General features: G+C 37.6%; 2 protein-coding genes and 2 pseudogenes across 3 annotated transcripts in view; 2 read left to right on the top strand and 2 right to left on the bottom strand.

Moving 5' to 3' along the window:
• Olfr1298 (olfactory receptor 1298) overlaps positions 1-325 on the bottom strand; it is a 939-nt gene extending 614 nt beyond the window's left edge. The window contains exon 1 of the mRNA NM_146886.1: positions 1-325. This exon is cut by the window's left edge and continues 614 nt beyond it. Within this exon, the coding sequence (NP_667097.1) occupies positions 1-325 (325 nt within the window).
• A 15,457-nt stretch (positions 326-15,782) lies between these two features.
• On the top strand, positions 15,783-19,496 carry Olfr1299 (olfactory receptor 1299). The gene is made up of 2 exons (NM_146884.2): positions 15,783-15,825; positions 18,544-19,496. The coding sequence occupies exon 2, from the start codon at positions 18,558-18,560 to the stop codon at positions 19,494-19,496; it is 939 nt and encodes a 312-aa protein (NP_667095.2). The 5' UTR covers positions 15,783-15,825; positions 18,544-18,557.
• A 2,270-nt stretch (positions 19,497-21,766) lies between these two features.
• On the top strand, positions 21,767-47,649 carry Olfr1300-ps1 (olfactory receptor 1300, pseudogene 1; annotated as a pseudogene). Its single transcript, NR_033534.1, has 4 exons — positions 21,767-22,042; positions 42,193-42,232; positions 44,420-44,520; positions 45,832-47,649. The product of NR_033534.1 is annotated as an olfactory receptor 1300, pseudogene 1 (transcript).
• Positions 47,650-53,052: 5,403 nt separating this feature from the next.
• On the bottom strand, positions 53,053-53,208 carry Gm13922 (annotated as a pseudogene).
• Positions 53,209-72,089: the final 18,881 nt, after the last annotated feature.

The raw sequence follows: 72,089 nt of genomic DNA on the forward strand, positions 1-72,089 counted from the left end.
CAGCAATACAATGGGATAAAAAGACCTGAGACATGCATCCTGCAAAGGAAATGGTCTTGTTTTCGCTGAGAAAATCTATGATCATCTTAGGAGTGGTGTTTGAGGAGAGCCACATGTCAACAAAGGATAGGTTTGCCAACAAGAAGTACATGGGAGAATGCAGATGGGGGTCAGTGGTGATTAAGATTTGGATGATAATATTTCCAGACATGATGAGCAGATAAAGCAATAAGAAGATTAGAAAGAGTAAGACTTGAAGATTCTTGGAGTTGGAAAGTCCTAAGAGTACAAATTCTGACAAAACAGTCTGATTGTCTCTATCCATTTTATTCAGTGTCCTTAGAAATAACCTGAAAAGAAAGAAAGATTACTTAAAAGAAAAGTAGGTTTAAAGTAGATTACTTAAAAGAAAAGAAAGTAGGTTACTTCGTTTGTAAAATTAGGCATCCATATTAGAACTCACCTGAATAAAAATGCATAAATATAAAGGGAAATCTAATGTAACTATGTATGGCATTATTGACCAAGGGAAATTCATGAGTCAAGAGCAACTTTGCAAGAAAAGATGTATCTGGTGTGACTGTGATGTATGTCCTCTATGAGGAAATTCATTTTACAGTGGAGCAATAAGGAGAGAAAGAAAACAATGTGAAATTTGGTTAACTTGAAAATTTCAAGGATTACATTTAGTTTGGATTTGTTAAATTATTTTTTTTATGTTTTTAGATTATAGTATAAATACATCATTTTCCCTTTCCTTTCTTCCCTACAAATCATTCAATAGACCTCCTTCATGTGTCTTTCTAATCCATGGCTTCTTTTCCAGTAATTGTTGTAAAGTTTGTGTAAGTATATGTATATACATATTAATTCCTAACCCTAACCTTCTTGGCCTGTAAATGTTACTTGTGTATATATGTAAGTTGTAAGTGCTCATCATTTGATCTTGGATAACCTATTGATGTGCTTGTTCTGATGGAAACTATTGCTTCAGCTCTGGGTCTTTCTTATTTGCCTCTGTTCCTTGTGCAGGGCGGAGTCTTCCTGAACATTTCCCTCTGTGCCTTATCATGTCTTCAGGTATTGTGTTTCTTCTGCAACAGTTTAGGCAGTCAGGATAAAGCTGTGCTTCAAATAAAGAAGTTGCTAAGAGAACAAGTACCTTTGTTTGGGGTTTTTTGGATTAATTTATATATTTATTCACTTTACATACAGAACAAAGTTTCCTCCTCTCTTTCCAGTCCCACCCTTACAAATCACTCCTCTTCTCTGAGGAAAAAGTGAAGCTCTCCTTGGGCATCCCTACCCTAGGACATCCAGTCACTTCAGGACTAAGCACAACTTCTCTCACTGAAGCCAAGACAGGCAGTCCATTAGGGGAATGGGTTCCAATGGCAGCAACAAAGTCAGAGCAAACTCACAACAAGACCTAAAGAATCAACTAACCTGGACCCCAGAGGGCTCACTGAGACTGAACCACAAACCAAGAACATGTAGGGGATGTACCTACTCCCTCTACACATTTGGAGCAGTTGTGCAGCTTGGTCTTCATGTGGGTCCCCTAACAATTGGGACAGGAGCTTTCCTGATATGAACATTGGATTACAGAGCTGTGACACACTTTCTAATTTGCTGGAAAGTAGAATCAAGTCTCAAGTGATGCACTTTAAATTATCCCCTCAAGTAGTAGAGATGTAGCACACTTCTAGATCATACATCTAGATGTATGTAAGTAATCTTACATGTAAAATATGTAAATATTATATAAAATATTTACATATGCTTTATGATACATTCTGGTGACCATGAATTTTCAAAACATTTCTAATAATGTTATTCAGAATATCTTGCTACCTGATGTTAAGTGTAATGCTAGAAAATATGGATCCAGATACTACAATTGCTTTAAGCATGTTATACAGTTAATGTAGTAATGTATAGTAAAGATGTAGAGAATCTTTATATATAAAGGTATATGAAATTTGTTAAGGCTTTCTAGTACTCAGAGAAAAATGATACATGAATTATCTCCTGTTACCATATTTTCTAATTCTCAAGTTTATAGGCAATAAGTCTACTTTTCATAACAGCACTTTTTGTTCATAAGAGCTTTTTGTGTATAATATACTCATATAAGCATACACAAACACCTAAATATATGTATATATAATGTATATAATATGTGTGTGTATGCAATATGTGTCATATGTGTGTGTGTGTTGTAACATATACTTTTGCTATAAAATGCATGTTTGTGTGTCTGACTTTTCTTTAAAATATTTGCAACTTATATTTCTAAGTTCCTGCATACCTGTTCATTAACTATGAGATATACAGCCATGAAAGTCATTTTTGACATACAAATTTGTTGTTAGGAACTAACCACTTTGCTCTTTTCTTGCCTAGGAACTATCAGTATTTTACAACACCTTATGAAAAACTATAATCTATTAAAATATCTCAGTAATTTTTGCCTTTAACTTACTGGCAAATCTAATGTGGGCTTATATATTAACAATCAATAATAAAGGGGTACAAACTGAATTATCAATTTTAGAGTATAGAAGTAAACAATTTTCTTCAATGTGTAATTTTTTTCCATGTTGATTGCACTTTTCCAAAATACTTAACTTTGCAATTGTCTCAGTATTTATATTTATCTAAGTTTTTATGGATGTAGTTATATTTATATAACTTAATAGGTACTAAGTGGTAGATACTGATGACTGGTAGGGTGATATTTTAGTAGCTTGTAATAGGTTCATTTGCTAGCAGGATGGTTGCTGGGTTTTTATTTGTATGTCTGTCTCTGTGTGCCTTTTTTGTTTTCTTTTAGGGAAGGAAGGTATTAAATGTGCTTTTATTGAAGTAGAATTAAATCACTTTCCCCTTTCCCCTCCCTTCCTCAAATCCCTGTCACCTAACCTCCCTTAAACATTTCCAGTACCACCCCTCAAGTTAACAGACTCTTTTTCTTTGATTATTATTATTACATGTTTGTGTATTTGTATCCACAAAGCAACACACACACACTTACACAATACAACCTGTTGTTTCCAATTTTTTTATTGTGTACTAATTCTGGTTTGACCACTCTACAGTTAACAAAGAATAAGGGGTCGCATCTCTAGAAGATGCTAACGCTTTCCCCTGTATACTAGTTTTCAGATTCTTAAAATTTGAGTTCTACAATACTAATATATTATATCTCTTCTCACTCATATTGCTATCAATTTTATTATTTCTCTGCTCAATTTTTTATAAACTGTTTTATCTTTAAAATATTTGGTTAAGTTGATGGGAATATTTATACAATGTTAACTTTAATGTTTTATGGAATATCTGACAAAAATTGAAGATATTCTGATGTAGAAATGAGAACTCCTGGAATGGGGGAGGTGAAAAAACATATTAATTGGCCACTAAATTTGAAAAAGACAAAGAAAAATATTTCAACACAACTCAGAATGGATATTTGTAAAAGGACTTACCATCACAAATTTCTCTTGGGTCAAAGTTTCTTCCCATCTGATGTGTGCTTATGAAGACATGATGTTGAGGAGAGATATTTTTCTCCTCTGCTTGACCAGTCTCTCTTCCTGAAATTGTCCCTCGGGTGTCCATTGTCACATATTTTGTGTTCTGAAAATAATGAGAACTTTGGAAATAATTATCATGGACATCTCTTGGGGATTTCTCTGTTAGGAGTGTTACTGAGTGCTGCATGTCTGAGACAATAAAATAAAGGACAAGTAAAACCTTCTGGTCCTCATCCCAATATTGATTATGTCAGTCAACTTTCCAAAACTATTCTCTTCATCAAGATGGGATAAAGAGAAGCTTAATGCTGCCTGATCTCTTCTTGTATGCACATAATCAAAGGAACTCAAAAAACTTTTATACTTACAAGACCAATTACTAAAGGTGTGAGATATTACCATTAAAAAAAATCCTCTGACCATAACTTCCTAATGCATGCAATCTGTGTCAAGCCTTGGTCACATAAGTGATGTATTTCAGTGTGCTCTGTAATTGTTCATAATGTTGAATTTGCTATCAAGTTTAGACCCATTAGGTTTTGAAAATTATTTTGAAAAGTATACTCAAGCAGAGTCTTGCCCAACACCCTCAAGGACCCACACGGGACTAACCACGGGATCCTAAGACCTCTGGTGAGTGGAACACAGCGCCTGCCCCAATCCAATCGCGATGAACCTGAGACTGCGGTACATAGGGAAGCAGGCTACCCGGGCCTGATTTGGGGCACAAGTCCCTTCCGCTCAACTCGAGCCCCGGGCTACCTTGCCAGCAGAGTCTTGCCCAACACCCGCAAGGGCCCACACAGGACTCCCCACGGGATCCTAAGACCTCTGGTGAGTGGAACACAGCGCCTGCCCCAATCCAATCGCGCTGAACCTGAGTCTGCAGTACATAGGGAAGCAGGCTACCAGGGCCTGATCTGGGGCACAAGCCCCTTCCGCTCCACTCGAGCCCCGGGCTACCTTGCCAGCGGAGTCGCCTGACACCCACAAGGGCCCACACAGGATTCCACATGAGATCCTAAGACCTCTAGTGAGTGGAACACAACTTCTGCCAGGAGTCTGGTTCGAACACCAGATATCTGGGTACCTGCCCTGCAAGAAGAGAGCTTGCCTGCAGAGAATACTCTGCCCACTGAAACTAAGGAGAGTGCTACCCTCCAGGTCTGCTTATAGAGGCTAACAGAGTCACCTGAAGAACAAGCTCTTAACAGGGACAACTAAAACAGCTAGCTTCAGAGATTACCAGATGGCGAAAGGCAAACTTAAAAATCCTACTAACAGAAATCAAGACCACTCACCATCATCAGAACGCAGCACTCCCACCCCACCTAGTCCTGGGCACCCCAACACAACCAAAAATCTAGACCCAGATTTAAAAACATTTCTCATGATGATGATAGAGGACATCAAGAAGGACTTTCATAAGTCACTTAAAGAATTACAGGAGAGCACTGCTAAAGAGTTACAGGCCCTTAAAGAAAAGCAGGAAAACACAGCCAAACAGGTAGAAATCATTAAAGAAAAACAGGAAATCACATACAAACAGGTGATGGAAATGAACAAAACCATACTAGAACTAAAAGGGGAAGTAGACACAATAAAGAAAACCCAAAGCGAGGCAACGCTGGAGATAGAAACCCTAGGAAAGAGATCTGGAACCATAGATGCAAGCATCAGCAACAGAATACAAGAAATGGAAGAGAGAATCTCAGGTGCAGAAGATTCCATAGAGAACATCGACACAACAGTCAAAGAAAATACAAAATGCAAAAGGATCCTAACTCAAAACATCCAGGTAATCCAGGACACAATGAGAAGACCAAACCTACGGATAATAGGAATTGATGAGAATGAAGATTTTCAACTTAAAGAGCCAGCTAATATCTTCAACAAAATAATAGAAGAAAACTTCCCAAACATAAAAAAAGAGATGCCCATGATCATACAAGAAGCCTATAGAACTCCAAATAGACTGGACCAGAAAAGAAATTCCTCCCGACACATAATAATCAGAACAACAAATGCACTAAATAAAGATAGAATATTAAAAGCAGTAAGGGAGAAAGGTCAAGTAACATATAAAGGAAGACCTATCAGAATTACACCAGACTTTTCACCAGAGACTATGAAAGCCAGAAGAGCCTGGACAGATGTTATACAGACACTAAGAGAACACAAATGCCAGCCCAGGCTACTATACCCGGCCAAACTCTCAATTACCATAGATGGAGAAACCAAAGTATTCCACGACAAAAACAAATTCACACAATATCTTTCCATGAATCCAGCCCTTCAAAGGATAATAACAGAAAAGAAGCAATACAAGGACGGAAATCACGCCCTAGAAAAACCAAGAAAGTAATCATTCAACAAACCAAAAAGAAGACAGCCACAAGAACAGAATGCCAACTCTAACAACAAAAATAAAAGGAAGCAACAATTACTTTTCCTTAATAACTCTTAATATCAATGGACTAAATTCCCCAATAAAAAGACATAGACTAACAGACTGGCTACACAAACAGGACCCAACATTCTGCTGCTTACAGGAAACCCATCTCAGGGAAAAAGACAGACACTACCTCAGAGTGAAAGGCTGGAAAACAATTTTCCAAGCAAATGGACTGAAGAAACAAGCTGGAGTAGCCATTTTAATATCGGATAAAACCGACTTCCAACCCAAAGTTATCAAAAAAGACAAGGAGGGACACTTCATACTCATCAAAGGTAAAATCCTCCAAGAGGAACTCTCAATTCTGAATATCTATGCTCCAAATGCAAGGGCAGCCACATTCATTAGAGACAGTTTAGTAAAGCTCAAAGCATACATTGCACCTCACACAATAATAGTGGGAGACTTCAACACACCACTTTCTTCAAAGGACAGATCGTGGAAACAGAAACTAAACAGGGACACAGGGAAACTAACAGAAGTTATGAAACAAATGGACCTGACAGATATCTACAGAACATTTTATCCTAAAACAAAAGGATATACCTTCTTCTCAGCACCTCACGGGAACTTCTCCATAATTGACCATATAATTGGTCACAAAACAGGCTTCAATAGATACAAAAGTATGGAAATTGTCCCATGTATCCTATCAGACCACCATGGCCTAAGACTGATCTTCAATAACAACATAAATAATGGAAAGCCAACATTCACGTGGAAACTGAATAACACTCTTCTCAATGATACCTTGGTCAAGGAAGGAATAAAGAAAGAAATTGAAGACTTTTTAGAGTTTAATGAAAATGAAGCCACAACATACCCATACCTATGGGACACAATGAAAGCATTTCTAAGAGGGAAACTCATAGCTCTGAGTGCCTCCAAGAAGAAACGGGAGAAAGCACATACTAGCAGCTTGACAACACATCTAAAAGCCCTAGAAAAAAAGGAAGCAAATTCACCCAAGAGGAGTAGACGGCAGGAAATAATCAAACTCAGGGGTGAAATCAACCAAGTGGAAACAAAAAGAACTATTCAAAGAATTAACCAAATGAGGAGTTGGTTCTTTGAGAAAATCAACAACATAGATAAACCCTTAGCTAGACTCACTAAAGGGCACAGGGACAAAATCCTAATTAACAAAATCAGAAATGAAAAGGGAGACATAACAACAGATCCTGAAGAAATCCAAAACACCATCAGATCCTTCTACAAAAGGCTATACTCAACAAAACTGGAAAACCTGGACGAAATGGACAAATTTCTGGACAGATACCAGGTACCAAAGTTGAATCAGGATCAAGTTGATCATCTAAACAGTCCCATATCACCTAAAGAAATAGAAGCAGTTATTAATAGTCTCCCAAACAAAAAAAGCCCAGGACCAGATGGGTTTAGTGCAGAGTTCTATCAGACCTTCAAAGAAGATCTAATTCAGTTCTGCACAAACTATTTCACAAAATAGAAGTAGAAGGTACTCTACCCAACTCATTTTATGAAGCCACTATTACTCTCATACCTAAACCACAGAAAGACCCAAAAAAGATAGAGAACTTCAGACCAATTTCTCTTATGAATATCGATGCAAAAATCCTCAATAAAATTCTCGCTAACCGAATCCAAGAACACATTAAAGCAATCATCCATCCTGACCAAGTAGGTTTTATTCCAGGGATGCAGGGATGGTTTAATATACGAAAATCCATCAATGTAATCCATTATATAAACAAACTCAAAGACAAAAACCACATGATCATCTCGTTAGATGCAGAAAAAGCATTTGACAAGATGCAACACCAATTCATGATAAAAGTTTTGGAAAGATCAGGAATTCAAGGCCCATACCTAAACATGATAAAAAGCAAACTACAGCAAACCAATAGCCAACATCAAAGTAAATGGAGAGAAGCTGAAAGCAATCCCACTAAAATCAGGGACTAGACAAGGCTGCCCACTTTCTCCCTACCTTTTCAACATAGTACTTGAAGTATTAGCCAGAGCAATTCGACAACAAAAGGAGATCAAGGGGATACAAATTGGAAAAGAGGAAGTCAAAATATCACTTTTTGCAGATGATATGATAGTATATATAAGTGACCCTAAAAATTCTACCAGAGAACTCCTAAACCTGATAAACAGCTTCGGTGAAGTAGCTGGATATAAAATAAACTCAAACAAGTCAATGGCCTTTCTCTATACAAAGAATAAACAGGCTGAGAAAGAAATTAGGGAAACAACACCCTTCTCAATAGTCACAAATAATATAAAATATCTTGGCGTGACTCTAACTAAGGAAGTGAAAGATCTGTATGATAAAAACTTCAAATCTCTGAAGAAAGAAATTAAGGAAGATCTCAGAAGATGGAAAGATCTCCCATGCTCATGGATTGGCAGGATCAACATTGTAAAAATGGCTATCTTGCCAAAAGCAATCTACAGATTCAATGCAATCCCCATCAAAATTCCAACTCAATTCTTCAACGAATTAGAAGGAGCAATTTGCAAATTTGTCTGGAATAACAAAAAACCTAGGATAGCAAAAACTCTTCTCAAGGATAAAAGAACCTCTGGCAGAATCACCATACCTGACCTAAAGCTTTACTACAGAGCAATTGTGATAAAAACTTCATGGTTCTGGTATAGAGACAGACAAGTAGACCAATGGAATAGAATTGAAGACCCAGAAATGAACCCACACACCTATGGTCACTTGATCTTCGACAAGGGAGCTAAAACCATCCAGTGGAAGAAAGACAGCATTTTCAACAATTGGTGCTGGCACAACTGGTTGTTATCGTGTAGAAGAATGCGAATCGATCCATACTTATCTCCTTGTACTAAGGTCAAATCTAAGTGGATCAAGGAACTTCACATAAAACCAGAGACACTGAAACTTATAGAGGAGAAAGTGGGGAAAAGCCTTGAAGATATGGGCACAGGGGAAAAATTCCTGAACAGAACAGCAATGGCTTGTGCTGTAAGATCGAGAATTGACAAATGGGACCTAATGAAACTCCAAAGTTTCTGCAAGGCAAAAGACACTGTCTATAAGACAAAAAGACCACCAACAGACTGGGAAAGGATCTTTACCTATCCTAAATCAGATAGGGGACTAATATCCAACATATATAAAGAACTCAAGAAGGTGGACTTCAGAAAATCAAATAACCCCATTAAAAAATGCAGCTCAGAACTGAACAAAGAATTCTCACCTGAGGAATACCGAATGGCAGAGAAGCACCTGAAAAAATGTTCAACATCCTTAATCATCAGGGAAATGCAAATCAAAACAACCCTGAGATTCCACCTCACACCAGTCAGAATGGCTAAGATCAAAAATTCAGGTGACAGCAGATGCTGGCATGGATGTGGAGAAAGAGGAACACTCCTCCATTGTTGGTGGGAGTGCAGGCTTGTACAACCACTCTGGAAATCAGTCTGGCGGTTCCTCAGAAAATTGGACATAGTACTACCGGAGGATCCAGCAATACCTCTCCTGGGCATATATCCAGAAGATGCCCCAACTGGTAAGAAGGACACATGCTCCACTATGTTCATAGCAGCCTTATTTATAATAGCCAGAAGCTGGAAAGAACCTAGATGCCCCTCAACAGAGGAATGGATACAGAAAATGTGGTACATCTACACAATGGAGTACTACTCAGCTATTATAAAGAATGAATTTATGAAATTCCTAGCCAAATGGATGGACCTGGAGGGCATCATCCTGAGTGAGGTAACACATTCACAAAGAAACTCACACAATATGTACTCACTGATAAGTGGATATTAGCCCAAAACCTAGGATACCCAAGATATAAGATATAATTTGCTAAACACATGAAACTCAAGAAGAATGAAGACTGAAGTGTGGACACTATGCCCCTCCTTAGATTTGGGAACAAAACACCCATGGAAGGAGTTACAGAGACAAAGTTTGGAGCTGAGATGAAAGGATGGACCATGTAGAGACTGCCATATCCAGGGATCCACCCCATAATCAGCATCCAAACGCTGACACCATTGCATACACTAGCAAGATTTTATTGAAAGGACCCAGATGTAGCTGTCTCTTGTGAGACTATGCCGGGGCCTAGCAAACACAGAAGTGGATGCTCACAGTCAGCTAATGGATGGATCACAGGGCTCCCAATGGAGGAGCTAGAGAAAGTAGCCAAGGAGCTAAAGGGATCTGCAACCCTATAGGTGGAACAACATTATGAACTAACCAGTACCCCGGAGCTCTTGACTCTAGCTGCATATATATCAAAAGATGGCCTAGTCGGCCATCACTGGAAATAGAGGCCCATTGGACTTGCAAACTTTATATGCCCCAGTACAGGGGAACACAGGGCCAAAAAGGGGGAGTGGGTGGGCAGGGGAGTGGGGGTGGGTGGATATGGGGGACTTTTGGTATAGCATTGGAAATGTAAATGAGCTAAATACCTAATAAAAAATGGAAAAAAAAAGAAAAGTATACTCTATGTTTATTATGTATGTGTCTATGTGAATCTGTGATACAATACATACAGAGAAAAGTACAATGGTCACTCTGTTAATTCTCTCCTAGTTTTAACAATTTTCTAGTGGTCCAACTTAAACTATAAGCCTTGCCCAAAAATATCATTATTGGAGAAAAGTTGTCTCTTTCTTTTTAAATTATGCTTTAGAAAAAAGATATAGATGCACATTTCAAACATACTTATTTTTATTTTAGATTCAAAACATGTAACAATTACAGATAAAAGATAAGCCTATATAGTGACAAGTACAGCTAAATGATTAGCCTGCATAGAGACTGAGGGATAAGGCAGAACTCGAATTCAAAGATTGCCAACAACAAGATCCAATGGAATTTTTGCATGAGTATGTCCCACACAGACTCATCATGTACGTCAACATTTCCTGGATTTTCTGGATGTTTTGACTTAGCATCTTTTTGCATTTTGCATTTTCTTTGATTGTTGTGTCCATGTTCTCTATGGATTCTTCTGTACCTGAGATTCTCTCTTCCATCTCTTATATTCTGCTGCTGATGCCTGCATCTATGGTTCCTGATTTCTTTCCTAAGGTTTCTATCTCCAGAGTTGTCTCCCTTTTGGGTTTTCTTCATTGTTTCTCCATTCCATTTTTAGTTCTTGGATAGTTTTATTCAATTCTATCACCTGTTTGGTTGTGTTTTCCTGTAATTCTTTAAGGGATTTTTGTGTTTCCTCTTTAAGTACTTCTACCTGTTTAGCATTGTTTTTCTGTAATTCTTTGAAGGATTTTTGTGCTTCCTCTTTAAGGTCTTCTACCTGTTTAGCAGTGTTCTCTATATTTCTTTAAGTGAGTTAATAATTTCCTCCTTAAAATCCTCTACCAGCATGATGAGATATGATTTTAGATCAGAAATTTGCTTTTCAGGTGTGATGGATATCCAGGACTTGCTGTGGTGGGCATACTGGGTTCTGATAATGCTGAGTAGTCTTGGTTTCTGTTAGTAAGATTCTTTCATTTGCCTTTCATCATCTGGTAATCTCTGATGTTAGATGCTCTAGCTGTCTCTGGCTGGAGCTTATTCCTCCTGTGATTCTGTTAGCCTCTGTCAGCACTCCTTGGAGTCCCAGTGGTCAGAGCCCTCTCTGCAGGCAAGCTCTCCTGTTTCGGGGAAGGTGCTCACAGATCTGTGTCTCAGCTCTGCCTCCTGGCTGAAGATGAAGGCCCAAAGGGACCCTGTCCAAGAAGCTTTATTGCTTCTGTGGCCCATGTGCTCTCCTGCTGGGACTGGTCTCTGAGAGACCTGGGATACAAGATGGTGCTCTCACCTGAGACCTGGGGTCAGAGCCCTCTCTGGAGGTCGACTCTCCTCAGTGATCCTTAGATCCTGGGTGTGCTAGGGCGCCTGCAGCATGGAGAGTCCTCTGGAGACCGTGGGAATGTCCACTGAGTTTGCACCCAAGGTGGCATGGGGCTGACACTGACTGGAAAGAACCCCAGATGCTGGTCGGGAGGGTTTCCTGTGTCCCTGTTCCTGCTTGCACAGGCCACTCCCAACTGTTTTGGAACAGATGTTTCATGTTCCACTCACCAGTGATTCCAAGATCCTGGGTGTGCTAGGGCACCTGCAGTGTGAATAGTTCTCAGGGGACCATGGGACCGTCCACCGAATTTGTGCCCGAGGTGGCGTGGGGCTGGCGCTGATCGGAACTTTTTCAAACTTTTAACTTATTTACCTCCCAGCTCCCCTCCTCCCCATCTCTTCTCACCCAACTTTGACATTGCTTTTGCCTTCTTTCTCCATTGAGTCCAGTTTGCATTACCCAGTTATTCTTCGTAATAAGGACTGCCCTGATGTGTGGTCACAGTACCGTGGATCATGTCACTAAAGGAAAGTATCTGTCCTGACCTGAGTGAGTGATGGAATTTTGTGCCCCTCTTCCCACTTCTGGCTAGAACTTCTACAGGTTTCATGCAACCTGAAATATTTGATGTGTATTATAAGACCCTGGTGACCTATCCACCAAAATTAGTGACATTGAAACCTCTTAATATTTTAAGGTTTAAGTCATAGCTGAGCAGACTCTCAACTAGCTCATCTAAGTTAACACAATCATCTAGCTGCAACCTGCAATACCATTAGCCAGCATTTCCTGGCCAGTAGTTACTTTGCTTTCCTCCCATGTCTCCTTGAGAAATGATCCTCCTCATTTTTCTTCCCAGACTCCCTTTCTCCCCCACTGGTAGTCCAGAGTTCCACTTCCTATGCTAGCTTCTCATTGTCAGCTCAACAACCAATCAGCAGCTTTGATACAACTCTTAAACAGTCTATAGATAGATGGTAGTGTGAAATTTTCTTTAGGATTTAAAAACAGGAATCTAGTAATGGGTCATTGTAATGACAATATCAGAACCTGTTGGCATTTTGCTCACTGCTCTATCAGCAATTAATAATCAAATATACAGTGACACACAATAAAATGTGAATGAGGGTCACCTCTACATATGTGAGTACTTATGTGCACCTGCCCTCCTGTATTTGGAGAACAGTTTCCTCGGTGCTATCAACCACTTCCAGCTTTATGCACTTATCCATGGAAAATTAAACTGATTATTGTGACTGTGATAAGTAAGTCTATAAAAATATGACCATGAAGATATGTCTTCAACACATGAATCTCAACAACTGCAGATGTATATATACTTGGAAGCAGCATGGCTGGCTTACAGATTAGCTAAATTTTTAACTTTTATAAAACCTATGTATCATTTTCCTTTACTGTCCTAATACTTTTGTTTCCCATCAGTCATATAAATGTATCATTTTGCAATAGACAAATAGGCATGAAAACTTAGAGTTGACTTTTTAAAGATAAAATTAACATGCTCTCAGCTGCAAAAGGAAAGAGATTGAAGTATTTTCAACCCAAAGGGAAGAGAAGACATTATTACACTGAATAATAATAATGATATTGATGACAATGATGATATAACCATAACAATTATAAATACACAAATAAAAATCATCAGATTTTTATATATAACAACTGCCAATGGAGTGAATAATATACAGGAAATGAGAGGTTCCTAGAAACACAAGTAAAATCATGAGAAATTTTAGGATAATATTTCTGTTGTGTAAAAAATATACTGTAAAACTGATATACAGGGATTCTGTATGTATCCTTGAAAAATATAGACTTTAAGCAAGATTATTGCTTATATAAATGAACTCTAGAAAGAGGAATAATACTGACTGACTTAAAAATATTCTCTAAGGGAACAGAGAGATAGATGAGCCATTAAGCTTAGGAACAGAATCAAAGTGACAATACATAGTATCATTAGCAATTGTACTGTTCTAGAATCATATATATATATATATATATATATATATATATATATATATATATATTATAAGTACAAATAATTTAACTCATTCTGGCCAGCTTATTTTAAATAATAATGAACAAAACTTATTAATTGGAGAGAAGGGTATCTTCTATTTAAAAATACTTTTATTAAAAATGTTTTTATATAAAGTATATACTGGCTGGGTTTCTCCTTTTCCAGATACTCTTTGTCCATGCAAATCACACTCTTCCTTTCTCTCTAATTAGAAAACTAGCAAGCATCTAAATAATAATAATAATAATAATAAATCATAGTGATAAAAATAAAATAAGATAAAACAAACAGAATAGGACAAAACAATGACAAAAAAATAAGAAAAAGGGAAAACGCCAACACACACACACACACACACACACACACTTGCACACACAGAAATCTCCCCCCCCCCAAGAAAAAACACAAAATCTGAAAACATAATGCATAACAAAAGACCAGTGAGGTCTGAAAAATGTTCTGGCAAACATACAATAACAACAAGAATAAAAAATATACTTCAAAAATAACGTTGAGTTGATTTGTGTTGACCATCTACTGCTAGGTATGGAGCCTATCCTTAAGTGTGTTTGCATACCAAGTGAGACTCCACTAGAGAAAATTATTTTTTTCCTGTGTGAGTGTTTTGAAATAGCTTATGTATTGGGGTGGGGGCTTGTGTTCACTAACCTTCTCAGAACTGGAAAATACATAGCTTAGAACTGAACAGATCCTGTGCCTAATACCTTAAACTCTGTAATTCCATATGTGTCTAAGTTCTATTATGTCTACAAGGCCTTGTTTCCTTGGTGTCTTCTGTACCCACTGCCTCTTATAATTTTTACATATCCTCTTCCCCATACTTCCATGAGCGATGAGGGGAAAGATTAGGTAAAGACACACCATTTAGGGCTGAGCATTCAACATTTCCCACTCTCTATGCATTGTCTAATTGTGGGTCTCCATATTTGCTCCGATCTGCTGCAGAAAGAATGACTAAGCAGGACACTGATCTATAAGTATATCATGCCATTAGGAGTTATTTTATAACTGTATTCTTTTATTAGAACAGTAGTTTCCCCTAAGTCTTTGATGTCTCTAGTCTTAATTCTTGGCTATACGAGCACTGTCTAAACAAATTAAGAAGTACATGTGACAGTGGCATATATCAAGAAAAGCTTCAGTAGCTACTTTAGTATTAGACAAAGTATGATTCAGAAGTAAGAATATTACTAGAGAGGAAAAGGAGATTAGGTACAAATAGTCATTAAATTATATATATTAAATAGTTACATAACTTGTTGCAATAAAGCTATTTTAAATATAAGATGTATATATGTACATGTATATAAACACACACACAAAGTTGAAATAGATCTGTTTAAAATTCATATCAATGTCCTCTTTAAACCTCATGGGGTCTTAATGATTTGAAAATCAAGTACTTACATTCTGACATAGCAAATTATCAGAGAATGTAATGATATGACCTCTATATGATCAGCAGTGCCTGCTTGTTTGAGGCAACTCTGTCATGAATTTGAGAACCACTTTACCGTGGTCATAAAGAACACAAAACATATGGTTTCTCTTACTGATCAAGAATAAGGTATCACTGTGGGTTTGTTGGCTAAGGAAAAAAATCATATAACTTCACTAATTTTAAACGACTTATTCATACTTTTCAATTGTATCTCTGTTATATTTCATAAATATGCAGTACTTGGTATCATTCTAAACAAAGAAACCCCTAAGAGATGTCCAAAATAATTACCTACGGGGTTCTCTTTTGTTCAGTATGTAGGCTGTGAGTTTTGCCCATGGGACAAAGATTCAAATGCTGAATAAAAACCAGGCCAACAGACAGTGATTTAAAGACGCTCTCCCTCCATAACATGAGTGTATCCACAAGTACACCGCACAGAGGGAGAAAATCTGAGCTATGAGAAAACATTGAGTCTGGTAAGCTAGATCATTTCCCTGATTCTCTTCTCTAAGACAACTCTGAAAATATATCCATGTATCTATTTTACCAACAACTACCATGATTGAGGTTAAGAATCATTTTTATGTTTTGTTCCAGATTAGAAAATTATACATGCCTTCTTAACTTCTATTATATCTAAAATTCTGTGGTTTACCATCAGTTGCTATATCACAAAAAGCATGCCCTCTGAAATGTGCTTATGTCTGCATCCGATCATTTTTATTTTTCTGCTGAACATATAAACAGCATGCAACTATTCTTTTTCACACCCACTACTGTTTAACAGGATAGAGCCCCTTTACATGGAATATGCTCAGTATGTAGGACAAATTTCAGCATAGAGAGATGTAAAATGGGTCATCAACCTAGTGAGATGTGATGTGACACTTGCATATTACAAGAATGCAACGAAAAAGAATATGAGAAGTAATAAAGCCATCAATGAGCTCAAAAGAGAATTCCAAAGATGATTAAATGGAGGATTTTGTGTAGGTTCTTCTGGATAAAAAGACATGAAGCCTGAAACAGATGTTATATTCCTGAAAAGGAGCCAGTACTGTAGTATGTCATTTATGCCTACAAATCCATGTTACTCAGTAAATAAATGTCAACTTACAGAAATTGCCAGCTATAGTCATTTTGAGGAAAAGTCATTACACACAGATAGACAGACAGAGAATAGCTATTGCTTACACAGAATTCAGCTGAAGGGTAAAATCATTACCCATAATTTTGAACACAATATTGTTTAAAGATACACTAAGAATGAAGAAAGAAAACAATACAAACTTTAACATACTCTGATTGTGATAAAATGCATGTGTTTTCTTTATAAAATTTTATTTTACATATTCATAATACACTATTGAAACAAAGAAATGTTTGTGTCATGGTTATAATGTCAATAGATCATAGTGATTTGGCCAAGTATCACTATTTTTTAAATGAATATCAAGTCTATTAAATATATTATATGTACATAGCTGTTAATAGAGTGATTACCCATTCCACAGTAGTTTAATAAACTCCAATTTTTAAATGTTATGTTTTTTCTTGCTCCAATGTTTCATGAGAAGCCACATAATTACATTTTAATAAATTCCTTTCTCAAGCACACAATATCCTGCCCTTAACTATTATTGTTACAAATTATTCAAGATTGTACAAATGGTATTTTTAGGAAATTTTCACACTGATGAGAAACTAAATTTGGATTGGAATTCAGATGGTTCAGTCTTTACAAATATCACAGACATATTTGTTAAAAATCCAACTATTTTCCTTAGAAAATAGGGATGTCTTTGTTGTAGAAAATAGATTTATTTTTGAGTAAAAAGATTACTCTCTAAGATATACATTTGCCAAAGCAAATATTTTACATGATTTATCTCCTTTGTTCCTTAGTGCATGTTTCTGACTTCTCAGAAAATGGGAAGGTAAAATAGTACCCTATACAGGGAGGTCAACTTCTTCACTTCATGACCCCAGGGACTTCAAATGATATAACAGGTAGGACACAAAATTTGAAAATAATACTCAAGGAATTACTGAAGGAAGAGAGGAAATTTGTAAATGTCAGCCCCATTCAGTTTGAGCATTGTTAATATTACCCATTAATATGGACACTATTATATTTTGATATAAATAATTAGTTTTTAGTGGATGCTCAAATTCGCATTACTGCAAAACTAACAAAGACAAAATTTATTTATTTACATATGTATGTGATATATTATCATCTTTCAAGTAATAGCAGTGATCAATAAATAAGTGATACAAGTTGAAGAGAGATTAATAGATAATAGATAAATATACAGTAGATGGATACATATTTTATGATAAAAGGCACAGTGTATTGATTCATTCCTATTTATTGATATCATTAAAAATAAATAGGTTCTAATTATAGCCTTAAATTGTATATAATGTTCAAGTCTGAATGTGAATGGTCCTTCTATTCAATTAATTGATTTCTATATTCATCTGTATTGACAATTTGCTAATGAGCTTAGTTGTCCACACAAGTTCCCTGATATATTTTAATTTATGTTAAATATGAACATTCTGCTCATATCCCAATTAGTATGAGCTTTAGTATCCTACAACGTATGCTGGAGGTTTTCTCAGAATGGTTAGCACATTTCCTTCAGAAGAGTAAGATAAATATTTAACATTATAAAGTAATATAAAAAAACATATTGTGGCTTAAAGAAATCACTAACTATAGTAATAAAAACAGAAAGACTGTAACATGCTTTGTACATTGAAATTCAATGTAATTCATAATCATTTCCCCAAGGATATGAGTTAAATTTTATCATATGGTGGAATGAGTGTTGGCTCCACATTGATAGTTTGTTTAAATTGAACTAGCGAGTAAGATATTCCTCACAAGGAAAACCAATAATTTGTAACCTCTCACTTGTAACCAATGTTTTTGCATACCATCATATAGAGCATATTTCTGAAACAATGTTCATATAAGTGTAATCTTACCCTTTGCTTCCACAGAAGTTAACAGTGGCTCATGATATTGATAGTAATATTATATTGATAGCAATATTTATATTGATAGTAATACCATTCATATTTTGTGAAGATTTCTATTTACATCTATTAAGTCTCAAGTTGAATGTCAAATTCTATAAGTAATTTGTACTACACATCCATCCAAAATCTTTCTTTCTCTGTAGGTTCTTAGGACAAAATGAATGGAGTGAATGAGTCCACGGTGTCAGAATTTGTGCTTTTGGGACTTTCCCGCTCACAGAATCTTCAGGTCTTGCTCTTTGTGATATTTTTGATACTTTATCTGCTCATTATTTCAGGAAACATTGTCATCATGATCTTAATAACCATTGACCGCCATCTCCATTCCCCTATGTACTTCTTGTTGGCCAACCTGTCCTTTGTTGATATATGGCTTTCCTCAGTTACCACACCAAAAATGGTCATAGACTTTCTCAGGGAACACAAAACCATTTCCTTTGAAGGATGTATGTCCCAGGTCTTCTTTGCTCATTGCATTGCTGCAGGAGAGATGGTGCTGTTGCTGGTAATGGCATATGACCGCTATGTGGCCATCTGTAAACCTCTCCACTATTTCACAATCATGAACCTGAAAAGATGCACTGGATTGGTGTTGACTTCCTGGACCGTTGGCTTTGTGCATGCCTTGAGCCAGCTTGTAGCAGTTCTGCAGCTACCTCTCTGTGGCCCATTGGAAATAGACAGTTTTTTCTGTGACATGCCACTAGTAATCAAACTAGCCTGCACAGATTCCCATGATTTGGACATTTTAATGAATGCTGACTGTGGGATTGTAGTTGTATCTTGCTTTATTATGTTGCTCATATCCTACACATATATCCTTATCACTGTTCGCAGGAGCTCTAAGGCTGGGGCATCTAAGGCCCTGTCCACGTGCACTGCCCACATCACTGTGGTGATGCTGCTGTTTTTGCCCTGCATCTTCATCTATGTTTGGCCCCTCAACATCACCTGGTTGGACAAATTTCTTGCTGTGTTTTATTCTGTTGTTACACCTCTCCTAAATCCAGCCATTTATACACTGAGAAATAAAGAAATAAAAAATGCTCTAAAGAGATTTAAAAGCTATGTTATGAATCACAAGGTAAATACTTAATGCCCAGGAAATCCACCATAAATATTTTAAGATGATATTTCAATGAAATGAGGACAGGTTAAAATTTGGGGTATTTAATTTATAAGTATAATTAGTTACAGTATTTTGACATGTAATAAGTATAATGTAATTTTAGAGATTGAAAGTTTTAATCATATAGACCAACAAATTGTTTCTTAAATTTTTCAAAATCTGACAGTTCTTTGGAGAGAATTATTAATAGCTCTTACATGTCTTCAGTAATATGAAGAAGAACCTAAATGTATTCATCAATCTCATACCTATTTTTGTAAAATTAACTTAAATATTGTTCTAACAACATGAAAATTTTATTCTTATTCTCTACCTTATAATATCCCACAAACATTCTACTCACCCCTCTGTAAAATGGCAATATCATTTACTTTATTCCAGCTTTCTCCAAAAATATTAGAGGGAGAATATGAAAATTGTGGACAAATAAAGTTTATGAACATCACAAGAAACAGCAGTGGACATTACTTGTTATTGATTTGATTAACTTAATAAAAATAAATTGTTGTGTAAACAAATATACTATTTTTCTCAATTATCTGAATTTCAAGAACAAAAATTTCCTTTAAATTGTTGTTTACTATTCATGAACTATAGTCTCTCTGTATGTATCAGTCCAATTGTGTCCATAAAATCTTATTTCTTTGATGTCTTCAGTCCCCATTGGCTTGTATAATCTTTATATCTCTTCTTTTCCATAGTTCCTTAAGCCATGAATGGAGAAATTAGATGACTACATACCACTTAGGACTGTTTCAAGGTTTCTTGTTCTCTGCTTATTGTCTACTTGTGGATCTCTGTATTTGCCCCTATCTGCTACAAGAAGATCTTCTCTGATAATGGCTGAGCAAGTAACTGATCTATCAGTATAGCAAGTCATTAGGAGTCATTTTATGGCTATATTCTTTTAATAGAAAAGAAGCATTTAGTTACCCCTATGTCATTGATCTGTCCAGTCTTAGGCCCAGGGCTACAGGAGCAATGTCCAGCATGGGTTCCCTCTCAGAGAGAGAAACAGAGAGAGAGAGAGACAGAGACAGAGACAGAGAGACAGAGACAGAGAGACAGAGAGACAGAGAGAGAGACAGACAGAGACAGAGAGACAGAGAGAGAGACAGAGAGACAGAGAGAGACAGAAAGAAACAGAGAGACAGAGAGAGATGAGAGACAGAGAGAGATGAGAGACAGAGAGACAAAGACAGAGACAGAGAGATAAACAGAAAGAGAAAGAGACACACATGATAGTGCTAAATTGCTAAATTAAGAGAAATTGCAGCTACTTTGATCTTAAGCAAAGTATGTTTCAAATAGAAGAATATTACTGGAGAGAAAAAAAGAGCATTTTACACGAACAAAGCAGATAAATTAATTATAATACAGCAATTTTGACCAGCATATTTTAAACTACAAACTTTTAAACATGTGAATATTCTAAATTCTAAGAATAAGAATTCTAATAATATTTTAAATTTGTGAATATTCTTAATTCTTATAATAAGAAATTCTAAGAATAGGAAATCAGTACTTGAAAAAGTATAATAAAACAATCAAAACCTTATCTAAATAATTAATGTAAAACCACACAATTTATCGAGGACAAACTGATTTGATAAATTTATATTTACAAAAACTTGAACCAGAATATCACACTCCTACTCCCTAAAATAATACAATATACAATATGTTACATGATGATCTGCGCTATGAAACAAGTACTACTTTTTTAAAATCTTACTTTTGAGTGGTTCATATATGTGTACAATGTAACCTAATCGTATCCATCCATATTATCTTCATCCAATTCCCCAAGATTTCTTTCAGTATATTTTTTGAAGTGGAAACTTGAGGGTTCTTTGAAAGTTGGATGGATGGTGTTTTGCTGAGGCAAACACATGAAGGAAAATTTAGCTGAAGCAGACACAGGTGAAAGGATGTTCTGCTAAAGCAAGCATGTAAAAGGACATTTGATGAAGGACTCTTTGCTAACAACACACATGTATTGGTCTGCCTTACATTATGTAGTTGAGCTGCATTTGTCAGGATTCCATAGAGAGAAACACACCAAAAAACTTCTGGTGATGTGCTGTAGTTTCTTGAAGCTTCCTCCCACTCGGGCTGATTGGCAGTGGTGTCAGTTCATACAGGTGTACAATGTAACTTAATCATATCCACAGGCAAATCCTGTGGAGGACACGTGATGTTTGGAGGATATAAATAGGACTCTACTGGCTAAGGCTGAGCTTGGCTTGCTTATAGAGCTAGCTGTTCAATGCTTGTGAGTCTTACGTCTTCAGTGATCTTCCCACCACTGTGAGAGGCATCTCCTGGAGTTCCTCCTTGTCCCTCCTGCTGACTCATGCTAAGGCTGAGGCCTGGATATCTGTGTTAGGTCATGTCATTGCTGTTGCTAACTCAACTCTACGGAACTGGTAGATTAGTGAAGTGTTTCCGAGTAGATTGAACTGTTCCTGCTAACCTGTGAACTGAATTGTCGATTTCCAGAAAACAGAGATGTGAGTTGCTCCAAAGAATCTTTCTAAAAAGATTCACTTCTCCCATATCCTTTCTTTCTCACTATCACTGCTGGGTGGTGGGCTAAGAGGGAGTTTAAAGCATTTAAGAACCATCATTAAAAATAAGCTTTGACAAAATTTAAGTTCCAACATCCCTTCTAAATTCATGTTCTCTTATTAGTAACCATGTGAGTACAATTAATGCTGCCAAAGCAAACATGAGTGTCAGGCTAACTACTGGGATACAAGAAAGCATTAAGTAGACAGCCCTCAGAGTAAAAGATATTTCTCCCTGAATAGTTATCTATTATAAATAACTGCTTAACTGGAGATGATTTAGAAGCTGCTCTTCTCTCCACATTGAAATTTTTAACTGGTTTGATCTTGCTCTTGGTTGATCAACATAACAAGGTAGATAAGAGCTGTCAGTATAAACAGGCTAGAATCTCACATGACACAAAACCAATACATTAGGTCCACAAGCTCAGATAAAATGTAAAAAAGCACAAATGTTGTGAAAGGTCAACAATTGGCAATGTTTTCCAACAATTACTACTCCAATAGAACTGGTCGTGAGTGAAAAGCACTCCTAAGAATCTCAGGACATGTAAATTAAAAGAACAATTATAAATATAGTGAACTAAATAAGTTTAAAAAGAAAAATACAAATATGAAAGAACTTAAAAGTTGAAGAATAAACTAATATTTAAAGTCCAAGAAAACAAACATACAGCAAAGTCAAATGATAAAGACAATTTAGAGTTTGAAAAGACCAAAGTGCATATGCTTCATATTCACAAAGGAACTCACACAATATGTACTCACTGATAAGTGGATATTAGCCCCAAACCTAGGATACCCAAGATATAAGATACAATTTGCTAAACACATGAAACTCAAGAAGAATGAAGACTGAAGTGTGGACACTATGCCCCTCCTTAGAATTGGGAACAAAACACCCATGGAAGGAGTTACAGAGACAAAGTTTGGAGCTGAGATGAAAGGATGGACCATGTAGAGACTGCCATATCCAGGGATCCACCCCATAATCAGCATCCAAACGCTGACACCATTGCATACACTAGCAAGATTTTATTGAAAGGACCCAGATGTAGCTGTCTCTTGTGAGACTATGCTGGTGCCTAGCAAACACAGAAGTGGATGCTCACAGTCAGCTAATGGATGGATCACAGGGCTCCCAATGGAGGAGCTAGAGAAAGTAGCCAAGGAGCTAAAGGGATCTGCAACCCTATAGGTGGAACAACATTATGAACTAACCAGTACCCCGGAGCTCTTGACTCTAGCTGCATATGTTTCAAAAGATGGCCTAGTCGGCCATCACTGGAAAGAGAGGCCCATTGGACTTGCAAACTTTATGTGCCCCAGTACAGGGGAACGCCAGGGCCAAAAGGGGGGAGTGGGTGGGTAGGGGAGTGGGGGTGGGTAGGTATGGGGGACTTTTGGTATAGCATTGGAAATGTAAATGAGCTAAATACCTAATAAAAAATGGAAAAAAAAGACTTACATCACCAACTAGTGCTGAAGAGTGGTAAGACAGGCACAAATCAATATAATATTATATATATATATATATAATTTCCATTAAGAAGCTAATTTTTTCTCGAGTTCTTTATATATTTTGGATATTACCCCTCTATCAGATGTGGGGTTACTTAAGATTTTTTCCAAATCTGTAGATTACCAATTTATCCCATTGACTATGTCCTCTGCCTTACAGAACCTTTTCAGTTTCATGAGGTCTCATTTATCAATTCTTAATCTTAAAGCTGGAACCATAGGAGTTCTGTGCCAATGAGTTTGAGGCTCTTTCCCACTTTCTCTTCTATTATACTCAGTGTATCTGGTTTTATGTGGAGGTCCTTGATCCACTTCTACTTGAGCTTTGTTCAAGGAGATTCATATTGATCTATTTTCATTTATCTATGTAGACTTCCAGTTAGACCAGCATCCTTTTTTTTTAAGATGTTTTCTTTTTTCTTTGTATGTATTTGGCTTCTTTGTCAAAGACCAAGTGTCTATAAGCATGTGGACTTATTTCTGGGTCTTCAGTTCTATTCTAGTGACTGGCCTGTCTGTCCTTGTACCAATGCCATGCAGTTCTGATCACTACAGCTCTGTAGTATAGCTTGGGGTCAGGCATGATGATTTCCAAAGACATTTTTTATTGAGAAGAATTGTTTTCCCTAGTCTGAGTTTTTTGTTTGTTTGTTTGTTTGTTTTGTTTTGTTTTTGTTTTTTGATTTTCGAGACAAGGTTTCTCTGTATAGCCCTGGCTGTCCTGGAACTCACTCTGTAGACCAGGCTGGCCTCGAACTCAGAAATCCGCCTGCCTCTGCCTCCCAAGTGCTGGGATCAAAGGCCACCATGCCCGGCTGAGTTTTTTTGTTTTTACGAGATGAATTTGAAAATTGTTCTTTCCAGGTCTTTGAAGAATTGTGCTGGAATTTTGAGGCAAACTGCATTGACTCTGTAGGTCACTTTAGGTAGGATGGACATTTTTATTATGTTAATCCTACCAATCCATAGGCATGAGAGATCTCTCCATTTTCTGAGGTCGTCTTCAATTTCTTTCTTGAGAAACTTGAAGTTCTTCTCATAGAGATTTTGCACTTGTTAGGTTAGAGTTACACCAAGATATTTTATAATATTTCTGACTATTATGAAGGGTGTTGTTTCCCTATTTTCATTCTCAGCCCATTTATCATTCATATACAGGAAGGTTATTGGTTTTCTTTCAGTAAATTTTATATTCAGCCACATTGCTGAAGTTGTTTATCTGCTGTAGAAGTTCTCTGGTACAATTTTTGTGGTCACTTATGTATACTATCATATCTGCAAATGTGATACATTGACTTCTTCTTTGCCAGTTTATATCCCCTTGATCTTTTTTTGTTGTCTTACTGCTTTGGCTATAACTTCAAGTACTGTTTTGAATAGATATGGGGAAAGTGGGCACCTTTGTATTTTCCCTGATTTTAGTGGGGTTGCTTCAAGTATCTCTCTATTTAATTTGTATTTCTTACTAGTTTGCTGTCTATTGTTTTTATTATATTTAGGTATGGGCCTTGTATTCCTGATCTCTACGATGCTTTTAGCATGAAGTTGTGAGTGTTGTATTTTGTCAAATATTTTTCAGCATCTAGTGAGATGATGATGGTATGTTTTCATGGAGTTTTGCTATGTTAATGTATTTCCATATATTGATTCCCTTGCATCACTGGAATGAAGCCTACTTGATCATGGTGAATGATCGTTTTGATGTGTTCTTGAATTCAGTTTGCTAGAATTTTATTCAGCATTTTTGCAATGACATTAATAAGAGAAATTGGTCTGAAGTTCATTCCTTTGTTGGGTCTCTGTGTGGTATCAGAGTAATTGTGGCATCATAGAATGAATTAGCTAGTGTTACTTCTGTATCTATTCTATAGAAGAGTTTGAGGAATGTTGTTGGTCTTAGCTCTTTATTGAATGTCTGGTAGAATTCTACTCTAAAGCCACCTGGGTCTGAGTTTTGTTATGTTTTTTTGTTTTTGGTTTTTTGTTTGTTTGTTTGTTTGTTATGAGGTTTTTAATTACTTCTATTTAATAGGGGATATAGTCCTGTTTAGATAGATTACCTGCTCTTGATTTAACTTTGGTCCCTGATATCTGTCTAGAAAACCAACAATTTCATCTAGATTTTCCAGTTCTGTTGAGTATAGGCTTTTGTAGTAGAATCTGATTTTTTTAATTTCCTCAGTTTCTGTTGTTATCATTTCTTATTTTGTCAATCTGGATACTGTATTTGTGACATTTAGATAGTTTGACTAGGGGTTTACCTATCTTGTTGATTTTCTCAAAGAACCAGCTTCTAGTTTTGTTGATTCTTTGATTTTACTTGGTTGATTTTATCCCTGAGTTTGACTTCTTCCTGCCTTGTACTCCTCTTGAGTGTGTTTGCTTCTTTTTGTTCTAGGGCTTTCAGGTGTGCTGCTACATTGTTAGTGCAGATCTTTCCAATTTCATTACCAGGGCACTTCATGCTATGAACTTTCCTCTTAGCACTGCTTTCATTGTGTCCCATGTATTGGGGTATGTTGTGCCTTCATTTTTGCTTAATTCTAAAAGTCTTTTATTTCTTTCTTTATTTCTTCTCTGATCAAGTTATCATTGAGTAGAATGTTGTTCAGTTTCAATGGGTATGTGAGTTTTCTGTTGTTTTTGTTGTTGTTGAAGTCCAGCCTTCGTCTGTGGTGATCTGATCAGATGCATGGGATTATTTCAATCTTCTTCTATCAGTTGAGTCTTGTTTTGTGACTGATTATATGATCAACTTTGGAGAAGGCATCATGAGGTGCTGAGAAAAAAGGTATATTCTTTTGTTTTAGGGTGAAATTTTCTGTATGTATCTGTTAAGTTTATTTGGTTCATAACCTCTATTAGTATTACACTGTCTTTGTTTAGTTTCTGTTTCAATGACTTGTCCACTGGAGAGAGTGGAGTGTTGAAGTCTCCCAGTATTACTGTGTGGGGTTCACTGTATGTTTTGCTCTTTAGTAAAGCTTCTTTTGTGAACTTGTGCCCTTGTATTTGGGGCATAGCTGTTCAAAAGTGAGACATTCTCTTGGTGGATTTTTCCTTAGATGTATCCTTCCCCATCTTGCTTGATAACTTTTGGTTGAAAGTCTCTTTTATTGGCTATTAGGATGTTTCTTAGAACTGTTTGCTTGGAAGCCTTTTTCCAGTTTTTAACTCTGAGGTAGTGCCTATCTTTATCATGGGGTGTGTTTCTTATATGCAGGAAAATGCTGAATCCTGCTTGTGTATCCAGTCTTTTTATTGGGGAATATTGAGAGATACTAGACAGATGATTTCTAGTTCCCGTTTCTTTTGATCTTGTAGGTGGCATTATGTGTATGTAATTCTCTCCTTTTGGTTTTGTTGTGAGATGGTTAATATCTTGGTTTTTTCATTGGTGTACATACCCTCCTTGTGTTGGAGTTTTCCTTCTAGAATCCTCTGTAGGGCTGGATTCACAGATACATATTGTTTAAATTTGGTTTTGTCATGAAATATTTTGGTTACTTCTTCTATGATGACTGAGAATTTTGCAGAGGATAGTAGCCTAGGTTGGCAGTTGTGTCCTCTTAGGGTCCACATGATCTCTGTCTTCTAGCTTTTATGGCCTTTGTTGAGAAACCTGGTATAATTCTGATAGGTCTGCCTTTATATGTTATTTGGCCTTTTTCTCTTACAGGTTTTCCTTCTTTGTTCTGTGAGTTTGATGTTATGATTATTATATGAAGAGAATATTTCCTTTTCTGGCCCAATCTATTTGGTGTTCTCTAGTCTTATTGTATGTTTATGGCCATCTTTCTTTAGGTAGGGGAAATTTTCTTCTATGATTTTGTTGAATTTGTCTTCTGGTCCTTTGAACTGGGAATCTTCACTCTCTTCTATTCTTATTATTCTTATGTCTGGTTTCGTTGTGTCCTGGATTTCCTCAATGTTTTGGGTTAGGAGTTTTTTATGTTTTGAATTTTCTTTGACCTTGTGTCAATATCTTTTAAGGTATCTTCTATGCCTGAGATTCTTTCTTCTATTTCTTTTTTTTTTCCATTTTTATTAGGTATTTAGCTCATTTACATTTCCAATGCTATACCAAAGCTCCCCCATACACACCCACCCCCACTCCCCTACCCACCCACTCCACCTTTTTGGCCCGGGCGTTCCCCTGTACTGGGGCATATAAAGTTTGCATGTCCAATGGGCCTCTCTTTCCAGTGATGGCCGACTAGGCCATCTTTTGATACATATGCAGCTAGAGTCAAGAGCTCCGGGGTACTGGTTAGTTCATAATGTTGTTCCACCTATAGGGTTGCAGATCCCTTTAGCTCCTTGGCTACATTCTCTAGCTCCTCCATTGGGAGCCCTGTGATCCATCCATTAGCTGACTGTGAGCATCCACTTCTGTGTTTGCTAGGCACCAGCATAGTCTCACAAGAGACAGCTACATCTGGGTCCTTTCAATAAAATCTTGCTAGTGTATGCAATGGTGTCAGCATTTGGATGCTGATTATGGGGTGGATCCCTGGATATGGCAGTCTCTACATGGTCCATCCTTTCATCTCAGCTCCAAACTTTGTCTCTGTAACTCCTTCCATGGGTGTTTTGTTCCCAATTCTAAGGAGGGGCATAGTGTCCAGACTTCAGTCTTCATTCTTCTTGAGTTTCATGTGTTTAGCAAATTGTATCTTATATCTTGGGTACCCTAGGTTTGGGGCTAATATCCACTTATCAGTGAGTACATATTGTGTGAGTTTCTTTGTGAATGTGTTACCTCACTCAGGATGATGCCCTCCAGGTACATCCATTTGGCTATGAATGTCATAAATTCATTCTTTTTAATAGCTGAGTAGTACTCCATTGTGTAGATATACCACATTTTCTGTATCCATTTCTCTGTTGAGGGGCATCTGGGTTCTTTCCAGCTTCTGGCTATTATAAATAAGGCTGCTATGAACATAGTGGAGCATGTGTCCTTCTTACCAGTTGGGGCATTTTCTGGATATATGCCCAGGAGAGGTATTGCTGGATCCTCCGGTAGTACTATGTCCAATTTTCTGAGGAACCGCCAGACTGATTTCCAGAGTGGTTGTACAAGCCTGCAATCCCACCAACAATGGAGGAGTGTTCCTCTTTCTCCACATCCATGCCAGCATCTACTGTCACCTGAATTTTTGATCTTAGCCATTCTGACTGGTGTGAGGTAGAATCTCAGGGCTGTTTTGATTTGCATTTCCCTGATGATTGAGGATGTTGAACTTTTTTTCAGGTGCTTCTCTGCCATTCGGTATTCCTCAGGTGAGAATTCTTTGTTCAGTTCTGAGCCCCATTTTTTAATGGGTTTATTCGATTTTCTGAAGTCCACCTTCTTGAGTTCTTTATATATGTTGGATATTAGTCCCCTATCTGATTTAGGATAGGTAAAGATCCTTTCCCAATCTGTTGGTGGTCTTTTTGTCTTACTGAAGGTGTCTTTTGCCTTGCAGAACTTTTGGAGTTTCATTAGGTCCCATTTGTCAATTCTCGATCTTACAGTAAAAGCCATTGTTGTTCTGTTCAGGAATTTTTCCCCTGTGCCCATATCTTCAAGGCTTTTCCCCACTTTCTCCTCTATAAGTTTCAGTGTCTCTGGTTTTATGTGAAGTTCCTTGATCCACTTAGATTTGACCTTAGTACAAGGAGATAAGTATGGATCAATTCACATTCTTCTACACGATAACAACCAGTTGTGCCAGCACCAATTGTTGAAAATGCTGTCTTTCTTCCACTGGATGGTTTTAGCTCCCTTGTCGAAGATCAAGTGACCATAGGTGTGTGGGTTCATTTCTGGGTCGTCAATTCTATTCCATTGGTCTACTTGTCTGTCTCGATACCAGTACCATGCAGTTTTTATCACAATTGCTCTGTAGTAAAGCTTTAGGTCAGGTATGGTGATTCCACCAGAGGTTCTTTTATCCTTGAGAAGACTTTTTGCCATCCTAGGTTTTTTGTTATTCCAGATGAATTTGCAAATTGCTCCTTCTAATTCGTTGAAGACTTGAGTTGGAATTTTGATGGGGATTGCATTGAATCTGTAGATTGCTTTTGGCAAGATAGCCATTTTTACAATGTTGATCCTGCCAATCCATGAGCATGGGAGATCTTTCCATCTTCTGAGATCTTCTTTAATTTCTTTCTTCAGAGACTTGAAGTTTTTATCATACAGATCTTTCACTTCCTTAGTTAGAGTCACTCCGAGATATTTTATACTATTTGTGACTATTGAGAAGGGTGTTGTTTCCCTAAATTCTTTCTCAGCCTGTTTATTCTTTGTATAGAGAAAGGCCATTGACTTGTTTGAGTTTATTTTATATCCAGCTACTTCACCGAAGCTGTTTATCAGGTTTAGGAGTTCTCTGGTAGAATTTTTAGGGTCACTTATATATACTATCATGTCATCTGCAAAAAGTGATATTTTGACTTCCTCTTTTCCAATTTGTATCCCCTTGATCTCCTTTTGTTGTCGAATTGCTCTGGCTAATACTTCAAGTACTATGTTGAAAAGGTAGGGAGAGAGTGGGCAGCCTTGTCTAGTCCCTGATTTTAGTGGGATTGATTCCAGCTTCTCTCCATTTACCTTGATGTTGTCTACTGGTTTGCTGTAGATTATTTTTATTATGTTTAGGTATGGGCCTTGAATTCCTGATCTTTCCAAAACTTTTATCATGAATGGGTGTTGGATCTTGTCAAATGCTTTTTCTGCATCTAACGAGATGATCATGTGGTTTTTGTCTTTGAGTTTGTTTATATAATGGATTACATTGATGGATTTTCGTATATTAAACCATCTCTGCATTCCTGGAATAAAACCTACTTGGTCAGGATGGATGATTGCTTTAATGTGTTCTTAGATTCGGTTAGAGAGAATTTTATTGAGGATTTTTGCATCGATATTCATAAGAGAAATTGGTCTGAAGTTCTCTATCTTTGTTGGGTCTTTTTGTGGTTTAGGTATCAGAGTAATAGTGGCTTCATAAAATGAGTTGGGTAGAGTACTGTCTACTTCTATTTTGTGAAATAGTGTGTGCAGAACTGGAATTAGATCTTCTTTGAAGGTCTGATAGTACTCTGCACTAAACCCATTCGGTCCTGGGCTTTTTTTGGCTGGGAGACTATTAATAACTGCTTCTATTTCTTTAGGTGATATGGGACTGTGTAGATGGTCAACTTGATCCTGATTCAACTTTGGTACCTGGTATCTGTCCAGAAATTTGTCCATTTCGTCCAAGTTTTCGAGTTTTGTTGAGTATAACCTTTTGTAGAAGGATCTGATGGTGTTTGGATTTCTTCAGGATCTGTTGTTATGTCTCCCTTTTCATTTCTGATTTTGTTAATTAGGATTTTGTCCCTGTGCCCTTTAGTGAGTCTAGCTAAGGGTTTATCTATCTTGTTGATTTTCTCAAAGAACCAACTCCTCCTTTGGTTAATTCTTTGAATAGTTCTTCTTGTTTCCACTTGGTTGATTTCATCCCTGAATTTGATTATTTCCTGCCGTCTACTCCTCTTGGGTGAATTTGCTTCCTTTTTTTCTAGAGATTTTAGATGTGTTGTCAAGCTGCTAGTATGTGCTCTCTCCCGTTTCTTCTTGGAGGCACTCAGAGCTATGAGTTTCCCTCTTAGAAATGCTTTCTTTGTGTCCCAAAGGTTTGGATACGTTGTGGCTTCATTTTCATTAAACTCTAAAAAGTCTTTAATTTCTTTCTTTATTCCTTCCTTGACCAAGGTATCATTGAGAAGAGTGTTGTTCCACGTGAATGTTGGCTTTCCATTATTTATGTTGTTATTGAAGATCAGTCTTAGGCCATGGTGGTCTGATAGGATACATGGGACAATTTCAATATTTTTGTATCTCTTGAGGCCTGTTTTGTGACCAATTATATGGTCAATTTTGGAGAAGGTCCCATGAGGTGCTGAGAAGAAGGTATATCCTTTTGTTTTAGGATAAAATGTTCTGTAGATATCTGTCAGGTCCATTTGTTTCATAACTTCTGTTAGTTTCACTGTGTCCCTGTTTAGTTTCTGTTTCCACGATGTGTCCATTGATGAAAGTGGTGTGTTGAAGTCTCCCACTATTATTGTGTGAGGTGCAATGTGTGCTTTGAGCTTTACTAAAGTGTCTTTAATGAATGTGGCTGCTCTTGCATTTGGAGCGTAGATATTCAGAATTGTGAGTTCCTCTTGGAGGATTTTACCTTTGATGAGTATGAAGTGTCCCTCCTTGTCTTTTTTGATAACTTTGGGTTGGAAGTCGATTTTATCCGATATTAGAATGGCTACTCCAGCTTGTTTCTTCAGACCATTTGCTTGGAAAATTGTTTTCCAGCCTTTCACTCTGAGGTAGTGTCTGTCTTTTTCCCTGAGATGGGTTTCCTGTAAGCAGCAGAATGTTGGGTCCTGTTTGTGTAGTTAGTCTATGTCTTTTTATTGGGGAATTGAGTCCATTGATATTAAGAGATATTAAGGAAAAGTAATTGTTGCTTCCTTTTTTTTGTTGTTGTTAGAGTTGGCATTCTGTTCTTGTGGCTGTCTTCTTTTTGGTTTGTTGAGGGATTACTTTCTTGCTTGTTCTAGGGCATGATTTCCGTCCTTGTATTGCTTCTTTTCTGTTATTATCCTTTGAAGGGCTGGATTCGTGGAAAGACATTGTGTGAATTTGGATTTGTCGTAGAATATTTTGGTTTCTCCATCTATGGTAATTGAGAGTTTGGCCGGGTATATTAGCCTGGGCTGGCATTTGTGTTCTCTTAGTGTCTGTATAACATCTGTCCAGGCTCTTCTGGCTTTCATAGTCTCTGGTGAAAAGTCTGGTGTAATTCTGATAGGCCTTCCTTTATATGTTACTTGACCTTTCTCCCTTACTGCTTTTAATATTCTATCTTTATTTAGTGCATTTTTTGTTCTGATTATTAAGTGTCGGGAGGAATTTCTTTTCTGGTCCAGTCTATTTGGAGTTCTGTAGGCTTCTTGTATGCTCATGGGCATCTCTTTCTTTATGTTTGGGAAATTTTCTTCTATTATTTTGTTGAAGATATTAGCTGGCCCTTTAAGTTGAAAATCTTCATTCTCATCAATTCCTATTATCCGTAGGTTTGGTCTTCTCATTGTGTCCTGGATTTCCTGGATGTTTTGAGTTAGGATCCTTTTGCATTTTGTATTTTCTTTGACTGTTGTGTAGATGTTCTCTATGGAATCTTCTGCACCTGAGATTCTCTCTTCCATTTCTTGTATTCTGTTGCTGATGCTCGCATCTATGGTTCCAGATCCCTTTCCTAGGGCTTCTATCTCCAGCGTTGCCTCGCTTTGGGTTTTCTTTACTGTGTCTACTTCCTTTTTTTAGTTCTAGTATGGTTTTGTTCATTTCCATTACCTGTTTGGATGTGTTTTCCTGTTTTTCTTTAAGGACTTCTACCTGTTTGGCTGTGTTTTCCTGCTTTTCTTTAAGGGCCTGTAACTCTTTAGCAGTGCTCTCCTGTAATTCTTTAAGTGACTTATGAAAGTCCTTCTTGATGTCCTCTATCATCATCATGAGAAATGTTTTTAAATCTGGGTCTAGATTTTCGGTTGTGTTGGGGTGCCCAGGACTAGGTGGGGTGGGAGTGCTGCGTTCTGATGATGGTGAGTGGTCTTGATTTCTGTTAGTAGGATTCTTAAGTTTGCCTTTCGCCATCTGGTAATCTCTGAAGCTAGCTGTTATAGTAGTCTCTGTTAAAAGCTTGTTCTTCAGGTGACTCTGTTAGCCTCTATAAGCAGACCTGGGAGGGTAGCACTCTCCTTAGTTTCAGTGGGCAGAGTATTCTCTGCAGGCAAGCTCTCTTCTTGCAGGGAAGGTACCCAGATATCTGGTGTTCGAACCGGCCTCCTGGCAGAAATTGTGTTCCACTCACTAGAGGTCTTAGGATCCCTTGTGGAATCCTGTGTGGGCCCTTGCGGGTGTCAGGCGACTCCGCTGACAAGGTAGCCCGGGGCTCGAGTGGAGCGGAAGGGGCTTGTGCCCCAGGTCAGGCCCGGGTAGTCTGCTTCCCTATATACCACAGTCTCAGGTTCCGCGCGATTGGATTGGGGCCGGCACTGTGTTCCACTCACCAGAGGTCTTAGGATCCCGTGGGGAATCCTGTGTGGGCCCTTGCGGGTGTCAGGCGACTCTGCTGGCAAGGTAGCCCGGGGCTCGAGTCCTCTCTTCTATTTCTTGTATTCTGTAGTTGATGCTTGCACCTGTAGTTCCTGGCCTCTTTTATAGGTTTTCCATTTCCAGAGTTTTCTCTCTTTGTTTTTTCTTTATTGTTTCTATTTCCATTTTTAGGTCATGGACTGATTTGTTCAGTTCTTTCACATGTTTAATTATATTTTCCTGTATTTCTTTAAGGCTTTTTTTTTTCCTCTTTAAGGCTTTTTTTTTTCCTCTTTAAGGGCTTCTACCTATTTACTTGTGCTTTCCTGTACTTCTTTCAGTGAGTTATTTATATCTTCCTTTAAGGAGCCTTTTATCTTTGTGAAATAGAATTTTAGGTCAGCATCCTGGTTTTCAGGTGTGTTAGTGTGTCCAGCGCTTGCTGTGGTGGGAGAACTAGGTTATGATGGTGGCAGCATATATTGGTTTCTGTTTTTTATGCACTTGCTCTTGCCTCTCACCATCTTGTTATCTCTGGTCTTAACTGGCCTGGCTGTCTCTATCTGGAACCTGCCTCCAGTGTCCCTGCATTGCTGAAGGTCTCCTGGAAGGCCTGGGGCCCTGGCTGTAGCAGACCTCCTGGAAGGCCTTCAGGATGTGGGGTCTTCAGAGAAGCAACCACAATATTGTTAAATGTATGGAAATGAGGTATTATAAAGTAGTACTTACTGAATAACTAACTCCAACAGGCACCAGCACACATGAACAGATGTGGACAGAGATGTCAAGAATTAATTCAAAGTATACTTGCCCAAGATCCTGGCCATTTTTTTTTACAGGATCTAGTAAAAGACCTGATTTGCTCATCCCCCAATGTAGCAGAATACTCTATGCCAAGACTAGAGCATAAATGACTAGATTTGATCCAAGTCCTGCCTCTCCTATTATTCCATTCATCTCTCCTCAGTAAATTCATTAAACCTCTAGCCTACTGTTCTTCTTTGGGTCATCAGTCAGATGAGTTTAAAATTCATTTAAAAAAATGAACCATATAAATCCAGAAGATAACATCTTATAACAAAACCACAAACGTTATAAAATATCACCTCTTAAGAAATCATTAGTCATATATCAAAGGTCTCCAACAAGAACAATTTGGAAATATACAAGCCACGAAAGCATTCCTGTGCAAAAACAAAAGTGCTCATTGGATTATTTCACATGAGCTCAAGTTCTACAACAAAGCCATGATAATCAAAACATGTGGCAATGGCATGATTGTCTAATGTTTTCTAAATTAATATTATAAACTAGAAGATTTTGACTTAAGTCCACAAACTTACAGTGACCTGATTTTCAACAAACATCACAAAATAACATATGAGACAGAGAAAGAATCTCCAACAAATGTGGGGAAATCTGCATATGCACAAGGAAAGTGAAATTAAAGCCTTTTCTCTCACCCTTAAAAAAAAAAAGACAACTCCAAGTGAATAAAATAAAATAAATGCAAAATCTGACAAGAGTAAACTGTGTGAATGGCTTTTGGGTTTTAACCAATTTTATAGCACTAGGCATAAATTCTATCCTGTGGAAAAGGCATCAAAAAATTGTTGGTTTCTCCATCAGACAACAGTCATACTATAGTAGTGGACACATCTTGCCAGATAGGATTCTATTTTACCATAACTGATCTAGAGTTGAAAAAGGCCATTGAAGTCTTTTTTTTCTGACAGTGCCCTGAGCAACTTTTAGCACCATGAATCCTATAGACTGGGAAAAAGCACCCCCAGTCAACTTGAAATTGATTGCTCTGTCTCCTGACGATAAAAGTTTTGTTTCTTTTTTAATCAACAAGGTTTTTCCACATATATATGGTGGACAAACAAGGGCAAAGGCAACAGTCTGGGTTGTTTTAGACACTTCTGAAGCCTCGCTGGCCACCAGCAACATATTTGTACTTACAAATATGTTTGTTAAATGCCTAATGTGTTTAATTACTAAATTAAATACAATAGTTTTAATAATTAGATAATCAATGGATACTGTCCTTGTGGAAATTAAATTTCAGGATATTATACAATATTAAATAATAATTTACAGGATAAGTTTAAGTGCTAAATTGAGATAATTTTGAAATATAACCATTCTTTATTCATACAATTTTATATATTATTCACCTGTTTTTTAAAATAACAGAAAGTAAATTCACTGCTAGTTTTTGTGAAGCTTATCTCTTTGCTTCATAATTGTTTTTTATTCACAAAAGTGGTACTTGGAATCTAGCTAAGACAAAGTGATGATTTTAGTCATTGGGCAAATGAACAATTTCAGGCATATATGGTAGTACTCACGTGGATATTACTTAAATATTTTATTTATGAATTGAAATGTGAATATGCCCCCAAATTTTAAGTACAAGTTATTAAAAACATGTAAGAACTACTTGATGGCATTCCTGTGTGGAAAAACCATTCCTATTTATATTTTAAGGTGAGGAATTCACAGTGATGTGATGATTGATAACTAAATGCCGTGTTCTCTTACAATTTGAAATTATATCTCTGTGGAAAGCTTGATACAAATTTTACTTTTGAAACTATCATTATTATTATTATTAATTATTTAATCTTTTTTCGACAGTCTTGTTGTTATTCCCCTTCTAGTCCACCCTCTGACTGTCCCTCATCACCCCCCATGTTCAAAATTATGTCCCCACCCCACCAGACCACCACATTTCCTGAGGCCTCAAGTCTCTCAACAGTTAGGTCGGTCTTCTCTCACTGAGGACAGATCGGGCAGTCCTCTGCTGTATATGTGTCTGGAGCCTTATATCAGCTGGTGAATGCTGCCTGGTTGGTGGCTCAGTGTCTGAGAGATCTCAGGGCTCCAGGTTAGTTGAGACTGCTGGTCTTTCTTTGGGGTTGCCTTCTTCCTCAGTTTCTTCCAGCTTTTCCCAAATTCAACCACAGGGGTCCCCAGCTTCTGTCCATTGGATGGGTGTAAGTATCTGCATCTGACTCTATCAGCTGATTGTTGGGCCTCTCAGAGGGTACCCATGCTAGGCTCCTGTCTATAGGCACACCATAGCATCAGTAATAGTATCAGGCTTTAGAGCTGCCCCTTGAGATGGGTCCTAATTTGGGCCTGGCACAGGACCTCCTTTCCCTAAGGCTCTTCTCCCTTCCTGTCCCTGCAGTTCTTTTAGACAGGAACAAATCTGGGTTAGAGTTTAACTGTGTGATAGCAACCCCAGACCTCCAATTGATGCCCTGTCTTTCTACTGGAGGTAGACTCACAATTTCCCTCCCCTGACTTTAGGGCATTTCATCTAAGGTCCCTCCGTTTGAGTCCTGAGAGTCTCTCACCTTCTAGATGTCTGATACATTCTAGAGGGTTCACCACCTCCTACCTCCTGAGGTAGTCTATTTCCATTCTTTCTGCTGGCCCTCAGGGTTTCATTCCTGATTCCCCCTCCCAATATCTGATCATGTTCCCCTTTTCCCTTCCCTGTCCCCTCACCCACCCAGGTGTCTTCCTCCCTCTATACTCCACCCACCCTCCCCGAAGTGATTGCTTTCTTATTTTTCCCATAGGAGGAACAACAATATGAACCAACCAGACCCCCCCAGAGCTCCCAGGGACTAAACCACCAACCAAAGAGTATATATCATATGGCTCCAGCTGCATATGTAGCAAAGGATGGCCTAATTGATCATCAATGGGAGGAGAGGCCCTTGGTCCTGTGAAGGCTCCATGCCCCAGTGTAGGGGAATGCCAGGGCCAGGAAGCTGGAGTGAGTTGGCGAGCCGGGGGAAGAGGGGTGATGGGGGTTTTTGGAGGGGAAACCAAGAAAGAGAATAACATTTAAAATGTAAATAAAGAAAGTATGTAAGAAAAAAAGAAGAAGAAAGAGTTACAACCTGGAGCTATTTCAGATTTGTGCACTTGGCATCATGCTTGTGTTTGAAGATGTGAGCTCTCAGATCCCACTTCTTCCACCAAGTCTGACACTTATAGCCATGCTTCCTGCCATTTAAGATTCTTGTCTTTCTGGAACAATCAACCCAAATAAACTCTTCCTTCTAAAAAAGAAACTATTTACTTAAAACTTAACTAAATTATTAATAAATTAATAATGACATGAGTATGATACAAATATAAAATGCAAAACTTCAGAAGTGTTGGTACATACATTTAGTCATTTATAACCATTAAGAAATCATTACAGGCCAGGTGGTCGTGGCGCACGCCTTTAATCCCAGCACTTGGGAGGCAGAGGCAGGCAGATTTCTGAGTTTGAGGCCAGTCTGGTCTACAAAGTGAGTTTCAGGACAGCCAGGGCTATACAAAGAAACCCTGCCCCCCCCCCCAAAAAAAAGAAATTATTACAGCATAAAAAGTAAACTAGATGCTTACTACCAATAGGTAGTTTCTATTTTCTGTTTGTGTGAAGCATAAACATGTATATGCATATGTTACAAGAATGTGCATCTCTAAGCTAGATTTAGGTCAGGGTTTTGTATCTCTCTCTATTATTGTTTTAACATTTCAGTGATTATAAGTTAGTGGTATTTATCATAGTTTAATTTCTTTTTCAAACTTTTAACATATTTACCACCCTCAACTTCCTCTTTTTCCTATGCCTTCTCACTCATCCACCTTTGACATTACTTTATTCTCCAGATTTTGCACTGTCCAGTTATTTGTTCTTAACAACATGGTATATATATAACACCTGATGTGTGATCAACCTACCAGAGATCATATCACAAAAGGAAAGGGGCTGCCCTGTCCCAGCTTCTACCAAATGCCAGTAGCTCCTCAGTAATAGGCTTTTGTGAGTGTCTCCCCACTCCTGGCTAGAGCTTGTAAGGTTTCATGAAAGCTGTAACTATTGCTTTCTGCCAAATCAAAGACCTTTGAAATTTTTAAAGCTTAGGCTTTAACTGGGCAGACTCTCAACTAGATCATCTGATACTCATCACATTGCTAACTATGCCTTCCGGGCCAGGAATATGTATCTTCTCTCCCATATCTCCTTTCAAAAATTCTCTCCTGATGACTCTCCTCTTTCTTCTTCCCAGACTCTATTTTTCTCTCCCCGCCCCCAGAAGTCTCACCTTCTCCTTCTTGCTCTAGCTACTGGTCGTTTGCTCCTTATAAAACTCAATCAGCAGTAAGGCACAGCTGATACAAATCTTTTAACAGTCTACGGGTAGAGGACAGTATGACCTTTTCTTTCAGATTTACAAAACAGGAGGCTGGTAATGGGTCACTGTAATGGCAATACCAGAATCTGTTAGCATTTAGCTCACTGCTATATCAGCAATTAACAATCAAACATATATGGATACAATGTGAACATTGTACACATCTGTGAGTACCTATCTGCATCTGCCCTGCTGCATTTGGAGAACAGTTCACTCAGTGCTATCAACCACCTCCAGCTTTATCCACTTATCCATAGAAAATTAAACTGAGTGTGACTGTGATAAGTAATACTATAAAAATAGGACTGTGCAGATATATCTTCAACACATAAATTTCAAAAGCTGCAGATATATAGTAGAAAGCAGCATGCTGGCTTACATATTATCTCCATGTTTAATTGTTATGAACCCTAAATATTGTTCTCCACAATGATCCTACAATTTCCCTTTCCTATCAGTCATATAAATGTCTGATTTTGCAATATGCATATGTGGATTGGAATGAAAAGTTGGAGTTGACTTTTAAAAGATACAAGCAATCATCTCTAGTTACAAAAGGTAAAGGAACTCAAGTATATGCAATTCAAATGGAAGAGGAGACATTATGACAAAATAATAATCATAATAATAATAATAATGTGATAGTAGTAGTAGTTTTTATTGTTACACTAATAATAATCACCAGATTTTTAAATACTATTACCTGTCAATGGAGTGAATAATCTACAGGAAATTAGAAGTTTCTAGAAACACAAATGGAGACAATAGAAATTCTAGGATATTTTGTTTGTGTGAAAAAAAATGGCTGGAAACTTGAGAGAGAAGAATTCTCTATATATCTTAAAAAAATATAAACTTTAAGCAAGATTATCACTTATATAAATGAATCTTAGAAAGAGGCATAATATTACCTAACTTACACATATACTCTAAGGAATGGAGAGATGGATGAGCTATTAAGAGCTAGGATCACAACCAAAAAACAAGACATACTATCAATACCAATAAGGGGTGCATAGTACGAGCACAAATTCAGATATATAAATTGATATGACAAATAGTAGGTACAAATAATTTAACCCCTTCTGGTGAGTTTATTTTAAATGATGATATACAGTAAATAAAATGGGAGAGAAGAGTGTATACTACTTTATATATATATTTTACTAAAAAAGAGAGGATGGGGAGGAGAGAAAGGCGGGAGTGGGTGGCAGATCTTATGTATGGAGAGCAGGGGAAAGAGAAGGGAGATCTGAGAGGATGGTCAATCTCTAGGACTTGACAGCAACCTGAGATGGGGAGAGGTCCTTGGTGTCTATGGGGGTGGCTCTAGCTGAGACCCCTAGCTGAAAGGGATATACACTCTGAAGTGACTACTTCCTGAGACCAGGCAGGACTTCCAATGAAGCGATAAGGACAGCAACTCACCCACAAAACCTTCAACCCAAAATGTGTCCTGCCAAGATGTGTAAAGAAAAAGATAGAGCAGAGTCAGGGAGAATGGGCAGCTAATGACTACCCCAAATTGAAACCCGGGCAAAAACCAACCCCTGACGCTTTGATACTCATCTATGTTTGCACAAAAGAACCTAGGATAGTAGTCCTCTGACAGGGTCCACCCTGCAGACAATAGTAAAAGATACAGAGACTCAAACCCAAACATTAGATGGAGTTCAGGGACTCTTACAGAAGAGTTAGGAGAAGAATTGAGTGATCTGAAAAGGATAGGAAATCCACAGAAAGACCAACAGAGTCAACTTACCTGGACACTTGTGGTCTGCCACAGACTGAATCACCAACCAAAGAACAAGCATGCACTAGATGAAGACCCCCTCCACATATGTACCAGATTAGCAACTTGGTCTTGTGGATCCAAATATCTGGAGCAGGGGCTATCTCTGAGCCTGTTACATGCCTACCTGTGGATCCCATACCCCTAAAATGATGATCATGTCTGGCCTCAGTGGGAATGGATAAGTTGATATGTGTAGTGTGGCTACATGGGGGTGACACCCAGAAGTGAGCTTCTCCTTCTCAAAAAAAAAGAAATAAATTTATACAAGCATACATATGTGGTGTGTGTGTGTGTGTGTGTGTGTGTGTGTGTGTGTGTGTGTGTGTGTTTGTGTGTGTGTGTGTGTGTGGTTTGTTATAAAATATATTCTGGTTGTGGTTGTTTCTCCCCTAGATCCTCCTTGCCTAACCAAGTTCATACCATTGCTTTTGCTCTCTTTAGAAAACAAGCAAACATCTAATAATAATAGTAGTAGTAGTAATGACAAAACAACATAAAATAAAAGCAAACAAACAAGACTAGAACAAAACACACACACACAGGAAAAAAAAAGACAAAGGAAAGGGGACAAAGCCAAAAAAGGGGGCTTAAAAAAAAACACAAATGGGGCTGGTGAGATGGCTCAGTGGGTAAGAGCACCCGACTGCTCTTCCGAAGGTCCAGAGTTCAAATCCCAGCAACCACATGGTGGCTCACAACCATCCGTAACAAGATCTGACTCCGTCTTCTGGTGTGTCTGAAGACAGCTACAGTGTACTTACATATAATAATAAATAAAAATCTTTAAAAAAAAAAAACAAATGGATCCTGAGGAACACACCTTTGTAGAAAATCCCATAAAAGAACAAAATCTTCCTAGGAGAAGGCAGGCTGGAGGGTTTGGGATCAGAAAGCATAATCCATAACAAAAGACCTTTAAGATTTGAAAAAATGTCCAGGAAAGGTATTATAAAACAACAACAAAATATGTATATTTCGAAAATAACATTGAGTTTGTTTTCTGTTGACCTTCTACTGCTGGGTATGGACCCTGTCCTTAAATGTGTTTGTATGCCTGGTGAGATTCCATTAGATAAAATAAATTTTCCTGTGTGAGTGGTTATCAACTGGAGATAGCTTACATTGCAAATAAGGGTGGCGCTTGTGTCTACCACCCTTCTCAGCACTGGGACTATACTTGACTTAGATCCGAAGAGACCCTGTGCCTGATGCCACATACTCAGTGGGTTTTATTTTGTCTATAAGGCCTTGTTTCCTGGTCTTCTGTCCTCACTGGCTCTTATAGTCTTTGCAAATTCTCTTCCGCACAGTTCCCTGAGCCAAGAGGAGAGATTAGATAAAGACATCCAATTTAGGGCTGAGTCTTCAAGGTTTCTCACTCTCTGTGTACTGTCCAGTTATAGGTCTCTATATTTGTTCTTATCTGCAGGAAGATTCTCTATGATGATGGTTGAGCATGGCACTGATCTGTGAGTATAACATGTAATTAGGAGTCATCTTATCACTATATTCTTTTAGTAGAACAGTAGTATTTGGTTTCCCCCCTAGGTCCTTTATCTGTTTAGTCGTAGGATATTGGCTACATGAGCAGTATCCAGCATGATTTTCATAAAAAAAAAAAAAACAAAAAAAAAACTAAATGAGAAATGCACATGACCATAACATATGTCAAAAAAACTTCAGCAGATATGTTAATATTAGCCAAAGTGTGTTTCCAATAAAAGAATATAACTAGAGAGAAAATGGAGATGATTAGATAAAGACATTCAACTAAATTACATATAATAAATAGTAGTTACATAATTTATTACCATATAAGGTGTTTATATGAATACATGTACACACACAAACACAGTCAAAATAAATGTTTGAAACAAACAATGTCCTTTTTTTAAACGTCCTGGGGTCTTAATGATTTGAAAATTAAGTTCATAATTCCAACATAGCAAATTGTCAGAGAGTATACTGAAATACAGTTTATGCATGATCAGTATTTCCTGGCTAATTGAGACAACTCCATCAAGTATTATATGACCTTGCTATGGTCATACAGAACACACAACACATGGCTTCTCTTAAAACTGGAAACAAAATTTTTATGAACTCCACCTATGTAGAGTAGAGGATCAAATATGAATAAGGTACCACTGTGTCATTTTCTGATCACAGAAAAAATTCATATTACTTAACTAATTTTAAATTCTGGGCTTATTTATATTTTTGCTTGTATCTCTGTTATATTTCATAAATATGCAATGCTTGGAATTATTCTTAACAAAGAAACCCCAAAGAGATGTCCAAGATAATTACCTACTGTGTTCTATTTTGTTCAGAAGGTAGGCTGAGTGAATTTTGCCCATGGGACAAATTCAGGTGGTACATAAAAGTCAGGTCAAGACATTCTTCTTATACAACATGGTTGTATTCGCATGGACACAGCACAGAGGAGGAAAATCTGAGATATTAGAAAATAGTGAATCAGGTATGCTAGATGATCTCCCTGGTTCTCTTCTTTAAGATAACTCTGAAAATATATCTGTGTATCTCTTTTACCAACAACTACTATGACTAAGGTTAACAATTATATCTTTGCTTTGTTACAAATTAGAAAACAATACATGGTCTGCTTAACTTCTATTTTATCTAAAATTCTGTGGTTTATCTACAGTTTCCACAAAGAATCATGCCCTTTGAAATATGCTTATGTCTGCATCAGATCATTTTATTTGCCTGCTAAACCATAGAAGCAACATACAACTATTCTTCACAGTCGCTACAATTTAACAAGATAGGGCGCCTTTGCAACAGATATGCTTAGTATGCAGGATAACTTTCAGAATAGAGAGAGATGTAAAATGGGTCACCAATCTAGTGAAACATGTGTGACACTTAGTTATTACAGGAATAAAATGAAGTTAACATGAGATGAAATAGAGGCATGAAAGCTACTGGAATATGTTCCTTACCACATCAGTGTACACCACACAGATCTACATTGTTTAAGTCCTAATATATGATTAATTGCTTCAAGAGTATAAATGTTAAGAATATTTTAGAGTTCATAGCATATAATACTTCTATTTACATGTTCATAACACACTATTGAAACAGAAAAGTGTTTGGGACAGGGATATAATGTCAATAGATGATAGTGATTTGAACAGATCTCCATAATTTTTTTAAATCTATGCTCAATCTATTAAATATATTACATGTAGATAGCTGTTAATAGAGTTATGTAACCATTTTACACTAATTTAATGAACATTATTTTTACATTTTATGATTTTCCTGCTCAAGTAACTGTTTCATAAAAACACACATACTTATTTTTTCAGAAATTCCTTTCTCAAGCAAACAATTTCCTGCCCTTGACTGTTACTGTTACAAATTATTCTAGAATGTGCAAATTGTATTTTTTAGAAATTTTTTTGAAAATTTCACACTGGTGAAAAACTAAGTTTGGAGTGGGTTCAGATTGTTCTGCCTGTACAAGGCCAAAAGCATAACTGGTATAAAACCAAAACATACTCCATAGGAAACTGGCAAATCTGTATTATAGAAAATAGATTTATTTCCAATTTCAAAAATTACTATTGAATGTAAACTTTTGCAAAAGCAAACGTTTTGACTGATTTATTTCCCTTGTTCCTTAGTTCATGCTTCTGAGTCCTCAGAAGATGGGTAGGTAAAATAACACATGATACGGGAAGGTCAGTTTCTCCAAATCCACATGGGATTTCAAAGAAAACCATAGGTAAGACACATACTTTGAGAAGAATACCCAAAAAATTACTGAAGGCAGAAAGAAAATCTGCATATATTATCCTCATGCAGCTTGACTATTATAAATATTACCTGTCAGTAGAGTCACTGATGTATGTATGTGTATACATATATATATAAATATATATATATATATATATATATATATATATATATATATATAATTAGTTTTCACTGGATGGTTAACTTCACATTAATGCAAGACTAATAGTCAAAGTCTTTATTTATTTATCTATTTATTTATTTATATGTGTATGTGATGTATTATTCTACAGTATAGTGATTTATTACTATTTATTGATATGATTTAAAATAAATATGTTCTAATTATAGCCTTAAATTTTATGTAATGTTCAGGTATGTATCTGAATTGTCCTTAATGTTCAACAAATTCATTTCTACACTCATCAGCATTAACATTTTTGCTAATGAGCTTAGTTGTCCAAATAAGTTCCCTGATACATTTTAACTTATGGTAAATATGAACATGATTTTCACCTTCCATTCATGTGCTTGAGTATCCTATACAGTATTCTACAGTTTCTCTCATAATCCTTAGTACAACATTTCCTTCAGAGGAGTAAGATAAAAATTTAATGTTATAAAGTACTATAAAAGAAAATGCACTGTGGCTTAAAAGAATTACTATTTATAGTAACAAACACAAAAAGACTGCCAGGCGTGGTGGTGCACGCCTTTAATCCCAGCACTCAGGAGGCAGAGGCAGGCAGATTTCTGAGTTTGAGGCCAGCCTGGTCTACAAAGTGAGTTCCAGGACAGCCAGGGCTACACAGAGAAACCCTGTCTCAAAAAAAAAAAAAAAAAAAAAAAAAAAGACTGTAACATATCCAGTACATTGAAATTCAGTGTAATTAATAATCATTTTCCCAAGGATATGAGTTAATTTTTGTCATGTAGTGGAAGAACTGTTGACTCCACTTTGAGAATTAGTTTAAACTGAATTAGCAGGTAAAAATCTTTCCCTCCTCCCCAGAAGAAGACATAATAATTTGTGACCTCTCAGCTTGCTGGCCTGTGTTTTTGCCTACCCATGTACAGAGAATATTTGTGAAACACTATTCATAAATTTAACTATTCTCTGATTCCATGAAAGTTAACCATGGTTTCTGAGCTTTTACGTTGAATAGTAATGACATTTATATTTGGTGAAGACTTCTATGTACATTTACGTGATTTATAGATATTAAGTCTCAAAGTGAATGTCAAATTCTACAAGTAATTTGTCCATCACATCCCTACAATCATCTTTCTTTCTCTGTAGATTGTTTCTTAGGACAAAATGAATGAAGTGAATCAGTCCATGGTGTCAGAATTTGTGCTATTGGGACTTTCCAACTCACAGAATCTTCAGGTCTTGCTCTTTGTGATATTTTTGATAGTTTATCTGCTCATTCTGTCAGGAAATATTGTCATCGTGATCTTAATAACCATTGACCGCCATCTCCATTCCCCTATGTACTTCTTGTTGGCCAACCTGTCCTTTGTTGATATATGGCTTTCCTGTTACCACTCCAAAAATGGTCACAGATTTTCTCAGGGAAAACAAGACCATTTCCTTTGAAGGATGTATGTCCCAGGTCTTCTTTGATCATTGCATTGGTGCAGCAGAGATGGTGCTATTGCTGGTTATGGCTTATGACCGCTATGTGGCCATCTGCAAACCTCTCCACTATTTCACCATTATGAACCTGAAAAGATGCACTGCATTGGTGTTGATTTCCTGGACAATTGGCTTTGTGCATGCCTTGAGTCAACTTGTACCAGTTCTGCAACTACCTTTCTGTGGTCCATTGGAAATAGACAGTTTTTTCTGTGACATACCATTGGTAATCAACCTAGCCTGCATGGATTCCCATCATTTGGATACTTTAGTAAATGCTGATTGTGGGGTTGTGGTTGTAACTTGCTTTATTCTGTTGCTTATATCTTATACTTATATCCTTATCACTGTTCATCAGAGCTCTAAGGCTGGGGCATCTAAGGCCTTGTCCACGTGCACTGCCCACATCACTGTGGTGTTGCTCCTTTTTGTGCCCTGTATTTTCATCTATGTTTGGCCCCTCAATATCACCTGGTTTGACAAATTTCTTGCTGTGTTTTATTCTGTTGTTACACCTCTCCTAAATCCAGCCATTTATACACTGAGAAATAAAGATATAAAACATTCCCTAAAGAGATTAAAAAGCTCTTTTATGAATCACAAGGTAAATACTTAATGCCCAGGAAATCCACCATAAATATCTTAAGATAATATTTCAATGAAATGAGGAGAGTTTAAAATTTAGGGTATTTAACTTTCATGTTCAATTAGTTCAAATATTTTGATATATAATAGCTTTAATATGATTCTAGAAGTTAAAAGTTTTATTCTACAGACAACTAAACTACTTCGGAATATTTTTCAAAAGCTGATCCTTCTATCTGAGAAAATTATTGAATGGTTCATAAATGTCTTAAGTAATATGGAATAAACCTAATTGTATTTGTCAGGCTCATATTTAATAATTTTGTAAAATTTGCTTATTGTTCTAACAGCACAATTTTTTGCTACCTTAAAATATCACACAAACTTTTTTTTATGAGGAAAAGTATTTATTCATTGAGAATTTTAAGCACAAGTATGATTCTGTGAGATCAGGTCCACTCCTCCTTCCCTTGCCAATGTCTCCTGGGTTTACCCCACAATCCCCTTTTAAATTCATCTCTTCTTGTTTTTAAAATATATAACTTACTGAGTCTAATTAGTGTTATTTGCATGCATGCATACTGGAGCATGAACGGTCTATCAGTAGGAACCCATTGAAGGAGATTTAACGGTTTATCCCTCAGCAGCCATCCACTGCCTGTAACTCCTCAATCAGGAGTTGGTTCTTGTGAGCCTTTCACCCATCTTTGCTTTTATTCATTCTTTTGTAAAAGGACATCATTATCTTTTTTATTCTACCTTGCTCCAAAAACACTATAGGGAGAACTTAAAACTCATGGAAAATTAAACAAAATTTATGAATGGCACAATAAATAGCAATGGATATTATTTGGTATTGATTTTATTATTTTAATAAAAATAAATTATTGTATAGAAAAATGTTTTTTCTCAATTATCTGAATTTCAAGAACTAAAACTTTCCTTTAAAATAAACTCATAAACCGTAGTGTTTTTCATATATATCAGTTGTGTTGCGTCCATATTTGTCTTATTTCTTGGTGTCTTCAGTTCCAATGGCTGTTATAATCTTTATATCCCCTTCTTTCTGTAGTTCCCTGAGTGCTGAGAAACAATATTAGTTGAATTTAGGACTAGTGTTTTAAGATTGTTTCAAGTTTTCTCATTTTCTGCATATTGCCTAGTTCTGGTTATCTGTGTTTGTTTCTATCTTCTACAGAAAGAACTTCTCTGAGGATGGCTGAGAAAGCAATTGATATATGAGAGTAGCAAGTCATTTGGAGTAATATTGTGCCTATAGTATTTTAGCAATTTTTCTGTGTTTAGTCTTATGTTCTTGGATACATGAACAGGGTCTAGCATAGGTTCAATGTCAAACAAAAACAAAAAACAAAAAAGAAGAAGAAATGCATGATATAGTGACATACATCAAGAGAAACTGCAGCAGCTACATTGATATTAGGTAATATATGTTCAGATGAAAGAACATGACTAGAGAGGAAAAAACATTTTACATAAACAAAGTAGGTCAAGTAATCATAAAAATACAGCAATTTTGATCAGCATGTTCTAAATTTTGTGTGAATATTCTGAATTCTAAAAATAAGAAAGCACATACTTTAGTAAGTATAATAAAACAGTCAAAACCTTATCTAAATAATTAATATAAGTACATACAATTAAAGATGAAGTGATTTGATAAATTTATATTTACATAAAACTAGAACCAGAATATCACACTCCTGCTCCCTAATATACATTGTATATAGAATATATAATGTGTTGCATAATTACCTGGGCAATGAAACGAGTATTACTTTCCTTAAATCTTATTTTTTGAATAGTTCATATATGTGAACACTGTAATTCATCATATCCATCCATATTACCTCCCTTCAAATCCCCCAAGGTTTCTTCCAATACATGTCCCTTCTAAATTCATATTCTCTTATTAGTAACCCAGTGAGTCCAATTAATGCTGCTAAGTGCACATGAGTGTTGGGTTATCTACTGGGATACAAGAAAGCTTCAAGTAGCCAGTCCTGAAAGTTTTCTCCATGAACAGCTACCTATTTAAATGACTACTTAACTGGTGATGATGCCTCACAAGCTGTTCTTCTCTCCATTTTGGAATTTTTAACTGTTTAATCTTGTTCTTAGTTGTTCGCCAGTGGGAACAGGCTAGAATCTCATATGACACACAAAACCAATACATTAAGTCCACAAGTTCAGATCAAATAAATTAAAAAAAAAAAAAACCTGCTAAGAAAGGATAAGAGATGGCAATGTCCTTCAACAACTACTAGTTTTATAGAACTGATCTTGAATTAAAAATCACTCATAAGAATATCAGGGCACTGAATTTAAAAGAACAATTATAAATATAATCAAGTAATCTAGTGACTTTAAAAATGACAAACACACACATGAGAGAAGTCAAAGGTTGAAGAGTAAATTATTGACTAAAGTTCAAGAAAACAAGCATAGAGCAATGTAGAATGATAAAGACAATTGAGGGCTTGTAAAACAAATTTATTTTGTTTTGTCGTTCTAAGTGGGATTGAAGCTTCCTCACTTGGCCACTTCTTTTATTATTATTACTATTGCTGTGCTTTTAATCCTTTTATACAGCCCAGTCATTATCCCCCTCCCAGTCCTTCATCCTTTAGCAGTTCCTCATCCTATTCCTCCTCCCCCATCTCCAAGAGGATGTCCCCACACCCAAACCTCCCCATTTCCTAGGGCCTCAACTCTCTCTAGAGATTTAGGTGCATCTTCTCTCACTGAGGCCAGACCAGGCAATCCTCTGCTGTATATGTGTCAGGGTCTTCTATCAGTTAGTAAATGCTGCCTAGTTGGTTGCTCAGTGTCTGATCTCTGGAGTCCAGGTTAGTTGAGGGTGTTAGTCTTCCTATGGGGTTGCCCTCCTCCTCAGCTTCTTCAAGCCTTTCCCCAATTCAACCACAGGAGTCCCTGACTTCAGTCTATTGGTTGGGTATAAATATCTGCATCTGACTCATTTAGCTGTTTCTTGAGCCTCTCAGAGGCTCCTGTCTGTAAGCTCACCATTGTATCAGGAATAGTATCAGGCTTTGGAGCCTCACCTTGAGTTGGATCCCAGTTTGGGCTGGTAACTGGACCTCCTTTCCCTCAGGCTCTTCTCCATTTTTGTACCTGCAATTCTTTTAGACAGGAATAATTCTGAGTCAGAGTTTTTGACTGTGGAATGAAACTTAAAAAATTCTGTAAGGCAAAGAACATAGACTGTAGGACACATCAGCAACCGACAGATAGGGAAAAAGTCTTCACTAACCCCACATCCAGTAGATGACTAAAATATCATATATATATATATGATATTTTATATATATACACACACACACACACGCGTGTGTGTGTGTGTGTGTGTGTGTGTGTGTGTGTGTGTGTAATCAAGATGCTAATATCCAAAACACCAACAACCCAATCAAAAAAATGGGGTATAGAACTAAACAAAGAATTCTCAAGGGAATCTTGAATGGCTGAGAAGCACTTAAGAAATGTTCAAAGTCCTTAATGATCAGAGAAATGAAAATAAAAATGACCCTGAGATTCTGCCTTACACCAATCAGAATGGCTAAGAACAAAACCTCAGCTGTCAGCACATGTTTTAAAGAATGTGGAGAAAAAGGAACACTCCTCCATTGCTGGTGGGATTACAAACAGTTATAACCATTCTGTAAATCAATCAGGAGGTTCCTCACAAAGTTGGAAATACATCTACCTGAAGACTCAGCTATACCACTCTTGGGCATATACCCAAAAGATGCTCCACAATGTCACAGGGTGTTCATAGCAGCCTTATTTGTGTTAGCCAAAAACTGTAAATAACCCAGATGTCCCACAATCGAAGAATGGATACACAAAATGTGGCTCATGTATACAATGGAATACTATTCAGCTATTAAGAATGAAGATGCCATGAGTTTTGCAGGCAAATACATGGAAATAGAAAATATCCTGAGTGAGGTAACTCAGACCCAAAAGACCCAAAAGGACATGTATGGTATGTACTTATTAATAAGTGAATATTAGCCAAAAGAGTACAGAATACCGAGGATATAATCCACAGAACTTAAGAAGGTTAACAAGTTGAAAGCCCTAAGTAAAGATAAGTCAGCCCCCCGCCCCCAGGAGGGAAAAGAAAGCAATCAGAGGGGCAGATGGAGGGAGGGACCTCAGTGGGAGAGAGGAGGGGGAAGGAAAAAGGGGAACATGATCAGGTGTTGGGGGGAGGAAACAGGAGTGAAGCCCTGAAGGCCAGCAGAATGAATGGAAATATGCGACCTCAGGAGGTGGTAGGTGGGGAGACCCTCTAGATTGTAACAGAAATCTAGGAAGTGAGATACTCTTAGAACTCAAAGGGAGGTACCTTAGATGAAATGCCCTACAGTGGGGAAAAGGAACTTGTAGAGTCCACCTCCAATAGAAAGTCAGGGCATCAAGTGGAAGAATGGGGTTACCATGCCAAAGTCCAAAATACTTGGCCCCCATCTAAGTAAGATTAAACTTTTCTCACTCGACCCTTCCTTCTTTGTTAATTTCTATGGGTTTGTGGTGTATACCATGGGCATTCTGTACTTTATGGATAGTATTAACTCATCAGTAAGTATATACTATGTATGTCCTACTGAGTCTGGGTTACATCATTCACGATTGAATTTTTCTACTTCCATCTATTTGCCTGCAAAATTCATGATGTCCTGTTTTTAAACAGCTGAATAGTATTCCAGATCAAAAAGTCTATTGTGAAATTCTGTTTCCTAGAAATGAAAGGGAGACCCTTCTGGTCTGTACCACCACTTGCACCCATGGTAGATTGGCCTGCCTATTCCACTATCCCATAGCTCTGCCTTTATCCCAAGAGGATTGCTCTAACCAGGGATACAGGTGAGATTCCCTCCCTGCTCTAACCTAGGACATAGCACCTCTGCACTCTGATGAGGCCTGCTCAGGCCAGTTAACAATAGAGACAAGAAGATGGTGAAAGGCAAATACAAGAACATCATGAGGGGCAAGAGAGATGGCTCAGTGGTTAAGAGCACTGACTGTTCTTCCAGAAGTTATGAGACTAATTTCCAGCAGCCACTTGGTGGCTCACAACCATCTATACTGGGATTCAATGTCCTCTCCTGGAATGTCTGAAGAAAGTGACAGTGTACTCACATACATAAATAAATCTTAAAAAAAGAACATTATGAACAGAAGCAAATGCAATTTTGGCACCATCAGAACCCAGCTCTCCTACCACAGTAAGCCCTAGATACCCTAACACATGTGAAGAGCAAGATTCCGACCATAAGTTACAACTCATGGAGATAATAGAGGCCTTTAGGACATAAGTAATTCTCTCAAACAAATACAGGTAAACACAGTCAAACAGGTGGAAGCCCTTAAGGAGGAAACAAATAAATCCCTTAAAGAAATACATAAAAACTCAATCAAACAGGTGAAAGAATTGAACAACATAGTCCCAAGACCTAAAAGTAGAAACAGAACCAACAAATAAATCACAGATAGAGGCAATCCTAAAGATGTAAAATCTAGGACAGAGAACAGGAACTACAGAATCAAGCACCACCAACAGAGTACAAGAGATGGAAGAGAGAATCTTAGGTATAGAAGATACCATAGAATATATTGATACATTAGTCAAAGAAAATGTAATGTGTAAAAAAGTTCCTAACCCAAAACATCCAGGAAATTTGGGACACAATGAAAAGACCAAACCTAAGAATAATAGGAATAAAAGAGGGTAAAGATTCCCTGCTCATTAAGCCAGAAAACATCTTCGACAAAATCAAAGAAAAAAACTTTCCTAACCCAAAGAATGAGATGGTCATAAATGTACAAGAAACCTACAGAACCAGAAAGGAAAATTCTCCTGTCACATAATAACCAAAATAGTAAATGCACAGAGGAAAGGAATATTAAAAGCTGTAAGGGAACATGACCAAGTAACATATAAAGGAATATAGGAATTACACCTGACTGCTCAATAGAGTTAAAAGCCAGAAGATCCTTGACAGAGTTCTTACAGACCCTAAGAGAATGCAGATACTAGTCAAGACCACTATATGCAACAAAACCCTCAATCACCAATCACCATACATGAAGAAACCAAGATATTCCATGGACAAACCAATTTTTTAAAGGTTCTACATTTTGTTACCAATTTAGACATGAGCAAGTCTCCAGATTAAAAACTTTGAACTTTCTGGTAAAATTGATGATGGCCATGATTCCTTATAAACCCCAGTCTTGCCATTGTGTAAATTCTTACAGATGCTGCTTCATTCTCCTCCAGTGTCTTCTCTTAGAGTTATACCTGATTTTGTTACCAGTTTTCATTCAAATCCATTGAGAAATAGGACAATTTTGCTTCTGTTTCATGGCCAAGAATCACTTTATTCTGAAAGTCTTGTGAGAAGACATGTTGAAAAGCCAAATCAGGTATAGAACGCAGGCTGACACAACCAAATTTAATCAATATCTTCCTTCTAATTCAGCCTTATGGAGGACACTAAAAGGAAAACTACAACACAACTACAACTACATGAAGAAAACATACTAAATTAATCATTTACCAACAATCACAAAGAAGAGAATCACACACACACACACACACACATAACAGCACCTCCAATAGTAAAATAACAGGAACTAACAATAATTGGTCATTAATGTCTCTAAACAACAGTGGACTCAATTCCCCAATAAAAATATGCAGGTTAACAGACTGATTACATAAACAGGACCCAGAATTTTGCTACATATAGGAAACACAACTCAGTGACAAAGAAAGACACTACCTCAAAGTAAAGGGCTGGAAAAAAAGTTTTCTAAGAAAACAGTCCCAAGAATCAAGCTATAGTAGCCCTTCTAATATCTAATAAAATAAACTTTCAACCAAAAGTAATCAAAAGATGTAGGGAAAAACACTTCATGCTCATCGAAGGAACAGTCAACCAAAGTGAAGTCTCAATTCTGAACATCTATACACCAAATACAAAGGTACCAGATTTGTAAAAGAAATTTTACAAAAACTCAAAGCACACATTGAACCCCACACAATAATAGTAGGAGATTTCAATACCCCACTCTCACAAATGGACAGGTTATCAAAAAAGAAACTAAACAGAGACACAGTGAAACAAATAGAAGTTATGAACCAAGTGGATTTAACAGATATCTTTAGAACACTTTATCCTAAAACAAAATAATATACCATCTCAGCACCTCATGGTACCTTTTCCAGAGTTGACCACATAATCAGTCAAAAAGAAAGCCTCAACAGAAACAAAGAGATGGAAATAATTCCTTGCATTCTATCAAATCATCATGGGCTAAGGCTAAACTTCAATAACAACAAAATCAACAGAAAGTCCACATACTCATGGAAACTGAACAACTCTCTGCTCAATGATAACTTGGTCAGGAAAGAAGTAAAACAATAAGTTAAAGACTATCTAGAATTCAATTAAAATGAAGGCACATACTCAAACATATGGGACACAATGAGAGCAGTTCTAAGAGGAAAATTTATAGCACTAAGTGCTTTCATAAAGAAATTGGATAGATCCTACACTAGCAACTTAATAGTACATCCTTTCGGATCAAACACATCCAAGAATCAAACACATTCAAGAAGAGTAAAGGCCAGGAAACAGTCCAACTCAGGGAGGAAATCAACCAACTAGAAACAAAGACAACAATAAAAAGAATCAACAAAACCAAAAGCTGGTTCTTTGAGAAAATCAACAAGATAGATAAACCCTTAGACAAACTAAGGGCACACATACACTATTCATATTAACAAAATCAGAAATGAAAAAGGAGAAATAACAACATAAACTGGGGAAATTTAAAAAGTCATTAGTTACTACTTCAAAAGCCTGAATTCTACAAAACTTGAAAATCTAAATGAAGTGAATATTTTGTAGACAGATACCACTTACCAAAGTTAATTGAGTATCAGGTACACTACCTAAACAGTCCTACCAATTTAAGGAAATACAAGGCATCATTAAAATCTCACAATCAAAAACATCCCAGATCCAGATTGTTTTAAGGCAGAATTTTACTAGACCTTCAAAGAAGAGCTAATATCAATATTTATCAAGTCATTCTACAAAATAGAAATAGAAGAAACAGTGTCAAATTCATTGTATAAAGCTACATTCAACCTGATACCTAAACCACACAAAGACCCAACAAAGAAAGAGAACTTCAGACCAATTTTGTTTTCTCACATCAATAAAAATTACTCAATAAAATTCTCAAAAACCAATTTCAAGAACACATCAAAAACATCATTCACCACAATCAAATAGGCTTCATCCCAGGTATTCAGGGATGGTTCAACATAGGAAAATCCATCAAGTGTAATCCACTACATAAACAAACTCAAAGGAAAAAAAAAAAAGCACAATTATCTCATTAGCACATCACCACATGTTTATTCATCTATCTATGGAATATCTGAATTGTCAACCATTGTTTGTTTCTAGCTATTTACTACCTGTTAAACCTAGAAACTAAAATATATTTCTATAATAAACTAGACTAGTATATAAAATGACCATAAGTGTGATTAACTTGCATTTCTTTTTTATTAAACATTTTCTTTATTTACATTTCAAATGTTATCAACTTTCCTAGTTTCCCCTCTGAAAACCCCCTATCCCCTCCCCTTCCCCCTGCTCACCAAACCACCCACTCCTGCTTCCTAGCTCTGGCATTCCTCTATACTGGGGCATAGAACATTCACAGAACCAAGGGCTTCTCCTCCCATTGATGGCCTACTAGGCTAACTTCTGCTACATATGCAGCTAGAGCCATGAGTCTCACCATGTGTTTTCTTTGATTGGTGGTTTAGTCCCAGGGAGCTCTGAGGGTACTGGTTAGTTCATATTGTTGGTCTTCCTGTGGGGCTGCAAACCCCTTCAGCTCCTTGGGTCCTTTCTCTAGCTATTTCATTGGGGACCATGTGCTTCATCCAGTGGATGGCTCTGAGCATCGAATTCTATATTTCTCAGGCACTGGCAGAGCCTCTCAGGAGACAGCTTTATCAGGCTCCTGTCAGCAAGCTCTTATTGGCATCCACAATAGTGTCTGGGCTTGGTGGTTGTTTATGGGATGGATCCTCAGGTGGGGCAATCTCTGGATGGTCATTTCTTCAGTCTCTGCTCAGAACTTTGTAGTTTGTTCCCCCTTCTAAGAAGGATCAAAGTATCCATACTTTGGTCTTCCTTCATCTTGAGTTTCATGTGTTTTGCAAATTGTATCTTGGGTATTCTGAGCTTCTGAGCTAATATCAACTTATCAGTGAGTACATATCATGTGTGTTCTTTTGTGATTTGGTTACCTCAGTTAGGATGATATCCTCCAGATCCTAAGAATTTCATAATTTCATTGTTTTTAATAACTGTGTAGTACTCCGTTGTATAAATGTACCACATTTTTTGTATCCATTCCTCTATTGAGGGACTTCTGGGTTCTTTCTAGAATCTGACTATTATAAATAAGGCTCCTATGAACATAGCGGATCATATGTTCTTATTACAAGTTGGAGCATCTTATGGGTATATGCAAGGAGTGGTATTGCTGGATCTTCTGGTAGTACTATGTCCAATTTTCTGAGGAACTGCCAGACTGATATCCAGAGTGGTTGTACAAGCTTGCAATCCCACCAACAATGGAGGAGTGTTTCCCTTTTTCCACATCCTTATATAGCATCTGCTGTCACTTGAGTTTTTGATCTTAGCCATTCTGACTGTTGTGAAGGGGAATCTCAGGGTTGTTTTGATTTGCATTTCCCTGATGATTAAGGACATTGAACATTTTTTTTAGGTGCTTTTCAGCCATTCAGTATTCCTCGGTTGAGCATTCTTTGTTTAGTTCTGTACCCCATTTTTTAGGGTTATTTGGTTTCCTGGAGTCCAGCTTCTTGAGCTCTTTGTATATGTTGGATATTAGCCCTCTATCAGATATAGGACTGGTAAAGATCTTTTCCCAATCTGTCAGTTGCTATTTTGTCTTATTGACAATATCCTTTTCCTTCAAGAAGCTTTGCAATTTTATGAGGTCCCATTTGTCAATTCTTGATCTTAGAGCACAAGCCATTGGAGTTCTGTTCAGGAATTTTTCCCCTGTGCCCATATCTTTGAGGCTTTTCCCCACTTTCTCCTCTATAAGTTTCAGTGTCTCTGGTTTTATGTGGAGTTCCTTGATCCACTTAGACTTGAGCTTTGTACAAGGAGATAAGAATTGATCAATTTGCATTCTTCTACATGATAGCTGCCAGTTGAGCCAGCACCAACCAATTGTTGAAAATCCTTTTTTCCACTGGATGGTTTTAGCTCCTTTGTCAAAGATCAAGTGACTATAGGTGTGTGGGTTCATTTCTGGGTCTTCAATTCTATTCCACTCATCTACCTGTCTGTCACTATACTAGTACCATACAGTTTTTTTTCTTTTAATCACTATTGCTCTAGAATATTGCTCTTGAGGTCAGGAATGGTGCTTCCCCCAGAAGTTCCTAGAAAATATATTTTGTAATAAACTAGACTAGTATATAAAATGACCATAAGTCTGATTGATTAACTTCCATTTCTTAACTATCCTAAACATATTGTAATAGCAGCATTCAAAGGAATAGAACTTAACATTGCATTTAATTACATATGTGCAATACCTTAAAAGGAGTTAATACATAGTATATTTTAACCAAATATAACCTTAGGTTTTTAGCAATATACCACGATTCACATTACTGTAAGGTTTTTGGCAAGTTGGAGCTCTAAAGTTTAAGAGTAGATTCAATAATCTACCACTTATTTCTATTATTCTTGCGTCCCCTCTTTTCTCTTCATCACTTCTCTCCCCTTTTCCCTTAAGGCTATATAAGAGAGAAAGAAGGAAAGAGGAAAGAAAAACAAAGAAAAAAATCATTGATTCTAACTTCTCTCATTGTGTTTTTTCGGTGACCCCCCCCCCTGTCAAATGACAACATACATCCATCACCCTCTGAATGACCAAAATCTACCCACCATATTTTGGAATGGGTCATTTTTTCTCTTGAAATTGCTTCCTGCTCCTTACGGGTATCATTTTCTTTTGGAGGCTCAAAGAAAACTGAGATATTGAGACTCTTATGAAAGTTAGATGTAACATTTGTTATGTAGTTTCTTTGTGCTGAGAAAGTTCAGGGCTTAACTGAAGTCCTGGACTAGAACAGTCTGTGATACAGAACAAGCTATCCAGCTGTTTGAAACATATCTTGTTTGTCTTATATGTAGATTTTTGAGGAAATAGTTATTGAGGCGGCCTATGATGCTGAATACAGCAGGGAGTTGGTTAAAATATACCACAGTATCTCAGCATTCATAATCTTGTCAGGGCTATATTGACATCACTGATGTCTGCAAACTCTCACAGGTTACTTTTCTGCAATAAAAATGATTCTCTGCTCTCTGTTTCAGTATATAAGGCATCTGTCTTCATAAGTTAGTTTCAATTATATAATCAAACTGCAATTTAGTTTTCTATCTATGTAATTTCTATAAGTGATTCCTTTAAAGTCATTTTTTAATTAATTTATTTATTTATCACTTTACAACACGGTCACCACCCTCACTCCCCCTTCCATGCACCTCACACAGTCCCTCCTTCATCCCCTCCCCCCTCTCCTGTCCTCTGAGAGGGTAGGGCCCCTAGGATTCCCCCAGGGCTTGTGTTTTATCCAGTGTCCTCTTCTCATTTGTTTTCTCCTCTGAAACTTCTTTTTTCTGACATGGGATGCATTGCTTCAGGTCCCTCTAGTCTGCTTGTTATTTATATTTTATTTTTAAATCAATTTTTTTTCCTGGAAGGGGAGATGCGTCCTGTTGCAAATATGTAGGTCAGAGGATAACTTGTAGAAGTTAGTTCTCTACTTCCAGGGGACTGAAACTAAGGTCATTAATCTTTGTACAGATGCCTTCATCTGCTATGCCATCTGCTCAGCCCCTGCCAAGATGACAACTTGTGCCAGTCAGTTCTCTCTACCACCTAGATCCCAGGGACTGAGTTGACATCATCAGGTGCCTTTACCTTTGGGCCATTTTGCTTCCCCCCTCCAGAAACAAGCTGTGTGCTAATCCTCAGGCAGGATCAGGAATCTGCTTAAACCTGCTGCAGGAATGTTGACAGTCATGCACAGGGTGTTTAGAGGTGATCCCAGCTGTAGTGAATTCAGGAGTACTGAAGACAGCCTATGCAGCTCTCTCCTCTGTTTCCTGGCATTCATGTTCTTCCTTCCTTGTCTTCCAGACTATCTGAGCCTTGGAGAAGAAGATAGAGGCGCTTCCGTTAAATTCTGTGTTTTCATCTCAATGGATCAAAACCAGGGTCTGCACTCTAGGCAGGCATCCTAAGACTGAGCTGCATCCCAACACCAGATGTTGACATAGTCTATTATTTTTAAGATTAAAATCTTTGTTTCATTTTCAAGTTAGGGTTTCTCTGTGTGTAGCCCTGGTTGTTCTGGACTCACATTATAGATCTTACTGACCTCGATCTCACAGAGATACACCTGTTTCTGATTTCTGAGTGCTGGGATTCAAAGGTTTCTGCAACTAACATGGAGGGGGGAACAGAATGATTTGGGGATATGGAAGGAGGAGGAGGAAATAAGAGTGGCAGTATGGGAATCTGGAGGAGTCTTGAGAGAGCTAGAGAGGATCAGGAAATCTTTAAAAGAAAATATTAATGTTAAATATTTTAAAGTAAAAATAATAAATAATAAGTCTTTAGAATATGAAATTTTAAATTTAAAACTTAATCTACCAAGGTGTTAGTTGTGGACATGTTTGAATTCTTTAAAGTCTTGCTAGAACTCTGTGCAAATGCTTGACCTGTAGAATTGTAAAATATATCTGCAACTAGTTTTATGGCATAATGTCTAAAATCATTGTGTTCTAGTGGATATGTATGTTGAAGCACCATTAGCTTCAATCTATAAAGGCATTTTCAAGATAGCCATCATCTCCAATAAACGTGCAATCTCAGAATCATCTCTTTGAGAATTCAAAGCAAAAACCCATTGAAATTCTGAACATGCATCAGATGTTATGCTCACCAACAAATGTATATATGTTAATTATTCAAACTCTACAAAATGAAACACATAATCAGTTGTATGATAGTATTCTAAAGTAGCATCAATAAATAGAGTCTCACCCCAATATGTTGTATCTATATGGGTTGACATTCCAATTATTGATAACCCTGTGGATTCCTCTCATCTGGAATTATCCTCTTTGATGTTGCTGAAGGTTCCAGATTAGATTCTTCTAAAGGTTCCTTATTCTGATGGAAAGAATCCTCTAACCTCTGTTCTATGGCCTCTAATCTAATTATTCAGTCTCTTCATTCTCCAAGTCTATGTTATTCTGTTCTCTCTTAAAGAAAATATATAAAATTGCAGTCATTACTGAAAAAAACAACCATTTGTATGCTGACAAGTGAAACATTGTGTCATTATGTTTCTGTCCATTTATAACATAGAAATTTTTTTTTAATTTTAAAATCTCTCTCTAAGGACTTTACCTTCTTCTATTCAAACTAAATATATTACCAGTACAGAAGTTTGGGGGCATTCAGTCCATTGAAGCTCCAGGAAAATGTTCCTTTTGAACATTAGTCAACACATGTCTAAGGAGGCAAACTCTACTTCAACTCAGTTAAGATAGCTGCCTCCTCTCCTGTCCCACCGTCTGCCAGCCTTGGCCAGACCACTCCAATCCACTATGCTTCTCTTTGACTTCAGACCTTCACCAGTGGACACCTACCCACACCAGCTCTGGGTCACAGTGTTGTATGCTGTAATTAAAACACATATTGAACCCCACACAATAATAGTGAGAGACTTCAACATCCTACTCTCACTAATGGACAGGGCATTGAAACAGAAACTAAACAAAGACACAGTAAAACACATAGAGGTAATTAACCAAAAGGATTTAACAGATATCTATGAACATTTCACCCTAAAACACCTTCTTCTCAGCACTTCATAGTACCTTTTACAAAATTGACCACACAACTGGTCATGAACAAGCCTCAACAGATATAAGGAGATTGAAACAATCCCATGCATCCTATCAGATCGCCACAGAATAAAGCTAGACTTCAATAACAGCAAAAACAAGAGAAAGCCCACATACCCATGGAAACTGAACAACTCTCTACTCAATGATAACTTGGTCCAGGAAGAAATAAAGGAAGAATTTAGAATTCAACAAAAATGAAGGAACAACATACCCAAATGTTTGGGGCACAAAGAAAGCAGTGCTAAGATGAAAATTCATAGCACTAAGTGCCCTCATAAAGAAATTCTAGAGATCCTACACTAACAACTTAACTCCTGAAAGCCCTAGAAGAAAAAGAAGCAAACACACCCAAGAGGAGTAGAAGGCAGGAAATAGTCAAACTCTGGGAGGAAATCAACCAAATAGAAACAAAGAGAATGATACAAAGTGTAAACAAAACCAAAGGCTGGTTCTTTGACAAAATCAACAAGATAGATAAACCCCTAGCCAAACTAACTGAAGGACATAGAGACATTGTTCAAATTATCAAAATCCGAAATGAAAAAGGAGGCATAGCAACACAAACAGAAGATATTCAGAAAAACATTAGATTCTACTACAAAAGTTTATACTCAACAAAAATGGAAAATCTAGATGAAATGGATTATTTTCTAGAAAGATAGCATGTACCAAAGTTAAATCAATAACAGGAAAACTATCTAAACAGGCCTATATCCCTATTAAATACAAGTCATTAAAAACCTCACAACAAAACAAAACAAAACAAAAACAAACAAACAAACAAACAAAAAACAGACCCAGGTATCTTTGTTATGCCCTGAGTAGACTGGAAACCCAGCAAGCCCAAGAATTTCAAAGTCCGCTGCAAACTTGCAAAAGAGTCTTTTATTGTTTCAAGTTCTAACTCAGATCACATGCCTTACACTCATAGGGTGAATGCTGGGAAGCGATGCTTGAGTCCAGAAAACACTGGGTTTATATACAGCACAGTTAGGAATCCCCTGAATTTTCACAGAAAATGGGACTGAAGGGCTGTAATCATTTGGTGGGATGGAACTGAAGCTGGGAGGGGGGTTAATGGGTGTTTGTTCAGGGACTAATTTTATGCCCAATCATAACTGTCTGTGACCTCTGATTACCTTTTTTCCATGATAATCTCCTTAGAGTGTGCTATTTCTTTTTTTTTTCTTTTTCCAATTTTTTATTAGGTATTTTCTTCATTTACATTTCAAATGCTATCCCGAAAGTCTCCTATACCCCCCCCACCCTTCTCCCCTACCCACTCACTCCCACTTCTTGGCCATGGTGTTCTCCTGTACTAGGGCATATAAAGTTTGCAAGACCAAGGGGCCTCTCTTCCCAATGATGACCGACTAGGCCATCTTCTCCTACATATGAAGCTAGAGACACCAGCTCTGGGGGTACTGATTAGTTCATATTGTTGTTCCACCTATAGGGTTGCAGACCCCTTCAGCTACTTGGGTACTTTCTCTGGCTTCTCCATTGGGGGCCCTGTGTTCCATCCAATAGCTGATTGTGAGCATCCACTTCTGTGTTTGCCAGGCACTGGCACAGCCTCACAAGAGACAGCTATATCATCAGGGTCCTTTCAGCAAAATCTTGCTGGCTATGCAATAGTGTCTGCATTTGGTGGCTGATTATGGGATGGATCCCTGGGTGGGGCAGTTTCTGGATGGTCCATCCTTTCATCTCAACTCAAAACTTTGTCTCTGTAACTCCTTCCATGGGCATTTTGTTCCAAATTCTAAGAAGAGGAGAAATATCCACACTTTGGTCTTCCTTCTTCTTAAGTTTCATGTGTTTTGCAAATTGTATCTTGGGTATTCTAAGTTTCTGGGCTAATATCCACTTATCAGTGGGTGCATATCATGTGAGTTCTTTTGTGATTGGGTTACCTCACTCAGGATGATACCTTCCAGATCCATCCATTTGCTTAGGAATTTTAAGGTATCAAGAATGGGTACCTGGAGAGTTTGGCCACTTCTCAGGAAGTGTGCTGGTTTTGGAGACAGAGGCAGAGAGGATGTCTCATGATGGTGTTTGGCTCCTCAGGATGTCTCCATTATGGGGGACTTTTATGGGTAGTGCAATGCTAACTCCAGGCTGGGTTCCCTTGGAGTGGCCAGGAAGGGGGAGGGAGCCCAGGGCTTGCTGCAGGAGGACACAGCACAAAAACCAGCTGGCTACATATCATGCCTTGGGCTAGAGGGAGGATGGGAGCTTCTGTGAGGGAAAATGCAGAGGCAAATTGTCTGCACACAGCACTAAAGTCTCTTTAGTGAGACTTTTAAGAAGCAGGACAATTAAACAACCACCTAACCCAGACACTATGGCAACAAGAGCTTTCAGACAGGAGCCTGATATAGCTGTCTCCTGAGGGGCTCTGCCAGTGCCTGGCAAATACAGAAGTGGATGCTCACAATAATCCATTGGAGGGAGCACAAGGTCCCCAATGAAGGAGCTAGAGAAGGTACCCAAGGAGCTGAAGTGGTTTGCAGCCCCATAGGAGGAACATCAATATGAACTAACCAGTTCCACAAGAGCTCCTTGGAACTAAACCACCAATCAAAAAAAATAATAAAACAAAACAAAGCAAAACAAACAAACAAACAAAAAACAACAACATGATGGAACTTGTAGCTCTGGCTGTTTATGTAGCAGAGGATGGCCTTCTTGGCCATCAATGGGAGGAGAGGCCCTAGGTCTTGTGAAGGATTATGCCCCAGTATAGGGGAATGCCAGGACCTGAAATGGGAGTGGGAGGGTTGGGGAGCAGGAGGAGGGCAGAAGGGATAGGGGATTTGCAGAGGGGAAACCAGGAAAGGGGATAACATCTGAAATGTAAATAAAGAAAATATCTAATAAAAAAATCAGGACAATTATCTGCAGAGAGTTAACATCAGTAATTCAGGGTTATAACAACTTTAGTGTAGAATTCTACCAGATGTTCAATAAAGAGCTAAGACCAACACTCCTCAAACAATTCCATAAAATAGATACAGAAGAAACACTATCTAATTCATTCTATGAAACCACAATTACTCTGATACCTAAACCACACAGAGACCCAACAAAGAAAGAGAACTTCAGACCAATTTCACTTATGAATACTGATACAAAATTACTCAATAAAATTCTCCCAAAGCAAATTCAATTACACAACAAAACCATCATTCACCATGATCAAGTAGAATTCATTCTAGGGAAGCAAGATTGCTTCAGTATATGAAAATTCATTAATGTAATCCACTATATAAACAAACTCAAAAAATCACATGATCATCTCAATTAGAAACTGAAAAGGCATTTGACAAAATACAACACCCCTTCATGTTAAAAATACTGGAGATATCAGGAATTCAAGGCCCATACCTAAACATAATAAAAGCAATATAAAGCAAATCAACAGCCAATATCAAATTAAATGGAGAGATACTTGAAGCAATCTCACTAAAATCAGAGACAAGACAAGGATGCCCACTCTTCCCATATCTATTCAACATAGTACTCGAAGTTCTAGATAGAGCATTAAAACAACAAAAAGAGATCAAGGGAATACAAACTGGCAAAGAAGAAATCAAGATATAATTATTTGCAGATAATATGAAGACAGTATACATAAGCAAGCTCAAAAAGTCTACCAGAGAACTCCTCAGCTGATAAACAGCTTCAGCAAAGTGGCCAGATATAAAATTAACTTAAACAAATCAGTGGCCTTCCTTTATACAAATGATAAACATCTGAGAAAGAAAATAGTGAAACAACACCCTTCACAAGAGTCACAAATAATCTAAAATATCTTGGGGTAACTCTAACAGAACAAGTGACAAGAACTTCAAGTCTCTCAAGAAAAAAAATATCAAAGAAGCCCTCAGAAAAATGGAGAGGTCTCTTATGTTCATGGATTTGTAGGATTAACATAGTAAAAATAGCCATCCTGCCAAAGTAATCTACTGATTCAATAATATCTCCATCAAAAGTCCAACACAATTCTTCAAAGACACAGAAAGAGCAATTCACAATTTCATGTGGAAAACAAAAAACAGGATAACAAAAACAATTCTTAATAATAAAAGAACTTTTGGGTGAATCACCATCCCTGCCTAAAAGAGCAATTGTGATAAAAAACAAAACAAAACAAAAAACCATAAGGAATTGGTACAGAGATGGATAAGTTGTAAAAATGGAACAGAACTGAAGACCAAGAAATAAAACTACACACCTATGGACATATAGACACTTGATCTTTGACAAAGAAGCCAAAAATATACAATGGAAAAAAAAAGCATCTTCAATAATGTTACTGGTCTAAATAACTGGCATTGAATACATAGAAAAATGAAAATAGATGCACATTTGTCACCTTGCACAAAGCTCAAGTCCAAGTGGATCAAGAATTTCAACATAAAACCAGATACACTGAATCTAATAGAAGAGAAAGTGGGAAAGAGACTCAAACTCATTCGTACTGAGACAGGGGCAGATTTCCTAAACAGAACTCCAATAACTCAGGCTCTAGGAAAAAGAATCGATAAATAGGACTTCATGAATCTGAAAAGCTTCTGTAAGGCAAAGGACATTGCCAATAGGACAAACTAATAACCTGCAGATTGGGAAAAAGTCTTCACTAACCCCAAATCCAATAGTGGGCTAGTATCCAAAATATATAAAGAACTCAAGAAGCTAACCTCCAAAAAACCAAACAACCCAATCAAAAAGTGGGGTATAGAACTAAACAGAGAATTCACAACAGATGAATCTTCAATGGCTGAGAAGCACTTAAAGAAATGTTCAAAGTTTTTAGTGATCAGGGAAATGCAAGTCAAAATGACCCTGAGATTCTACCTTACACCAATCAGAATGGCTAAGATCAAAAACTCAGGTGACAGCACATGTTGGCAAGAAAGTGAAGAAAGGGAAACACTCTTCCTTTGCTAGTGGGATTGCAAACTGGTACACCACTCTTGAAATCGATCTGGAGGTTCCTCAGAAAATTGGAAATAGATCTATCTGAAGGCCTAGCTATACCTCTCTTGGGCATATACTCAAAAGATGCCCCACCTTGCCACAAGAGCACATGCTCCACTATGTTCATAGCAACCTTATTAGTGATAGCCAGAAGCTGGAAATAACCCAGATGTCCTACAATGTAAGAATGAATACAGAAAATGTGACTCATTTACAGAATGGAATACTATTCAGCTATTAAGAATGAGGACATCATGATTTTTTTGCAGGCAAATAGAAGGAACCTGAAAATATCATCCTGAGAGAGATATCTCAGACCCTAAAGAATATGCATGGTATGTACTTACTAATAAGTGGATATTAGCCAAAAAAAAAAAAAAAAAAGTACAGAATACCGACGATACAATCCACAGAACTCAAGGAAGTTAACAAGTTGAAAGGCCCAAGTGAGGGTCCTTCAATCCCATTTGGGAGGGAAAAGAAAGCAGAGGGAGGGAAGAAAGTGGGTAGAAGAGGAGAAGGGGCAGGGCAAGTGAAAATGGGAACATGATCAGCTATTGGGGGTAAGGGAATAGGGCCTGGAATGCCAGCAAAGTAAATGGAAATATCCAACCTCAGGAGGTAGGAGGTTAGAGAATGCTCTAGAATGTACCAGAGACCTGGGAGGTGAGAGAATCATAGGACTCAAAGGGAGGGACCTTAGATGAAATACCCAACGGTGGGGTGAGAGAACTTGTAGAATCTACCTCCAGTAGAAAGACAGGGGCATCAAATGGAAGGATGGGGTTGCCATCCCACAGTCAAAAACTCTGACCAAGAATTATTGCTGTCTAAAAGAACTGCAGGGACAAAAATAAAGAAGAGACTCAGGGAAAGGAGGTTCGGTGACTCTCCCAAATTGTAACATATCTCAAGGAGATGTTCCAAGGCCTTACACTGTTACTAATGATATGGTGTACTTAAAGACAGAATCCTAGCACAGCTGCTCTCTGAAAGGCCCAACAAGCAGCTGACTGAGACAGAAGCAGATACTTATACCCAACCAATGGACTAAAATCAGGGACACCTGTGGTTGAATTAGGAAAAGGCTGGAAGAAGTTGTGCAGGAGGGCAACCCCATAGGAAGACCAGTAATCTCAACAAACCTGGACCCCAGAGACCTCTCAAACACTGAACCACCAACCAGGCAACACACATTAGCTAGTCAGAGTCTCCTGACTAATATAAAGCAGAGGACAGCCTGGTTTGGCCTCAGTGAGAGGATGTGCCTAACCATTTAGAGACTTGAGGTACCAGGAACTGGGGGGGAGGGGTAGGTGGGGTTTGGGAGTTTGTGGGTGAGGGAGTGGGCACATCTTGGAGACGGGGTAGGGCAGAGAGGGATGGGATGAAGAACTGTAGGAGGGCAGAACAGAAAGGGGATAATGACTGGATTGTAAAAAAAAAGATTAAAGATTAATAATAATTATAATATAAGTTTTGAGTTGAAATTGATATAAACAATAAGAAGAATCAATACAATGAGTGTGCTTAATTGAAAGACCAAAATGTTTGACAAAATCTTACCAAAATTAAAAACTGTGTGTGTGTGTGAGAGAGAGAGAGAGAGAGAGAGAGAGAGAGAGAGAGAGAGCAGTGGATTGCCTTGGTGCTGTTTGTATTTTGATGCTAATTCTGCTCCCAATGAGGAGGGGATCACATAAATACTCAGGTGACTCCATGTGAACCTGTTCCCCAATTTAATTGAAAATGGAGGCTAGAACCTGTGATTGAGGAGTGGAATGAAAAGGCATGGCTGGAAGTTTTAGAGAGGGAGGGAGAGGAAGGAAAGAGGAAGTTGAGATGGAGGACAGAGTGGGGGAGAAGAAGATAGAAGAAGGGGTGGAAGATGGAGCAGACCCCTGTGTCGTGGAGGAGCCCCAAGTAGTTAGGGCCTTCATAGCTGGTCAACAGAGTAGTGTAGTGGTATATTTACCCAATCTAGGTTTGCAGCTTATAAATATATTAACTGAGTTGTGTGGTCTTTGCATGATTATATTAGGGGAGAAGATTTTCGAACATAAATCTGGCTGGTATAAATATGTCTCTAGTGTTTTCCTTTCATGGGGCTAGAGGGAACTGAGTAAGAGCAGAGTAGTTGTTGGAGCTCTGTATACCAGCCAGGGAGGTGGATAGCCTGAGGAACTCTAGCTCTCGGTGTTTTCAGAAAAAGCTGATTTTATCAGCTTAGCAAGCTGACCTTGGGAATCAGGGCCAGACGGATGCTTAGAACTAGCCATGGGGGCTGGACAAGACCGTATTGGGTGCCTAGCAGGACAAAGTGTGGGTATTTATAAATTACATGCTACACAAACACACACACAAGAAATAAAGTAAGAAAATTAAAAAATAAAGGTGGCATTACCACAAAACCAGTGATATCCATAGTACCACTTAAAGATGCTTGCAAGCTCTTAAGTGAGAACATAGGTAAATCCATATGGCTTACTAAACTTGAATCAGAAACATATTTACAAATATTTTCATCATTTGTGAGATGTTAAACTGAGACTAATAAAATTTAACCTAACTAGGCAAACTAGAAACAAGTAATTCAGTCCTTAATTCTTCAATGCTTATTGTTGTTGTAAATAGATTCTTCTTCCATACAATAAATTCCAAACGCAGTTTTCCATCCCTCCAGTCCTTCCAGTGTCCTGTTAACTCCCTTCTTCTCCAGATCTACTCTCCCGCCATTTCCTCTTTAGAAAACAGCAGATAACCAAACAGGACAAAACAAAATCTAATAAGATAAGCAAAAGCCCCCATACCACGGCTAGATATGGCAACCCAATAGCAGTCCCAAGAGCAGGCAAACAATTCAAATACATACCCACTCCCACAGTTAGGAGTTCCACAAAAACACCAAGCTAACAGCCATCACATATATTTAGAGGGCCTGGTGCAATTCATGCAAGCCCCATACTTGCTGCTTCAATCTCTGAGTCCATATGAGACTTTAGTTGATTCAGTGTTCTGGCATTCTCCATCACCACTGATTCCTATAATCATTCCTCAAAATTTCACCTTTCTGAAGGAGGGCCCTAATGGAGATCTCTAATTTAGACTCTCCTCATAATGACTGCCTATGGGTCTCTGTACTCACTCCCATCTGCTAACAGAGGAAGCCTCTCTGATGATGACTAAACAAGGCACTGATCTATAAGTACAGCAAAATATCATTAGAAATAACTTCATTGCCTTTGCTTGTTGGTTTTTATGTAGTTCTACCATAGATCTCTGGGCTATCCAGTCTTTGCTTCCTGGAAATTCAAGCATCGTAGGGTATGGGATACCTCTCACGGCATGAGCCTCAAGATAAACCAGGCATTTCTTGACCATTCCCACAAGTTTTGAGCCACCATTGCCTCAGTATATCTTGAAGGCAGAACAGGTTATAGGTTGAGAATTTTGTGCCTCGGTTGATGTTCAGATATCTCTTCTGGTAGTCTGTAGGGTATCTTCCTGATCCAAAGAGGGGAAGCTCCACATAGGTGCCAGTTTAATATCTCTGTGTTCAATGAGTTTTATGGATGTTGTCCTTGGCAATGGGACCACATTGTCAGTTTTCCAAGAGCAACCTTCTGTCCTAGCTCTAGTCTGGGTTGTTTAGAAATCTTCACAGGACTCCTTTGCTCATCAGCAACTCAATTAAATGTAACCCAGTGCCATCACTGGAATCCTTACCTGGCCACAAAAGATAGCTCATTTAAACTCTGTATCATCTGTTACTAGGAGTACCCACTAAGGTCTCCCTCTTATATTTCTGAAAGTTTCCAGTACACACACACACACACACACACACACACACACACACACACACACTCCATCCATTCCTGCACCTGATCCTTTCCACTCTCATCCACAAAATTTATTCCATTTCCCTGTCTGAGGGAAGTCCACCTATTCGACTAGAGCCCTCCTATTTACATAACTTCTCTTGGCTTGTGAATTGTACCTTGGTTATCATTTACTTAAAATTTAATATCTGGGGCTGATGAAATGGCTCAGCAGGTAAGAGCACTGACTACTCTTCCGAAGGTCCTAAGTTCAAATCCCAGCAACCACATGGTGGCTCACAACCACACTGACACCCTCTTCTGGTGCATCTGAAGGCAGCTATAGTGTACTAATTATAATAATAAATAAAGCTTTGGGCCAGACCAATCAGGGCTAACCAGAGAAAGTGGGGTTGACCAGAGCAACAAAGATTCTAAATTCAATTCCCAGCAACCAGATGAAGGCTCACAACTATCTGTACATCTACAGTGTGTACTCATATACATAAAATAAATAAATAAATCTTTTTTAAAAAGTTAATATTTACTTATAAGATACTTGCTCAACTTTTTTTCATTTTTCATTATGGATTTATCCAAACAGAAACTGAAAACAACCTTAGTATCTCTCAACTGAAGAATGGATAAAGATCTCCAAATATCCATAATATTCCATTTATACAATAGAATATCACTCAGCATTTTTTAAATTACATGATGAAATTTGTAGAGAATGGGTACAATTCAACTAGGAAAAGAAAATATCCTGAGGGAGGTAAAACATACCCAGAAAGACAGATATTCAAGGCCTTTCAGAAATAAGTAAAAATAATGTTACTCAAAATAATAATGTGAAAGAAATAATGTGAAAAATAGAAAGAAAACTTTGAAGTTTATATGTCAAACTCAATACTAACCTAATTGTAAATCCAGATAAGCTCAAAAGAATAACAGCAGCAGCAATGTTCTTTTTTTTTTCTTTTTCTCGTCTTAGATATTTTATTTATTTACATTTCAAATGTTATCCCTTTTCCTGATCTGCCCGAAACCCCTTATTCCATCCCGCCAACACCTGCTTCTATGAGGATGTTTCCCCACCCATCTACTCCTGTCTCCCCACACTAGCATTCCCCTACAACGAGGCATCGAGCCTTCACAGGACCCATTAATGCCCAACAAGACCATCCTCTGCCACTCTACACATGGGTCCCTCCATGTGTACTCCTTGGCTGGTGGTTTAGTCCCTGGGATCTCCGGAGAGTCTGGTTGATTGCAAGTAATAATCTCCATCTCAGAAAATGTGTTCACATAGCCCTCGCCATGTGTAAAAGGCATCGCATGTGTCTGTTTGTTGTGTGTGATTATGCATATAACTATGTATATGACTAATTAATAAAAATGAATCTTCTTTTTTTTTTATTAAATAAAACAGTTGTATCTATATTTCAAATCCAAGTGTCTCTAGTGCAGTCTTCTGTCTTAGGAAACATAAATCTGATATCAGGTGTCCTTTTTTTTTTTTTTTTTTTTAGAATATTTTAACTTTTGTAGTTTTTTTTCCATTTTTTATTAGGTATTTACCTCATTTACATTTCCAATGCTATACCAAAAGTCCCCCATATACACCCACCCCCACTCCCCTGCCCACCCACTCCCCCTTTTTGGCCCTGGTGTTCCCCTGTACTGGGGCATATAAAGTTTGCAAGTCCAATGGGCCTCTCTTTCCAGTGATGGCCGACTAGGCCATCTTTTGATATATATGCAGCTAGAGTCAAGAGCTCCGGGATACTGGTTAGTTCATAATGTTGTTCCACCTATAGGGTTGCAGATCCCTTTAGCTCCTTGGCTACTTTCTCTAGCTCCTCCATTGGGAGCCCTATGATCCATCCATTAGCTGACTGTGAGCATCCACTTCTGTGTTTGCTAGGCCCCAGCATAGTCTCACAAGAGACAGCTACATCTGGGTCCTTTCAATAAAATCGTGCTAGTGTATGCAATGGTGTCAGCGTTTGGATGCTGATTATGGGGTGGATCCCTGGATATGGCAGTCTCTACATGGTCCATCCTCTCATCTCAGCTCCAAACTTTGTCCCTGTAACTCCTTCCATGGGTGTTTTGTTCCCAAATCTAAGGAGGGGCATAGTGTCCACACTTCAGTCTTCATTCTTCTTGAGTTTCATGTGTTTAGCAAATTGTATCTTATATCTTGGGTATCCTAGGTTTGGGGCTAATATCCACTTATCAGTGAGTACATATTGTGTGAGTTTCTTTGTGAATGTGTTACCTCACTCAGGATGATGCCCTCCAGGTCCATCCATTTGGCTAGGAATTTCATAAATTCATTCTTTTTAATAGCTGAGTAGTACTCCATTGTGTAGATGTACCACATTTTCTGTATCCATTCCTCTGTTGAGGG

Source organism: Mus musculus, chromosome 2 (assembly GCF_000001635.26).
Source record: "Mus musculus strain C57BL/6J chromosome 2, GRCm38.p6 C57BL/6J".
Taxonomy (NCBI): Eukaryota; Metazoa; Chordata; class Mammalia; order Rodentia; family Muridae; genus Mus; species Mus musculus.

Coding starts and splice junctions, on each gene's coding strand:
- Olfr1299 (NM_146884.2), top strand. CDS start 18,558: ATGAATGGAGTGAATGAGTCCACGGTGTCAGAATTTGTGCTTTTGGGA.